This window comes from Macrotis lagotis, chromosome 5, assembly GCF_037893015.1.
Source record: "Macrotis lagotis isolate mMagLag1 chromosome 5, bilby.v1.9.chrom.fasta, whole genome shotgun sequence".
Lineage (NCBI taxonomy): Eukaryota > Metazoa > Chordata > Mammalia > Peramelemorphia > Peramelidae > Macrotis > Macrotis lagotis.
In genome coordinates this window covers 266,138,363-266,210,451 of record NC_133662.1, presented here as the reverse complement: position 1 = coordinate 266,210,451, position 72,089 = coordinate 266,138,363, and the positions used below count along the sequence as shown (strand labels likewise).

General features: G+C 40.4%; 2 long non-coding RNA genes and 1 pseudogene across 2 annotated transcripts; all 3 read left to right on the top strand.

The window, feature by feature from the left end:
• Positions 1 to 7,010: 7,010 nt before the first annotated feature.
• Positions 7,011 to 12,813, top strand: LOC141490213 (uncharacterized). The gene is made up of 3 exons (XR_012469092.1): positions 7,011 to 7,097; positions 8,122 to 9,082; positions 12,559 to 12,813. It is a non-coding gene; the product is annotated as an uncharacterized LOC141490213 (long non-coding RNA).
• Positions 12,814 to 17,911: 5,098 nt separating this feature from the next.
• LOC141490214 (uncharacterized) lies at positions 17,912 to 51,015 on the top strand. Its single transcript, XR_012469093.1, has 3 exons — positions 17,912 to 17,990; positions 29,646 to 29,738; positions 50,487 to 51,015. It is a non-coding gene; the product is annotated as an uncharacterized LOC141490214 (long non-coding RNA).
• A 17,690-nt stretch (positions 51,016 to 68,705) lies between these two features.
• Positions 68,706 to 69,621, top strand: LOC141489569 (taste receptor type 2 member 7-like; annotated as a pseudogene).
• Positions 69,622 to 72,089: the final 2,468 nt, after the last annotated feature.

The following is a 72,089-nucleotide window of genomic DNA, read 5'->3' as shown; positions in this document are numbered from 1 at the left end:
GTCCCAGTACCTGTGTGAGGTACTCACAGTCACTCACACTCCTCTGTGAGTTCTCCATAAAATAGTGTTTTTGGCAAGTGTTTCTGGCATCCTAACAATGTGCCCAGCCCATCATAGTTGTACTCTCTGAAGCAATGTTTGAATGCCTGGCAGTTTAGCTTGAGAAGAGACCTCTTCTCTTGCCAGATGATCTTCAGAATCTTTCTAAGACAATTTAAACAAAAGAGATTCAGTTTTCTGGCATGGTGCTGGTAGAGTGTCCAGGTTTCACAGGCATATAGCAATGAAGTCAAAACAATGGTTCTGTAGGCATTTAGTCTGATGGTCATTCTAATACCTCTTCTCTCCCATACTGTCTTTCAGAGCCTCACAAACATTGAGCTAGCTCTGGCTATGGTAATGTGTGTGTCAACATCACTGTCCCTGGAAAGGACACTGCCAAGGTAAATGAACTTATGCACAATACTCAAAACTTCTCCATTGGCTCCACATATAGATGGTATGGTGTTGCTTGATGGAGCACCAGTGTGTTCTAGGTACTAATTGTTAGGCCAAACTTAGTACAAGAGAATAGATCCAGGCTTTATTGCATCTCAGCTTCAGCACTGAGTGCTCACTCATCTACAAACTGAAAGTCATGCACTAACTCTCCCTCCACTTTTTTCTTGGCCTGGAGCTTTTCAAGTTGAAGAATTTACCAGCAGTGTGATGGCTGACTTTGGCATCATGTTGATCCTTACTGAAGGTGTTTGATAGCATGGCTGAAAACATTATGTTAAAAAGCATGGGAACAAGGCCACAGCCTTGTTTTACTCCATTGGTGACTGGGAAATCTTGAGAGCATTGTCCACTAATCGGAACCTTGGCAAGCCCACTGTCTTGAGACTGATATCTAATAATACTGATGTACTTCTCTGGGCAACCACATTGTCACATAATTTTCCATAAGTCTGCTTGACTTTATGGTATCACAGGCTTTGGTTAGATCTGCAAACGTTGTATACAGACCTCTTTTCTGTTCCTGGCATTTTCCTGGAGTTATTGAGCAACAAACACCATATTGACTGTTACTTGACCTTTTCTGAAACCACACTGGCTTTCAGGGAGGTGACTATCTTCCAACTAAATTATCAGCCTATTGAGAAGGACTCTGGCAAGAATGTTATGGGCAATGAGTAAGAGAGAATCAGCCCTATGATTGTCACAGGACAATCTAATTCATATACCTTTATAGAGCTGATGATGGAAGCAACCTTGAGCTCCTGGGGATTAACCTTTTCCTGTCATAAAGAAAGAAAAAATAGCAATTCAAAACTTTGGGTAGATTTCTCAGACTATTGTTTAGTTAGGTGCTGAGTCACCCTAGATCTCCAATTTCCCCAAACTCCCATGTACAGCTCTGCAGTAGCACAATTCATGGAAAAGTTAGATTATCTTCTCAGATGTTTCTCTTTTGACCTGGTAACTTCTGATGGGTCCTTGAATGATCCAGCTCTATAAAGAGACACAACAGGAAGATGGGGCAAGTGTAGTGATTTAAGTACCACTAGTCACACACAGAGTGAATCATAACTTCTCTGCACATAAGATTGTCATAACCTGCCCTGGAGTTAATATGAGTTATTGACTTGCTGAGGTAAGGTCTCAACTTGAATTCTATTTAGGCTTCCTCTAAGCCACCTGCACAAGTCCTAACCTATGATGCATGAAAGAATAAGATAGCTGCAGGTTATTATTCATGGATTAATTTGTCTATCTGTTTGGTTTCTTATTTTGCTCCTTTCACATTTGCAAAAAAAAAAAAACTAAACAAAACAAAAAACAAAACTAGGTTATTTTCATTCCATTTCATTCTACAAACAGGACATAGAATCATAAAATTTGAGAGTTGGAAGAGAGCTGAGAGGACACTGAGTCCAACCTAACCTAAACCCAAAAGGAATGGCACACTTTGATAAATCCAACAAACTCTCATTTGCCTCTGCTGAAGACCTCCAGTGATAGAGAACCCACCACTATCTCTCAAGGCAGTTTCTCCTACTTATGGAGAATTTTTCCTCCTATTCAGTTTAAATTGGCTTATTGACTCTACCCATTGTGACTAGTTTGGCTAAAAAAAAATAAAACAAATCCCAGAAGACCTTGACCTGGCAATCCTTCAGATATTTGAACACAAGCTTTCATGTCTGTCCTTACCCCTCAATCTTCTTATCTGGAGGTTAACCACAAATAAATGAAAGTCAGAGAGACAGAGAGAGACAGAGACAGAAACAGAAACAGACACACACACACACACATGGAGAGAGGAGAGAATATTTATTAAATGCTTGCTATGCGAATATGTTACATATATTAGATGTTGTTTGCATACCATGAATCATACTACATGTTGAGGATCCAGATGCCCAAAAGAATTCATCTTTGCCCCTTAAAGATGCTATTTTCTACTGTTGATGTGGCCCAGTAGAAAGATGGTTCAATTTGGAATCAGGCAAGGCCTATATTCAAATTCTCTCTCTGACTTTTGCAAAATTTTTGACCTTGGACTAATCAACTTTTCAGAGTTGAATTTCTTTATCTGCAAAATTTATTTGGTAATTTGGTTAGAGAAAAATAAGAACTGAGATCAAAATTTAGATCCAAGAAGGCACTCTATATTTAGGGTCCTATCATATTCTCAGCTAGGCTTTCACCTTGCAAGCTATGACCTTTCTTTTGGACACAAAACCCAGAAATAGTTTCATTTGGCATCAGGGAAAGGCTCATCATCCATGCCTCCAGGCATACTGTCATATAATTTCTAATTAAAGAGTTGATACTATTCCTTCCTTCTTATTTTCAATGATGGGGAAGGGTTGTGGTCTCATAGATATGATCTTAGAAGAGATGCTTTCAATCTTAGAAGCTGTTCCCCATGGCTGATGGCATCAAAAAACATTTGATATGTTTTTCATGATTTCAGGTGTGTAACTGATATCATATCACTTGCCTTCTTGGAGGATGTGAGAGAAGAGGGAGAGAATTTGGCACTCATAATTGGAAAAGAAAAGAATGTTAAAAATAAACAGAAAGCAAATTAATATGATTTTAAAAAACATTTCTGAACAAAAACATGTGTGTGTGTGTGTGTGTTGTTTAGGGGTCACATTTCATCATAGGGACCTCTAAAGGAAGAAAGAGCTGAAGTACTTTCATCTAAAAAAAAGGCTTGGAATTTTCTTTCTGTCTCTAGAATAAAGGAACCAAACTTATATTTCAGCAGGGATTTGTATAGAATGACAATAACGACCTTTGACTTTTGTCTTTATATTCCCAATGCCTTAAAAGTAGTAGGTGCTTAATAAATCTTCATTGAATTAAATTGGAAAAGAATGGTCTTGATCCCCTCTGAAATTACTCTTTAGACCTCAGTTTCTTTATCAGTAAAATGTGGAGAGTTCATTAGATAATCTCCAAGACTTGCCCCCCCCACCCCGTTCTTTTTCCCCATTTTGACACCAAGTATACTCGGGTTTTTTTGGTTGTTTTTCGTTTGTTTTGATCAGATCTGAGCTTTTCCCAGTGTGAGGAGTTCTCACTTGAATAATATGTTCTACAACCTCTTATTGGCTATTTATTGTCTTTGAGATTTTTCTGGGGCCCTCAGAGGTCAAGTGACCTGTCCAGGTTCACACAGGCAGGATGCAGCAGAGATGGGATTGCATCTTGACCTCAAAGCAGCTCTCTAATCATTACACCATATTGTCTCATGCTCAGAACATCTGAGATTAGAGTGACCTTCCCTTGACCTCATAGAATAAAGTTTCAGCTATTCTTCTGAGGTTCTGATGACAGAGGGAACTCTTATTTCAGGCCAGTGAATGACCACGACCCTCAACCCCTCCACTCTGCTCCCTGGGCTGAAACAACTTTTAAATGTGCTTGGCTCCCTTTCAATGGCTAACCTGCAGACCAAACTCAAGCAGAGGTCATCATCCCTTGGGAGATGCCTTCATCTCAGTTCCTCTTTCCCACTCAAGACATTTAGAGATGAGATGAGAAGCACATGCTTTCTCTTGGAATCCTTTATTTCCTTTCTTAAACTTTAGTATAAAGAGTACTAGTTTGAAAATCAGATTTGAGTTCAGGACTCCCTCTTCCACCAATTAACTGTGTGACTGTAGCCCAGGCACTTTAATTCAATTAAAATTATTCTCTAATCACCTATCATATATATGGAACACAGTGCTAAGTACCAGAAACCTCTTGTTAGGCAATAGAGACTTGGTGTCATCTTTCTGAGACTGTTTTCTCATCAGGATGTAATGGGGTAATCATAGGGGTCTCTGTGATCTGCACTAATAACTCACTTTCTATGGAGCTGAGCTCGAACCTTGTCCCCTTCCAATGGGTTCCATGCTAGAACCACTTTTGGCAACAGTTTCTACTCCATTGCTAAAGGACAAATGTGTCAGAGATATTATCAGAGATTATTATAGTCCCCATGGACACTGTGTGTTGTGCTGAAGGTTGGCGACCAAATTGGAAGAGCTACTGACTTTAAAATGAGAAACAACTCTTGCTCTTGGAACTCTCATAATTCTCCCTTGGGTCTCTTGAAAAGAAGGGCTGGAAATCCTTCCCCTGTCACTCCCCAGGGATGGCTATAAAAGTTTATGTGCATGTGTCAAAAAGAATGTAAGTTTGAGAACATCACTTCAGGTGCTTGAAGATCTCTTCTTTCTGTTTCTTTCCCTGAGCACAGGTGACTGAACACTGAACCTGAGATGGACAATCCTAATTATTGAGTTTGAGAATTTGGGAATTTTGGAGTCTGTGCTGATTGGCAATAGAGGAGGGGATGACCACTGGTTCAACCCTTGAGCTGCGTCATTCGGAAGATCTGGATCCTGAGTTGCTGCTCAGACAGTGAGATCTTAGATGCAAAGTGGATCTCAAAGGAAGCAAGGAAGGGGACAACGTGTCCTTTCCCCTCTTTGTGATCAGCTTTACTCAGGATTCAGACTGAGCTCTGTGGGAGTCAGAAATGAGAATCCCTTGGAAAGGAGCATTCCTTGGGCATAAGCGATATGATAAGTGGAGGCAAATTACATTTTCTACTTTGAGGATTGTAGTGAGGGAAGCAGTTTTTCAAAGCTCAATTGAATAGTGCGATTATAATAATAAATCTTTTGGAAGGGAGGAATAACAGGACCAATGATTGCATCAGTGATTGCTGATTGCATCAGTGATCAAGACACTCTCTCTTAGCAATTTTTATCTGTTTCTGCTCTGTCTTAGTGAGTGACTTTGGGTGGTGGTCACTGTGAGGTTAAGTGACTTGTCCAGGGTAACACTAGCTAATATATTTCAGAGATAGAACTGGAACCAAGAATTAGTGATTCTGAGGATTGTCTATTTACTTCACGATACTGACTTTCTAATTACAGTATTCCAGCACTGGAAGGATCTTAATGGCTACAGAGTCCAACCTCTGCCCCAGTTTAAGGGTACTATCTTTAGTGTCCCTGATAGAAGGCCAATCAGTCTATTTTTTAGATACTTAAAAGAATCTCTTTTTTTAAAAAAAAAAACACAAGGTAGGCTCTTCTGTGTGAGGACAGCTTGTATGCTTAGAATGAATTCCCACCCTCCTACCTGGCCCCTCCACCTATCTAGCCTCCTTCTCTCCTTTAGTCTTTTTGTTTTTTTTGCTAGGCAATGGGGTTAAGTGGCTTGCCCAAGACCACACAGCTAGGTAATTATTAAAGGTCTGAGGCTGGATTTGAACTCAGGATCTCCTGACTCCAGGGCTGGTGCTCTATCTACTGCACCACCTAGCCGCCCCTTCTCCTTTAGTCTTAAATGGGCAGTGTTGCAATAGAAGGAAACTCCCAAATTCTCTTTCTCCATCTCCCCCTTCAGTCTTTTATCCCCTTAGGCTAAACATACCCAGGATCTGCAGTCATCTCAAGGATCAGAGGATCAAAGCATTTTGAGTTTGGAGAAGCCATCACTTGCCCAAGGTCACTCAGGTAACATACAGTAGAGAGGTTTCCAGGCTTCCTGTCCTGTGCTTGCTCCAATCCAGTCTTCTGGCTCCCACCTTCCTCTCTTTCAGACATGTTTTCTAGCTCTTTCTTCATTCTGGCTAGTTGCTTTATAGATATGCTCCAATCTGTCAATGCCCCTCTTAGAATGTGGTGTCCAGAATACACCAACTGTTTGGTACTCAGAGCCCAATACTGAAGGAGTGAATGTTCTCCCTCTCTTAATGGCACCTGAGGTTACATTAGTTCTCTTGGCTGCCCCATTGTATTCTCAGAATATATAGCATTTACATTTGATTCAAACTGCTAGAGTTTCTCCCAGACCCTGGATATACGATCTGGAAAAAATATACTCTAACCCCCCTCCCATTTTTGTACTCCAAGAAGTGAGCTTTTGAGTCTAAGCTCACCCTAGATGTTCACATGGACAATGTGTGCCCAACTTGTGATAGACAACCTCAGCTCATATTGGTCTGATCAGCCACAGTCAGACACTCTGTCTTTTGTCTCAAACATAGTGATGCCATTTTGGTCTTCTTCCATGACAAAGGACAAGAACCAATCTAGATTTTGAAAGAAATTATTATTTCTCTCTCATATTAACAGGCAATTATCCAAAATGGGGAGACTCAAACTTTTTTCTCTTACCTATTTCCTCACTTAAGACCATTCTCTCTATGAAAGGGCTGATAAAATGTCAACCATGGAACTGGTCTTTAATCTGTGAATGAACAGAGCAGGTCAGAGACAGGAAAATCCAAATTAAATAGATGTTTAATTTCAAAGAGAGGGAAACAGACTGCAAACAAGGAGGGACATTAGACACATGTGCCAGGGCCCCACCCAGAGGGAGGAACCCAAGACAGAGTGGGAAGATCTCAATTTATACCAATGGTTGCTAGGTGAGTCATAACCATGACAACAAGGGGTAATAGCAACAATGAGATAAATTTGATTCATAGCAGGACTTAAGGACCAGAGTATGGGTACTTGTCCAACCTTGTCTCAAGCCTGTCCTAGCAATAAAATAATTATGGGATTTTGTCAGAGGGTGAGATCATCCAGAGGGTGAGTGCAAAGGACTGCTGGTATGCTAAGCTCAGGCCAATCCCTTGCTTTCTGGACCTTAGTTCTGGAAAACAGGGTGACTCCTAATATTTTGACAACAGCTAGGCTGAATATTCTCCTCATTCTGGATATTACTTCTCCATCCAATTAGATCAGACTTCTAATTTAAAATGAATTATGAGCCATTGTGTTCTGTTGAAGCTAGTTTGTGTGGAGGGTGATCCTCTGTCTGGGTTGCCCAAGACTGTGAGTGTTCTTTGTGTAGAGTGTTCTGGAATCCAAGAGTGACATGATGCCACTCTTCCAATCCCTCATTAGAATAGGCCTACCTATCACTGATAGTTAACCAATCAGAGTTGATTGTTACCTTCTAGAACACCATTTCTTCCAAGGGTGTATAAACTGTAAATCTACTGCCATGATTGGTCTTTGACATTTAAGAGTGTCACTGATTCTGTTACTAAGAAAATGTTAGCATTATTAGTAAAATGATTGACTATCCATAAACTACGTCTCTCAAACTTTTTAAACATCACAGTTTTACATTTATTCCTGTTAAATTTTTCTTATCCATTTTGACCCATCTTTTTAGCCCAGGAGTATCCTATTAGGGATCCCATTCTGTCCTCTGTCATATCGAACAAAAGCTTCAGGTTTGTATCACGTACAAGCTTTATAAACATGACTTACATAGCTTTAATCAAGTCAGATCCTATGCCAAGTATAAGAACTCTGTGACAGGCATGGAGTGTTGTTTGTCATATGCCCTGGCAGAAATCTGTTGATTCATTCTGGTCTCCCAAGTTTACAAGCCAAGAATCACACTTAGTTCTTTCTTCTCTCCTCCTCCTCTATATAGAATCATTTACCAAGTCTTGAGAGTTTTGCCTCCAAAATAACTCTCATGTTCACTTCCTTCTATCCATAATGAATTGGTCTGTGACACCCAGGAGCCTGCTCTTTTCTCCTAACAAGTGTAGGAAACCAAGGAAAGTTGAGTGACTTGTCACTTTACCTTAATCAGGTAAAATGCTGATTTGAATGAAGATAGTAAATGATGACTTTGCTGGCCCAAATTGCAGGAAAAATACCTCTTGTAAAGGAAAAATAATCAAAGAATCTCAAATTTAGAAGGAACTTCAGAGACCATCGCTACCCCACCAACTATCTCTGCTACATGGCTATCCAACCTTGTTGAAAACCTCCAGTGAGGGTGCACTTTTTCTTTCCCCAAGGGTCTAAATCCACTTTGGTCCACCTCTAACTCAAGAGGTTTGCTTTTCCTCACATCAAGCCCATCTCTATCTCCACTCACTGTTCCTAGTTCTGCCCTTTTAGGCAGAGAAGAACCCTCTTCCACATGACATCCCTTTGGACACTTGCTGCCGTGACATAGTCTCACCACAGTCTTATGTTTTTCCAGGGCACATATTCTTGGTTCCCTCAGTGTATCCTTATAGAAACATGATCTCAGGACCCCTCGCCATTCTGGGCACCCATGATGGAATCTTGTCAATATCTCCCCTCAAATATGAAGCATGGTTAGAGAAGAGGACAGCCCTCCTTTCCTCTAGTACTGTACTTATTATTCTTGCTTGTCCTCTGCTTTCAAAGATGGCCAGTGCCATTGCAGGGATGATAGCTTTACTTTTATGTGGATTGTTAAGCGAGGTAGAGGTGCAGGGTCTCTTTCATCATCTCTGAAGTCCAGTGGCAACCTAAAAGTCAAAACCACTGGTGGTCATCTGGGATGCAGTGGGTGAGCAGATTCAGACACCCTCATGGCCTTGAAACAACTTGTTCCCTGCTCATTCCACTGGAGGAAGTCTTTACATGCTTGGCGTAGACAGCCTCTTAACTAACAAAGACATCGGAGGCCCATTGGTTACCCTCTGTACACTGCTAGAATTCTTGTCCTGGTTCCAAGACAGCGAGGAAGAGAAAATTAGTTCATACCAAATTGGACAGATTATGCAACCCTCAAGGTAAGATCTACTTCTTTTTTTCTTTTATTATGAGTTTTACAATTTCCCCCCCCATCTTACTTACCTCCCCTCCCCCCTCCCCCCCAGAAAGCAATGTCAGTCTTTACTTTGTTTCCATGTTGTACCTTGATCTAAACTGAGTGTGGCGAGAGAGAAATCCTATCTTTAAGGAAGAAGCGGAAAGTCTTAGAGATAACAAGATAAGACAATCAGATATCTGGTCCCCCCCCCCCCCCCCCGCTAAATTAAAGGGAATAGTCCTTGGTCTTTGTTCAAACCCCACAGTTCTTTCTCTGGTTGCAGATGGGATTCTCCATTGCAAACAGCCCCAAACTGTCCCCGATTGTTGCTGTAAGGGTGTACAGTTTTCCTGGTTCTGCTCATCTCACTCAGCATCAGTTCATGCAAATCCCTCCAGGCTTCCCTGAATTCCCATCCCTCCTGGTTTCTAACAGAACAATAGTCTTCCATGACATACATATATCACAGTTTGCTAAGCTGTTCCCAAATTCAAGGATATTTACTTGATTTCCAATTCTTTGCCACCACAAACAGGGCTGCTATGAATATTTTTGTACAAGTGATGTTTTTACCCTTTTCATCATCTCTTCAGGGTATAGACCCAGTAGTGGTAATGCTAGATCAAAGGGGATGCACATTTTTGTAGCCCTTTGGGCATAGTTCCAAATTTCTCTCCAGAAAGGTTGGATGAGTTCACAGCTCCACCAACAGTGTAAAAGTGTCCCAGATTTCCCACAGCCCTTCCAACAACGATCATTATCCTTTCTGGTCATATTGGCCAATCTGAGAGGTGTGAGGTGGTACCTCAGAGAAAGGGTTTACTTCTTATGAGAGACATTTAATACACAAAACTGATCATTCAGATACTTCATTTTTGTTTAGGTTTTTTCAAGGCAAATGGGGTTAAGTGGGTTGCCCAAGGCCACACAGCTAGGTCATTACTAAGTGTCTGAGACCAGATTTGAACCCAGGTACTCCTGGCTTCAGGACTGGTGCTGTATCCACTGAGCCACCTAGCTGCCCCTATTCAGATACTTCTAGAAAGTTGGCAAACATAACCTGAGCCTAATCACAAAAATTACTCTTTCCTCTATTTTGTACCCACTATAGTGATAGATATTATCTGAGTATCCTAGGTGCCAAGTGGACTTTAATTAGCACCTTTATGACCTTTAGGAGATTGAGTGAATGGAACTACCTTATTCTTATGACTAATATGGTTTCTAAAAAAATAGGTTTTTTAAAATTTTATTTATTACATCAGAGTAATTTCCCTGATGTAAGTAAAATGCACACACACACACAGTTAAACAAGTGCACTCAGGTGCATGAGGACTGTGTCTGATGCCATTACCTCTCTTTGCCCTAGTTGGCCATTGCTTCTCAGAGGAAGTGAGGGGTTCAAGTTTCATTATCAGCTTTCCAGGACTATTTGGTTTTTCAATTACTTTGGAGTTCAACTTCCTCTTAGCCTTTTTGTTAACATTATTGTCGTGATTTGGCATATTGTTCCCTTGGTTCTCCTTATTTCATTCTGTATCAGTTCACACAAATCTCATGTTTCCTTGAATTCCTCATAGTTATCATGGGGAAGGTATTTAGGTATTTGGATTGTTGTTTTAAATATTCATAATAGAATGATGATGGTGTATTACCCCATGACCGTCACCTTTGGTATGGAAGGCCCATGTTTCTCCCTTCAACAAGAAACCTATCCTATCTGCTTTATGGCTCCTTGCTAGAGAAGTCAGTAGTGAATGACCCATAAGCCACCAGTCACCCAAATCTTATTTAATAATCTGATATTTGAGAGGCATTCTAGCAGATATAGTCACTTTCCTTTCTTCTGGCTTCTCCATGGTTAATATTTCCATGAAGTTAGATGACTAGACTGTACAGAAACCTGAATTATGCTATCTTAGTTGGGCCTCTTCTTCGGCGAAGGGGTTCACTTAATGTTATGCCTTGTCAAGGGTGAGGGAGAGGCCAAGAAAAAACCACTTGGGCAGCCTTGCCAAGTCTTTGGCAAAATAAGGATCGAAGAGGCTTTCCACTCCAGTACCCGATGTCTCACTTAAATAAGGACCTGAGTAATAAATTCCTCCAGGAGTTAACTTCTAGGGTAGTTTACCTCTGTAGGCAAAATCATTTCCTTTTGTAAGACAATCCAAGGAGCTGCCCTTTTTACTTGAACTGTGCCAAGGAAGTTGGAGCCAAACTCAAGGCCTGATTAAAGCAATTTGTTCATCTTAGGTGCCTGACATTTGCTCTGTTTCTTGGAGAAGAAACTTCCGTTCTTTTTTAAATACCTAATTCTTCATAAATTCATAAGTTCTTTTGCAAGGAGGCAAGGTAGAAATCCTAAATATATAAATATCCACATTGGTTGGCTTTTGTCCTCCATTATCAAACAAGACCCAAAACGACATCACTATGTTTGAGACAAATGCCAGTGTGTCTGACTGTTCTGATCAGCCCATTATGAGCTGGCAATGCTCTACCACAGGTTGGCCACAAATAGTCCATGTGAACACCTGGGTTTGGGTACTCTAAACTTACTCCTGTCACATGTCCTTTGAGCTATTTCCACTCTGCTCTTCCTATAGAGCACAGCACCCTCACTGATGAGGCCATGCTATACTGGCCGATCCTGTGCCAGTGTCTCTCATGCTGTACAATTAATTTTAATAGTCTTCAATGAGATCTTCAGGATGTCCTGGCATCCTTTCTTCTGAAGCCCTTGTGAGCACTTGCCCTGTGTGACTCTATAAAATAGTCTTTTTTGGAAATGGATATCTGGCCTTTTAAAAACTTGACCAGGGGCAGGTAGGTGGCGTAGTGGATAAAGCACCGGCCTTGGAGTCAGGAGTACCTGGGTTCAAATCTGGTCTCAGACACTTAATAATGACCTAGCTGTGTGGCCTTGGGCAAGCCACTTAACCCCATTTGCCTTGCAAAAACCTAAAAAAAAACCTTGATCAGCCCATCATAGTTGAGCCCTCTGAAGAAATGTTGGAATGTTTGGTAGTTTAACTCAAGTAAAGACCTCAATGTCTGGTATCTTCATAATCATCCTAAGATAATTTAAATGGAAGTGATTCAGTTTCCTGACATGGCTGGTAGACTCTTCAGGTTTCACAGGCAGACAGCCATGAGGTCGGCACAACAGCTCTGTAGACGCTCAGTTTGATAGTCAGTCTAATACCTCTTCTCTCCCCAACTTTTGGAGTCTCCCAAATACTGAGCTAACTTTGGCAATGTGTGTATAAACCTCATTGTCAATGTGTACCTCCATGGAAAGGACACTGCAAGTTACTGAACTTGTCCACATATGCTGTAACAGATGGTTCCATTTATGGATGGTTGATGGAACACCTGGGTTTTCTCGGTGTTCATTGATTGGACAAAATGAGCACAAGTTGCAGAGACTGGATCTATACTTTGTGGCATCTCAGTTTCAGAGGCTGCACTGAATGCACCATCAGCTGCAAACAGAAGATCATGCACCAATACTCCCTCCCCTTGGTCTTGGCTTGTAGCTTTTCCAAGTTGAAGAATTTACCAGCAGTGTGATGGCTGACTTTGATGCCCTGTTCATCCTCAGAGAAGACATTGGATAACATGGCTGAAAACATCATGCTCAAAAGCATGGGAGCTAGGACATCGTCTTGTTTCATTGAATTGATGACTGGAATCATCCACTATCCAGAAACCAGGTGAGCACATTGTCATGAGACTGACATACTTTACCGATGAACTTCTCAACTGTAGGGCATGTTCAAAAAAACCCACAAATAGATTTATGAACCACATCTTCTGAAAGTGATTTGAGTTATTCCTCCAAGATCATTTCCTCTGTTATTTCAGTGCTTGAAGTGATGCTTTTTATCTGAAGACTTTCATTCTTTTCCTGCCTCTCCTACTCCCATATCTTTTTACTTCTGGTTCTGGGAATAGTAATTAAAACAACCAGACTGGTTCTAGAAAGGATGCGCCAATGGATTCCTCTATGATTCTATTCATTTTCTTATTATTTCCCTGACCCAAATTGTCCTTCCTTGATGTCACTTTCCTAATTCCTATAGGTTGTTTTCCCCAATTCGAAGTTTAGCTTCTTGAGGTCATGGACTATCTTGCTTTTTGTTTATAATTGTACCCTCAGTAATATATTATTTCAAGATTTCATAGAATACACAATAAATGCTCATATTTATTCTTTAGCTTAGGAATTAGTCTACATAAGTAGTTGAAGTTAAAGGAATTAGGGTTTTACTAAGTGACCCAGAGACTGATGATAGTTCTAGGTTTAGATAAGTTGGTTCTTGGATGACAGGTGAATTGTGATAATTCTGCCAGTGCCTGTCATCTATACCCAGAACATTCTAGATAGCTTTGTTAGTGAATACATCAGGCTAACACCTTGTCACACTTACAAACTCATCTATCACCAGATCCATGCTCAATGTCTTTCTAATTTAGAGTCATAGAAGGGAGCTTGGAGATTGAGTCCCATCTCCCACAGTGGACAGATTTCTTTGATAGATGATGATCCCTTGATAGATGATCATCATCTGGCTTCTACTTCTACTCTTAGTATCAAAAGCTCACTCCTTCAACAAGGACACTCCTTTTATGTTTGAGGAGAGTTCTCCTCTTATGCTGAAGAGACATACCAACCTTTCACCTACCATCCTGATTGTAAGCATCTCCAGGAAAACAAAAGAGTGGCAGTTTGCAAGATCCCTGGTGTTGGAGAGTAAGTTTGTCCTTCTCTGAGGCTGGGTAAGGCATTTACTATAGAGAAAATTGTTTGCATGTGTTTTTTCTTTTCTTGGTGGAAGAGATTGAGAACCAGCAATAGAGCCAGAAGGATCTGGGGTCCAATTCAACTTCTGGCTATGTGACCTTTGTCCTTTCCACATCCCTGGCAAATTTCAAAGACTGTAAATCATGGGATGGACATCCTTCTACATGGAGGGAAACAGTTTCATCCCTGGGAGGTCCCTTCAATGAAATCACAGGTCCAATTTAAAACAAATAAACACACAAACTCCTTTTAATGCAAAGGGCAATTTGAGTCAGTGTCAGAGTATAGATATCTCCAGCTCATGTCAGCCTCACTAGGCTCTTCTACCCCAGCTCAAGTTTCCAAGACAAAGAATCTCTAATCTGTGCACTTCAGAATGATCTGGGAAGTCCTACTGATTGACCTTTGCATTACCAACTGAAAACCTGATCCAGATCTACACCAGAAAAAGCATCAGTCTCAGCGACTGTAGCTGGGTCTTTAGGACAGACTCAACCATGTCCATTCAATACCTTCTATTTCCCCTTTTCGTCCATCCCATACCATTACTGGAATCTGGAGTAACCAGCCCCTGCCAAGAAGCTCAGAAACTAATCCTTTCACTAGATTGCAATCCAGAAAATCTCTCTCCCAAGAGGTGTAAGTCAGTTCTGCTAATAACTAGCTTGCTGTCATTGTATCCCCAGCTTATTTCTCTGCCTTAATGAGTCAGTCAGTCAATAAACATTTATTAAGAGTCTGTCTTGTACCAGCATTGTATTAAGCCCTGAGCGTGCTGTTGATGTAACAAATCAAGGAAGTCCCTCCATGGTAACAGATTTTGTAGCATGGTGGTAATGAATTCCCCTTCTGCCTTTAGGCTGGAACTAGCAAGGGCCACTCAGAGGTTCCTAATTCAATGCAGTAATTTTGAAGATTTGTGGGGAAATGGAATTTGCTTGAAGCACGTTCAGGCTTTTATCATTATCAAAATGTAGTCATCTTTTGCCAGTTGCAAAGGAAATGACCATGAAGTGGGTGTGAGCCTTATAAAAATCCTCTGTGCTTGGACATAAACAGATAGGGAAATTGGATCAAGGGATTCCACTTTCCTTGTTTTGTTGAAATTAGAGAAGTGTGGATGGAGACAGAAAAGGAGAGAGTCCATGGAAAGACAAGGAGTTGAGGGACAGTGAGGTGTGCCAGATACATGTGAAGCCTAGTGCTGTTGGATTGTAGAAGGTGGAGAGGAGAGAATAGAAGCAGATGACTGGAAAGATTAAAATGCATGGTGATGTGAAGGATTTGAAAGATCAAAGAGGAAGTTTGATATTTTATCTTGGTGTAATAGGGGAATTATTGATCTTAGAAATAAAATGGTTGAGACCTGGTCTTTAGGAATATCACTTAGGCAGTAGAGTAGATGAGGAACTGAAATGGGGTGGGGTGTGGCTAGGTGGCGCAGTGGATAGAGCACCGGCCTTGGAGTCAGGAGTACCTGAGTTCAAATCTGGCCTCAGACACTTAATGATTAGCTAGCTTTGTGGCCTTGGGCAAGCCACTTAACCCCATTGCCTTGCAAAAACCTAAAAACAAAAAGAGAATTGAAATGGGACTTCAGAGATCCTTAAGTCCTTAACTTTATAGATGAAGAAATGAAGTTTCAGGGATATCTCAAGGTCACTCAGGTGGTAAATATGAAATACTACTTGAACCTTCTTCTCTTACCTGACAGGCAGGAATTTCCCCATGCTATCATATCGCATGGAATACTAAATACATTCTAAAGATGGCCTGTGTTCCCCCAGTTCTCAGTACTTACCTACGGTGCAGACATCTTCACCTGGGATACTCACAGGGGCCTTGTCAGAGACCTAAAGATGGACGGAGAAAAATCTGGCAAGGAACTGGCACACATTATTTCTTTCCCCAAAGGCAGTGAAATGATGGTCTGTTCTAGCAGCTTCCAGATCTTGCTCAAATCTCAAAATAATTCAGGTGACTGGTCTAAGGTTGGAGGCTTAATGAATATTTTTACATAAAGGAAAGTTGAACATGTCCACCTTTTCTCTTTATTGATTGCTACAAAAGGTTGACCTCTTCCTTAAGAGTTCATCCTCCCCTGAGTCTGACCCAACTGATCACAGAAACAATTCCCCTACAAGGTACCAGGGAGCACCTCCAAACCTCTAAACCAGCCAGTTTATATTGACATAGTCCAGTCACTGAGATTCCAAATGGAACTGTTTTTGGTCCTTTTCTCAAGGGCCACTGGGCACATCCCTCTGAAGGAGCAGTCACCTTGAAAATTCATCCTAATAATGGGGGAATTCTCCTAATCAGTCCTCTGATCTACCCAATCCACTTTTGTTCTTTATAACACCTCAGGAGGTAGGGAGGGAAGTAGACCAGAAATTTCATTTTGTTCCAGTGAGGAAACTTCTTCTACCAAAGCAGATCAACAGTTCTGAAATGTACAGTCCTAGAGACTTGATTAATGGCAAAGAGGTTCTGTACTTTGCTCAAAGTCTTTGCAGGTATTACTCACCCCGTTTGTTATATAAAGAAATTGAGGGTCAGAGAGATTCTGTAGCAGAACAGACCAGGATTCAATAGCCAGGAAAGGTAGGAAAGGGCACTTGAATGCAGGTCTAGCCTAATTCCATGTTCTTGTCACTATACTCAAGCCAAAAGAACTTCCAGGGGTGGGATTCAAGGAATGACCCTCACATAGAGGGAAAAGGTCAGACAGTTATACCCATCTGAAATCTTGAATTGCTTGGATTCCAGGGATCATAACTGACATCCGTTACATGGAGACCACTGGATCCCTGCTGGGCAAAGGTGTAATCTGTCATTCAACTAGTAAAAACTCACTTAAGCCAGGCACAGTTTTCAAGAAGTGAATAGTCTAATTAAAACAGCAGCAAATATAGAGAAGTTCAATTGTGGTTTGGAGGAATTAGTTACAGGGCAGATGGCAGGGCCCAGAAAGGTACAGCTTCAGGGTAAATGGTAATGCAAGGAAGACTAGAAGATCCAGTGTCAAGAGACCATAGTTGCTAGGGCACAATGACTGGGCGGAAGACCTGGAGGTCTTGGAGGAGTGTGATTGGTAACTTCCTGATGACCACATCCACCCTGCAGCCGGGGGGTGGGGGGGTGGAAAAGTGGAAGGTAAGTCCAAGGGTCAAAAGAAAGAAGGTATTTTGAGGTCCTTTCTATAAGAGTGGGGATAAGGAGAGTCAGGATACTAGAAGGCGATTAAGTGAAAAAAAGCTACCAGGCAAGAAAGAGGGGTAGGGCCAGCCTGACTGGGAAGAACCTCAGAGAGCAATACGGGTAGACTGGGGAGAAGTGCTCCTACATTACAGTATCCTCCTCTCTCTAGTACCCAGTTTGGTCTGAGGGGAAGTGGGAAGGATTCTTGTCACCTAGTCCACTATCTTTCCCAGACTCAGTGGATCAAAGGCAAAAATGAAAGTTTCTACCCTCAGCAAGCTTATCAAGAGAGACAACATACACATATAAAAGGTATTCAAAAATAAACAAAAAATTAATAAAAGGCAATTATTGGGGGTGAAGAAAGGCATTAGCAGTTATGAAGATGAAGAAAAGATACAGAAGCAAAAAGAGACTTAGAAGAGCAGGATTGGAACACCGTAAATGACCGCTTGGTCCATTACCAAGAGTTAGGCTGATAAACATCTGCTAATCTACCGTAATGTGTGTCCCCAATCCTGTCTTCAGTTTCACTAAGGTGATTTCATTACTTTAATTACATCTGTCAACTCTACGGCTGAAACCTCGATGGTGGGTCAACCTGGGGTGAGGTCTTTCCACACAAGGATATTGAGAAAGCCTCATGGGCCTGGGGAGTGGGGGAATGAATGCGTTTAGCTTGGAAGGGCAGACTTCACTGGGCTGTCACTTGGTGACCTTTTGTCCACCCTTTCCTAGTGAGCTGGTCTTGGCACCATCTTTCCAAGTTGGCCATTCTGTGTCCCCTGCAACTCTAATTTCACGCACTAACCAAGAACCGGGGACTGGTCTGGCGAACCAGACAGCGGTCTGGACCCATTCCAGGTTATGAGTCTTGTGGTAAGTTTGCTTGAAATCTAGTCCAGTAATTAGCTCGATCCTCATGTTTTCCCCTAAGCCCAAGGTTAAGTGAAGGAATTTGGAACCAACCCAGCTTTGCTGGCCAAAGGGTTGAAACAGTGTACATTGTCTATGAGGGAACCTGTAATGATGCAGCATAGATCATCAATGAGGCAGCTTTTTTCCTAGCCACAGTCCAGATGCTTCTCATTTGGAACCAGCAGTGGGGGGAGGGGGGTTGTTGGGAGAGTGGGAAGGATGTGTCGAGTCAATTGGGCTACTCCTCTGAAGCTACTTGACAGACTGAAGTAATTATCTCCTCCTATCTTTAACCTTGACTGAGCTCCTATTTTTCCTTTGCAATTCATTCTGTATTTTTCTCGGTGTCAAGGACTGCCATCCGCACCTGACTGGTTTTTACCTTTGCTCAGGAAAACTCTGTTGGAAACCTTCTAACTTTTGGTCATTATTCCATGCCTGCATATACATTGAGGAACTACAGTCAAAACCTTGCTATTATATGTCTACTCTACTGTCCTGGCTGAAACATGGAGCTTGAACACCTCAGCCATCTCTCTCTCTCTCTCTCTCTCTCTCTCTCTCTCTCTCTCTCAAACCTCCTGGATTTTACTTGACCAACAGAATGGCCTAGGGTCCCCTATTTACCCTGATAGCTTATATTATCCCTTCATCTCACTCCTTCTTTCTTTCTTAGAGTTTGATACTCAAGTCAGCATTTTGCTCCTGTGAATGACAGGGCAAGGCAATCTACTTTTCTGTCTCCTTGTTCTGTTTTCCCCATCTATGTCAGTTCTGTCCATCTCAGGGGCCAATCCCATTCTATCTCATTCTTCTCTTATGCTCTCTGTAACACTTGTTCTATTGTTAACCAACTGCTTTTCACATTAGCCTCAGGCCTTCTTCCTGGAAGTAAATTTGTATATATTTGTTGTATTTAATTTTTTAAATAAATGTGATTTTCTGACAATAAACTATGAACTCCCTGAGATCATACATTCTTTCCATTTTTCTTTTTGAATCTCTAGTATCCAATGTATAAGAGAAGTAGCTCTAGCCAGTTCTTGGTGAATGAGTGCTCCTTGAAGTGAGTTGAGGGTCCCCCCAAGGGCACCTCTGACAACCTTGCTTCTAGCACCTCCTCCCGGAATTGCCTAGAATTCATCTCATATTTAATTTGCAAATACTTATTATGTGGGTATATGTTGTTTTCCCCAGTTGTAACAAGCTTTTCCAAAGAAGGGACTATTTTAATCTTTGTATCTCTAGGGATGCAAATATATTTTCTATTTACTCCTGTGTTTTTTCAAAAGATTTTAAGTTATTTGAAGGCAGGATTTGCTTGATGTCTATGTATGCATCCCTAATACATAATTGATCACAAGAAATATAGTAAGTTAATTGCCTGACTTAGGGAAGAAAAAACATATACTGAGTGCTTACAATGTCACCTAAACTCTCATTTCATTAACCATAAACCTGGGATTATGAGAGGGAAGTGTCTTAAATAGTAAGTATTCTTTATTCATACAACATTTACTAGACACTGTTCAAGGTGCTACTGCTGCTTCTGATGTTTGCCCTTTTTTGTTTTTGTTTTTGCAAGGTAATGGAAGTTAAGTGATTTGCCCAAGGTCACACAGCTAGGTAATTATTAAGTATCTTGAGGCTGGATTTGAACTCAGGTCCTCCTGACTGCAAGGGAAGGTGCTCTCTCTGCTGTGCCACCTAGCTGCCCTAATTAAGTTCAGGAAGAAGGTGATGAGTTTTTTAGTTGGGGTACCAATTCTGTGAATAGATATAATCAATGGAAGAGATCATATGAACATTCAAATGACAAGACAACAACAGAAGAGATATGGGGATGAGAAGGAAGAGGCTAGGATAAGTCTGAAGTTTTGAACTCAAGTGACCCAAAAGACAGTGTATCCCCTCAAAAGAAATAACAAGGCTGAGTGTAGTGGATAATGAGTTGCGGACACTCAATTAGAAGTGTCCAATTTGCAGTGGATGATTTAGGACTAGCAAGAGATGGGTTAAGCCAGGTCTCAAACCCAAGTCTCCTACCCTTCAATCAAAAACCAAATCAATCAACAAGTGTTTAATAAACAACCTATCATGTGTTAGGCAGTATTTGACATAGTGAAGCTACAGATACAAAGAAAGAAATAGTCCCAACTCAGGAGGAGTTTACCTTTTAGTGGGTCATCTAGTCTACTCCCTTAGACAAAGATAGGGATGGTCAGAGCTGAGACTTTCCTAACTTGTTAAGTAACAAAATTTGAACTTTTGATTCTAAACTCTAGCTTCTGAGCCCTTTCATGAACACCCCACAATATCATTGCTCAGATTGTAAACTCCCTCCTTTAATGAAGCCAGGACCAATAAAATCTGTGGAACCATAAGTAGCCACAAGTTTGTCCTTCAGATCTAGCTCATGATTGGATGCCTTGTCCTTTGACAGCTGTGGTTATTTGCTTATATTCACTAACTATAGGTTCTCTGTGGGGCTCCATTTCTGCCTTTCTCTGTGGCCAAGAATATCTCTTTGCTGTAGGTTTTGGCTTCATATCTTTGCATTTCTTTGGCCATTGGCAGAAAAGTGGTCTTCCTCTTAGGAGTCCTTAAGGAAGGGATTAGGAACACAGAATATCAAAAGATTTTGGCTACTCAGCACCTTCCTGCCTCAACTTGTGGGGTGCTTCCAGAGTGGACCTTTGAGGAAAAGGAGCAAAAATGGAGATAATAGAGATGTATGTCTTTGGAAAAAAGGTCATGTTGACCATTTGACTACAAATGAAAAATACAGCTGAAGGAAACTTTAGTCAGACCACAGAGAGACAACTTGGCAAGGGACTGCTTTGAGCTGAGCATGAAAGGATTCTTGTGGTCCTGTCCCATATTATGACTGGGAGGAAGGGACTTTATGGATATTAAAAATATATAGCCAAGATGTTGGTGCTATATTCTTTTTAAAAAAAAATAGAGAGTTTTGAATGAGCTAAAAACAAAATTCAGATGTCTTGAGAAATGGATTGAGTCCTTTCCAGTGCTTCTCCACCCCAAACCACAAAGGTTGGCCGCATGAGGGAGTCCAAAGGATGAAATAGTTGTATTTTAAGAGAGGGGAAAAAAATGACCCTGATTTCATTTCAAGCAGGCGTCTTTTTGAAGGATCAAAAAAGGAAAAACCAAGCCAATATTCCAACTTTTTCCATGGAAACACTCAACTTTGGTTATAGACTCCCCTTTCCTGCCAGTTATAATCATAGGAAACTTTCACAAGCAGGTGTAAGAACATTTTGTCTAGGTCATTGGTTGGGTTTCTTGCTAGGGCTAGAGCCAGAGGGAAATCCATAGGGATTTATGATGCAAGTGAACTCCACCCATTCCACCCATTTTCAGAGCAACAGGGGTTGATTTTCCATTTTATCTTCCATGTTCTGTTTGCTTTTATTATTATCGAGTGCTGCTATGGCTAAGAGCTGGCAAAATCCCAGACTCTTTTCTAAGGTTAGCTGGGAGAAGGCAGTCTGGCCCAGTAGACAATGCACTGGTTTTGGAAACAGAAAGATTTGGATTTAAATCCCAACATTAGAATTTATTAGATGGTTGATTCTGGAAAAGTCTCTCAATTAAATAAGTCTCAGTTTCTTCATCTGTATAATGGGCTAGAGATGTGAGTACTGATGACCTCACAATGTTTTTGTAAAATTTGTGGTGCCATACTAGAAAATTTACTAATATTCCGTAGGTTCACAATCTGAACAAAACAGATAGATGTGTCAAAGGGGAGGATTTCACCAAGAGTCAATTCTTGGCCTTCAGAACTCATATCTACTGCCAAGTGGTCTACAGTGATTCTTTGAATATTCCTGGATATTTTCTCTGGAAATTCCTTTGTTTTATTTTATTTACATATTTTATATACATGTAAATGTGTATATAGATATATGTTTATATTATATACATGGGCATATGCACATATACAGATACCCATTCTCTGCCCTCAGTAGAATGCAGGTTCCTTTAGGTTGGTACTATCTTACTTAGTTGTAATTATATTTCCAGTATCTAGTACAATTCCTGTTCCACAGAAATGCTGAACAACTTTGATTAAATTGAACCTACTTTAATAAGAGTTGAAAGGACCCTTCCAGGTCATCTAGTCCAGTCCCTACCTCATAGAGACAAGGAAACACAGGTCCAGAGATGTCAAGCTCCTTGGTCACAGTCATACAGGTTAGAAGGAGGAGAGCCTAAATGTCATCTCAGGTCTTCAGAGGCCTGATTCATTTCTTCTTCACAAGGACTCTCTTGGACATCATGTCCAAACCTTTATTATATACTAAAGTTCATGAGGTCATGACTCTAGAACTGGAAGGGACCTCAGAGGTCACCCCACCCAATTTTTAAAATTGATAAATGGAGTAATATTCTATTTAGTAAGCCTTCCCTGCTTTTTGGGGTCCAGCCATTTCATTGGTGTCTCTTGGTTGAAGAACTTTCTCTACCAACGCAGACCTGAGATTTTTCTGCACCTAAAGAGTCTTAGAGAGGTGTCCAGGGCACTGACTGGTAGATGACTTACCCAGAGTCACACAGTCAATTTGGTTTAAGGTAGAACTGGAATCCAGGTCTTCTTGCATCTTCCACCTATTTATTCTTGTTGTCCCTTTGGGGCCAAGGAGAAGAACTGGATCCTCTCTACTTGAATTCCCTTCAGATTCTTGATGTCAGCTGTCTCCTTCCGACTAGGTCTTCTCCTGGCTACGCTCTCCCAACTTCTTTACTGGATATGATATCCATCTATTAAAGAGTTGGCTCTCTCCCACATCTCTTCCATCGGCCAAGTCCTTCCTTGTAGGAGAAGGGTGAATGACTGACAGGCTAATGTTGCTAGTGTATGGGAACAACTAGCTTAAATCAATCCCAGAAACCTCAGCATGTATGTGGGGCTGGAACCCGGGCAGGGATGGAATGGACTTTCCCAATCCCTCCAGACTGGAGGGCAATAAAAGCCTGAGTGAGGATCTTGTATTGGAATGAAGAGGAGTTTTGAGAGCCTCCTGGGGGAAAATTTGAAGACTTGCCCAAACCTCAGCTCTAATGACTGAGGCACGTGGCTGCTGTTCCCTCGAGCCAAGTTGGACGCAACAACCTAACTTGTTTTTTTTGTTTTTTTTTTTTACAAACTTCTACTTGCCTCAGATTCTGAGAAGTGCTTTCCTTTCCTTTTCAGTCCTCCACCCTGTTTGGGTGGACATCTTTCTGTTTTCCCAGCAGCCCTGGAGCAACACCAGTCTTTTTGTTACTCGAACACTTATGTTTGATACGATTATTTGGCTCTTCCTCTCCATACATCCTGAACCGTGATACACACATCTTATTAACAAATCATAACTGGCTCACTCTATGTAGATCTTAATGGCATTTCTACAGGCCAATCACAGTACTCAACAAGGATATGCTCGTTAGAGAGAGGTACAAGCAAAGAGTGTTAATTCCCTCCATCCAGCTCAAAAAGGGAATTAACCTGAAGGAAAGATGGAAGTAGACAATGTAGCCCAGACCCTCACCCTGAATTTGAGGGGATACAATGCTGGAGTTACAAATGGAAATGGAAAAGGGTGTCCATGTGGATTCCTTTCTCCTTTCTCTGATCTCTTTGAGGACTCATCATGGTACCATTGGGTCAAAGGGAATACCCTTCATGTGGTAACTGAGAGCAGTTTCAAAATGCTTTCTAGAAGGGCTGAATTGTCAATTGTCTTTTTTTTGTCCACTTCGCTAATCTGATGAAATCATTTTAATTTGCTTTTCTCTACTTATTTGTAATTTTTAGCATTTTTCATATGACTCTTGAAAACTTGGATTCTTTCTATGAAAATTGTTTATTTCCTTTGACTATTTGTCAGTCATCAGTAGAGTTTTCAATCTTGTCTGCTACATGTGATTTGACTCCTTCCTTGGAGGTTCATGAACTCTTAAGGTCCTTCAGAATTGAAATGATTTCCAGTAAAAGGGGATGAAGACAATTGTTTAATCCCCAGGAAATGGGAGAACGAATCCTGTATGATCTGAGCTGGAGTTGAGGGCTTAGTCCTAGTCCAGCTGGTTCCCCTGGTGTTACAAGTGACTCAGAGCTCAAGGGAATCAACTTTCATTGGACTGAGCTTACAAATCATCTCGTTAAGCCTCACGTTGGGCATCCCAATGTCCAGTATATTCTGTAGATGAGTAGTAAATATCTGGAGGTTTCCAGGTAGGTTTCTGGATCTTTTCCTTCCTGGGATTATGTATTTCTCCTTGCAGGTGCCCCGGATAAGTGAACTGGTCACTTGTCAGACATGATCAGGTAAAGATGGATCAGAGTGATCTCAGAAGTCCCTTTCACCTTAGAGATTCTGTGACACTTTAAGAGTATCCCAAAGTAATTGAGACATTGTGACCTTGCAGCTAGGGAACAGGCTATGGTGTTTGAGGAAACTTGAGCACAAATTCTCCCTTTGACCTATTCTGGCTGAAAGACCCTCCACCTCTCTGTGCTCCAGGCATCATTCTTAGGCTATAAGTTATATAAAGTAGAAGCTATTTCATTTTTATGAGTTTCTCTTCAATACCTAACATAATGCCTGGAAGATTTTTGGTTTGAGATTTTATTGATTTGAGAGGCTCCCAGTGAGGAAACTTCCTGTCTCTCTCTACCAATGCAGATGGAAAATTTAATCTTAGAATGGTCCTGGGATACTGAGAGTTTAAATGACTGTAGGAAACATTCTGTCCTGGATGGGGGAACCCTGCCCTTGGAAACCAGTAAAACTGGTTCAAATTTGACTCAGATTATTTTTAACTAATTCAGTTTGGGCAAGTCATTTAAAGTCATTTAAATCCTGTGCCTTAGTTACCTCATTTGTAAAATGAAGTGTTAGTTTTAATCATTAAAGTTCTTTCCAGTGCTAGATCTCTGATTGGTGACTTTCCCAAGGTCACACAGCTTGTATATCTCAGAAACAGGACTTAAACCCATGTTTTCCTGGCCTCTCTGCTAGAATTCCTACTGTAAACTATCTAGTAAGAGCTTGTTTTTGATTCATGACCAGGTTGTCTATCTACATTGATTAGGGAAGTTGCCCACATTCATGAAAGCCCAGATCAGGTCCCTGTTGCAAGCAATATTTCAGTGACCAATAGTAGGTGGAATGTAAGCAAGACATCCTCCTCCTAGGTTCCCTTCTTTTCCTAGGGGTGGATCAAGCCTACCAGGGTCTCATCACACACCTTCCTCTTGGTTTTGGACAGTCTGGCCAAAGCACCAGCTGTTGTCACTGACACCATGGCCACTGAGCTCAATCTGAAGCATGACAGTGACAGGACCGAAAGGGTCTGCTGCATTCTCAGACAATGACATAGGTTGATGCTGGACAGCTGCTACCCGCTATGATGGATGGGGCTTCCCTGCTCAGGCACTGGGTAGACAACCTCCCTGAGTTGGGATGAAAGGCTGCTGAGAACTCTTGTTTCAATCTGCCTTGATGGAGTACCCAGAACTCTGCCTGCAGCATCTTGGTCTGTGTTGGAATCACAGGGAAAGGAAGGGCTCTGGGTCTGCTACAGACCAGGGGGAAGAACATCTGGCTTGGAGTGGGGCAAAAAGAAGGGGGCGGGTCATGGCTGTCCCAAGGAATATAAGGTAGGAAAGACAATGTCCAGGGTTACAGAGGCCAGCAGAAAATGGAGGTATGGAGGCCACTGAGGAGGCTCTAGATGTGACCAGGAGAGAGATAGTGAGCACTAGACTTGGGGGGGGGGGTGACCTTGTGAGTGAGGGCAACATGGTAGAGTTATGAGGCAGGAGAGTTCTGAGTTCAGGTTCAGACTAGCTGTGTGAGCCCGGACAGCTCATTTAGCCTCTTGAATTCCAGATAACACTGTAAGACCAAGAGATGCAGAAGCCTGTGTTTCCTGGCATGATCACTGGATTAAGAAGACTTGATTTTAAAGCCTTGCCCTGTCATCACCTAATTATGTGACTCTGAACCAGTCATTAGTGCCCCACATCACCTTCTAAGCTGAGTAGCTTCAGAAGAGGTACAGCTCCTCATTGGTGGATTGAGTTCCATCATTGGAGTTCCTTATACTAGAAACAACCTAACATGTGGATAGTGAGAAAGACCAGGACTCTGAGAAAATTGTTCTGAACTCTCTGAATCTCAGTCTTCCTCTGCAAAATGGGGGTAATTGCTACACATATGTAGGAACTTCCTGGGGTTCTTGCAGGATACCATATGAGAATGCAAAGAAAATACCCAACAAACCTAAGTGATGCACAAACAAGAATTCCAACTGCTGATGCTATTGATACTACTGCTGCTACTGCTGCTGCTGGTGCTATTTCTACTGCTATTACTTCTACTGTTGCTATTACCACATCTCCTCCCAAATAAGACTAGATCTTATATTAATTTTTGCTCCAAAAGTTATTAGGACTTATTTTCAGGGGATATCTGTTTACCTCTCATCCAAAGGCATCACTAGGGTATTTACAAATAATTATAATGCATATTGTCATTTATTTTAAATATTAATGTCAATAATATTTACATATTAATATAATTATTTTATGATTCAATATGTCTGCCATGTGCTGCAATGGATGTACTAAATATGTCCATCTGGTTGGAGATCTTAACTGGGGCTTATTTTGGGGGCTTATAATTCCAAGTTTGTAATATAATCATGCTAGGACTTACTTTTCAATTAGATCTTATTTTGGGATAATGCTGTGTGGGGATCATAACTGTGTGTTGTAGCACTAATTCTTCCTTAAACAGAATAATCAGAAGACCAAGACCAGAGAACCAAAAGGGGTTTTATTCATAACCTCCATAACATGAGTTACAGCAATAGGAGGAGTGCAAAGTGCAGAAGTGTGAAAGCCCCTTTTATCCTAGTCCACAAAGCAGTCCCAACCCCCTGGACTGCCACCTATTGACTAGATAGTTGGGCTCACAATCTTTTCGTCAGTATCTAGCCAATCGGTGCAAAGAATTTTCAAGCCTTATTTGCATAATTATTCAGATTCAGTTTTATCCTATCAGAAAGATAACTTTGTATCCTTCCATATATGGGATCAATGAGCACTGTGCTATATGATCTTTGGTACCACCTGACCTTGGAGAAGGGGAAACTTGGCAATTCTTGCTGATGTGGCTTTGTGAAAAATGAAGACTCATTGAAACCATGAGAGAGGCTTCACTCAAGTATAATCCCACTCAATTTGATCCTATACCACTACTGTTACTGCTGCTGCAGCTAAATCTACAATTCCATGAGCCTAGGGAACTCCCACTGAGGAAACTTTCCTTCTACCAGATTAGTCATTTCCTTTTAATTTCTCATTTGAATGACCTTGTTCCCTGATCAGTGAGTCTGTCAATAATCACTAAGACTTCACTTAATAAGGACAGCTAGGTGACACGGTAGACAGAGCACCAGCCTTGGAGTCAGGAAGATCTGAGTTCAAATCCAGCCCCAGACATTTAATAATTCCCTAGCTGTGTAACCTTGTGCAAGCCACTTAACCCCATTACCTTGCAAAGAAGAAGTGCTTTTAGCTGAGTGATCTTGGGCTCTCTGACTTGTTTTCCACATCTGTAAATTGAAGAGATTGAATTGCACTGCCCAGTTCAGATGTGGAAGTTGAATTTTGATCTTTCTGACTTTGAAGGGAGTCCTCTTTCTATTCTCTCTCTCTCTCTCAGCCTCTTCCATGAAAGCTCAGGTCTGAAGTGAAAGAAACCACTATTAAAATGGGGATGTTCTTTGGGAGGGAGAATGAGAAATCTTTTCCTGAGGGAGCAGAAGACCCTTTTAAGTAGGAAAGGAGAGTAGGAAGATCAAGTAATCATGTCTATTTTATCCCTCACCAGGTCACACCCCTCTGGACTTCTGATTATCTTTCTAGATCCTCTTTTCACTTTCCTTTGATGTCTTGTCTTCTCCTTTTAGAAAGAAAGCTCCTTGAGGACACAGGCAGTTTTTTTGCTTGTCTTTGCATTTTTGATATCTGTGGACTGATTTTGAGTCTATTTCCACTTGATAAACCAAGGTTGACATCTTTGAGGATAAATTGGAAGTTTTCTCTTAATCCTTAGCCATCTTTCTGCTTACCTTCTTTATTGGGATAAGAGATACCTTCATTTTAAATATTGCCTGAAGCAACTTCTAAAATCCAAACAAACTTCTGTTTACTAGGAGTTTCTAAAATAAACTGTTAAAATGGTAACTTTAGTCATTGCATGCAGATTGAGTTAATGAGGCTACTGCCAAAGGATGGGGAAAGAATTCTCCTGAAGTGGAAAGTGAATCTTATAATCCAGTAAATAAGGAATTTTGGCAATATCAGGTCCATTCTCCTCCTCTTGGCTACTCTCACTGCCCTTGGAATCCATGACCCTTTTCTTTCCTGGCTTTCTGATCACTCATTTGCTATATCTCCTTAGTCTTTGTTAGTTGTTGATTCATTGTGGACTTGGGCCCTCTCCATGTTCCACTCTCTCCTTTGGTAATTCCATCTTCTCTCTTGATTTCAACAACCACCTCTAAGCACATGACTCCTACATCTATGCACCGAGTCCTAATCTCTTCCCTGAATTTCACTCCCTTTTCCCCAAAGACCAGTGATGAACTTCTACCTAAATGCCCTCAATTAAATCTTAAAAATGAGATTCCTCCTCATTCTCTAGACTTCTCACCTGGAATACACCTTTGCCTCACTTATCTCCCTCCTGAGTGATGAATCCTTGACCCAGGACTATCCCCATCCCCAACCCTTGGCAAAGAGTCCCCCAAAACATACTCATTCTTGATTCAGTTTCTCACTTTCTTGATTTACCCATGCCCCCACAGCAGCCTTTCCTCCTCCTTTTTCACTCCCCCATTTCCTCCATTAGAATGTAAGCTTCTTAAGGACAAAGACTGTCTTTGTGTACCCAACACTTAGTGTCTGACACAATAATAGCTTACTAAATTATATCTTTATCACCTTGAACCCATCACCAATTTCCCCCCTTAAAGTCCATTCAACTTTCCCATTTCTATTGAGGGCACTCTTCAAAGAGGTATCTTTCACTCTCTGAGCTTGGGTTTCCCTGTCTGGAAAGAGGGAGGGTTGGATTAGGACCAAGTTAGGGACTATTGAGTCCAAACTGTCATTTCACAGATAAAGAACCTGAGATCCAGAAAACTGAGTTTGACTTGCCTGCAGTCAATAAGTAACAGATATGAGATTAAATTAAAGTCCTAGGACTGCAAAGTTAGTGCTCCACTATTGTATGAGATTAGATAATCTAACATCCTTCCAATTGTAAATCTTGGACATGATTCTCAGCCCTCCCTCTCCACTCAATTTGATTGTAAGCTCCCTGAGGTCAGAAAGTCACATAGTTTGTATATGTGTATGTGTGTCTGTTTCTGTGTGTGTGTGTGTGTGTGTGTTGGTGTGTGCTGGTGTGTGTATACTTTGAGAGTAAGATTGATACAGAATTTTAAATAGGAAGAATATCCTTAGATAATATTTGTTTAAATGAATTAGATTTTAAAGGAACTTTAGTGTCACAGAATTCTTGCTTTCAGAGAAAGAAGCTGCCATCTGAGGCAAAAGATCATTTACATCGTCTACTGGAGAACCAGTTTCTGCCATGGAGATTCTCCAGGGAGAAATGAGAGGTGAGATGCTACTGAATAAAGCAACTGTTTTACCAGGAAACCTTAGGGACCACTTAGGGAATGGCTGTTCTAAATCCTTCCTTCCTCTTCCTCAATCTGAAATTCCCTCATCCTTGCCTCAGCCCCATAGCTTCTCTGGGGGCTGGTGTGTGTGAGAGAGTTTGTGTATATGTGAGTGTGTATCAGTGTATGTGAGTCTATGTATGTGTGTGTGAATAAATGTGTATGAACAAATGTGTGTATGGACATGAATATATCTATGTTTCCAAGTATATGAGTTAGAGCATGTGCAAAGGTGTGTTTCTATGAGTGTGTCAGAGTATATATCTGTCTATTAGCCTAAGTGTGTATTTGTGAGTGTGTAAAACTTTGTAAGAATATGTATGTGTGGTATGGGGCTATGAGCGTGTGTGTGTGTGTATGTGTGTCTATATATCTACATGTTTCCAAGTATATAAGTCAAAGTGTGTATGTATATGTAAATTTCTAGGAGTGTCAGAGTGTGTATATGTCTATTAGCCTGTGTGTATTTGTGAGTGTGTAAAACTGTAAAAATATGTATGTGTGGGTATGGGGGCATGAGTGTGTGTGTGTGTGTGTGTGTGTGTGAGTGTGTGTGTGTATCTATACATCTATGTTTCCAAGTATATAAGTCAGAGTGTTTGTGTATGTGTATGTTTCTAAGAGTGTCAGTGTGCTTATAGGATTGTTTGTGTGAGTATGTCTAAATGTGTATGAGCATGTTTTTGCATGTTTGCATGTGTGTGTCTATTAAGTGTGTAAGTATGTGAGTGGGTGAGGGTGAGTCTGTGTTTACCCTTCTCAGTGGTCCATCCCTTTCTGTTACCCCTTCCCTCTTCCACCCCCCCCCCCATGGCTCCTTGCTTGCATGTCCCTCAGCTGCCTGGGTCATTAGCTTTGGGATTCCTATCTGAGCTCCTTGCCCTTAGCACCTCACTGGTTTCTTTTCACCTTCAATCACATGCTATAAGTCAGTTGAACCAGAAGATAGACCCAGATAAGGCATGGCACTGAGTCAGCTCTATCATGGCCTCCCAGTGGAGAGAAGGCTCTGGGATAAGGAGAACTGTGGATTCACTAGATCCAAAGTCAAGCTTTGGAAGCTCAGCCATCTATTAGTTGTGGAACCTTGAGCAAGTCCCTTCCTCAATTTATTCCCTTCTAAAAGGGAACTAATAATCCTTGCCCTCTCATCCTTTATGGAACGTGCTTTGTAGACCCATGGAACTGGGGGCAGTTAACAGCAAGCGTGTATGAAGCTTCATCTATTCTGTGCTTAGGTGAGCTAAGGTGGGGAAGTGGGGAGGTGTAAATGAGTGGGAAATAACTAGTCAAAAATATAGAAAGAAAAACAAAGATGAAGGGATAGCAGGGGGCACTCCAAAATGGTCTCACAAAGGTGGCACTTGAATATTGGGAGCAAGGATGGAGGATTCCAAATGCAGGGAACCACTTGTACAAAGATGAACAGGTGAGAGATGGAATGTTCTGGAGGGAGAGCTGTTAGGAGGCAAAATTGAGAAAGTCAGGTGGTTCAGTGTCTGCACTCCTTCCCCTCCCCACACACCTCAGGGCTCCCTTCATTTTGGCTGCATATTACCAACTCTTATTCATGCTCCAACGCCCTGATCTAAAGCAAGGAGGGGAAACATTCCTTTGTTCCCTTCTCACTATTTTCCAAAGCTAGGACCAAGGCTTGAAATTCTTGTGCCTTGAGATGAGATGTCTGACCTTTCCAAGCAGTGAACTGGAAAAGGAGATTATGAGGTGTTTGAACTGAAGCCATACTGCACTCTCACCAGTTGTGAAATGTTCTCCCTAGTAGCAGAGTTAAGCTAAGATGTGGGGCTGCTCTTGGGAAGGCCTGCACCCCACTTTGAGACAAGAAACCACATGATGCTTGTGTGGTAAACTTACCTTTAAAACTCTTCCCTCACCCATTGGTCAGACAAATTAACTCTTTATGGTGCCAAGGATAATAAAGTTATTCTGTTATCTCAGTCTCCATGGATTCAATAGAAAAACCTCAGTCAGGCTTTTGTGGTAACAATCAAGTCCCCCAAAAGGTAACACTGCATCCTCACAGTCAGACTTTACCATTTAGCACAGGACCTTAGGGCACCCTCCTTTCTACCCAGTGCTCAGTGGAAATTCTCTACTCCCTAGGTCTTCAGGGATTTTACTTTCATTGCTTTTTCAGTGGAGTCACAGTCTTGTGATTATTTCAGTCCTTTAAGGATTGATGATGGTGTCAACACGCTTATCATCTTCGATGGAGATCCAAAGCCCTTAGTTCTGGTAGATGGTTCTGAAGAGGTACTGTGATAGAAAAACAAACATCTCTCTCAGGCATGCTGGTGAAGAGTCCCTTCTAATCTAGCTGGGTTGGTTCTCAGACCAAAAAAAGAAAAACAAACAAACAAACAAAAAGACTCCATTAGGTTCTCACTGAATTAAAAGAGAGCTAGGTTCAAAAACCTCCTTTGTCACTTATGATTGATGAGTTTAGGCAAGTCAGTTCACCTCCTAAGCCTCAGTTTCCTTATTTATAAAATGAGGGCCTTGAACTAAATCATCTCCAAGGTCCCTTCCAATCCTAAATATATGTTCTATACCTTTGCTTGGGCAAAGGTATAAAAGGTATATTATTTCTATGAGCCTTGGTTTTTTTTTTTTTTTGTTAAACTGATGGGTTATTAGATAGTTTTTAAGGTTCCTTCTGGATCTAAATTTAACATTTTATAAACTCCATATCATATATGTATATATATATATACATATATATATATATATATATATATATATATAGTCCTTAGTCCATGCATTTAACCACTTTGCATCTGTTTGCTCTGGTCTGGTCCTGTTTGCTTATGATCCTCCCAGTGCTAGCCCTAGGATATTCTCCTTCCTAGGATGATATAGGATGTCTCTGTTAATACAGCCACTGAAATTGTCATTCAGTTGTTTTTTGGTCATGTCTCACTCATTTGAGGTTTTCTTGGCAAGAGATACTGGAGTGGCTTGCCATTTCCTTCACCAGGTCATTTAACAGATGAGGAAATTGAGGTTAACAGGGTAAAGTGACTTGTCCAAAGTCACACAGCTGGTAAGTGTCTGAGGTCAGATTTGAACTCAGAAAGAGGAACCTTCCTGACTCTAAGTCTGGTATTCTATCCATTGCATCAACTAGTTTTTGAAGATCCACAGCAACTCTAGCCATATAGGAGGAATTCCATGGTAAGACTGCTTTGTCCCTAAATTATGGAAGAGTAGATTTCCCCAAACTCGTGACAATATCAACTCAAAGACCACAATAAAAACTTAACACACTCCTTGTTCTTGTGGTCAAGGAAGTCTAGTGGCCAGAATGCAATCGGGAACCCATCCCTGGAAACGATCTTCTTTTTTCCTGCCCTGTCAGTATATCCCCAAAGGCTGTATGGGCAGGTGTGCAGTTTTGCATTTTAAAGTTAGAGAGGGAAATCCAACCAGTAATCCTTTCCCTCAAAGTAATCCAAGAGATAATGCAGTGGGCTTCTCCCCAACCCATATGTAAGACTTGGGTTTCATTTCATCCTGCACTTTCCCTCTTGCCCACCAATCCCAGAATTATTCAACTCAACCTATCCCAGGGATCACTCTTTCCAAAGACATCTTTTGACGGTTCACCCTATAAGAATTTAATCCTTTTGTGAACTTCTCTGGAAAAATGTTCCATGAGGACTTACATAAGATTAGGATTCATGTCAGAATTTAAAGTGGGACAGAGTAGGACTGAGGCCGGTTGTCAAAGATGTCAGTCAACACCTGGGTAGCTTACATTTCGAACTTTTACCTTTGGCCATGGTGGGAGTGGGGGGGGGGATGATGTGGTGGTGGAAGGAAGAAGACAAGAACCTGGGAGATGAGTGGGTCTATAGCATTGTTTTTCAGAGATCAGGCAAACTTGAGAGCTTGTTGTTCAGTCTTCCCTTCTCAACTCTCTCCTCAGCCAGTGTACTGCTTTGGGAATATTTGATTTTAAATCACTATTTGGCAAAGATTTAGGATCATTAGATTTTGGGAAAGACTTTGGGATCAACCCTTCCTCATTTTATAGTTCTAAGAAGGAAGAACCAGTACCTTAGTTACTCCAGTGGGAGAAGGGACAAAGTTGGGGTTTAAAACTCTATCCAGAAACCTTTCCAGAGCACAACAATTTGGGTTAGCTTGGGAAGGGGCTAGAAAGAGTTTAGGGTGGGTGAGCCTAGAATATTTTGAACAAACTGGAAAGGGAGGGATTCTCTCCCTCCCCTGATGATTGGATGACCACCAGTTGGAAATGTTTAGAGGGCATTCTCATTCAGGTATGCATGGGAGTACTCTTGGGAGTAGCTGACCTCTGAGGTCCCTTCCAAATTGGACATTCTGTGATTTATCATATAATCAGGGAGACCTGCTCCTGAGTCATCAGGATTCCCTCTCTGAAAATTCCCAAGGTGAATCTACAGATGTGTCCATATACACATATAAATATGGAGGAGAGAGAGAAATTAGAGCAGAGAGAGAAAAACAGAAAAAGACAGAAAGTCTAGATTGAGAGAAAAAGAAAGAGAAGGACAAGGACAAAGACAAAGACAAACAGTGTGATAGAAAGAAGAGAACATAGATGGCCCGGCCCACCTCTGGTCCAGGAACATATGGATTCAAGTCCCATCATGAGGGACATGTAGTGATGGGATGACCCTTCATGAATTGTTTCACATGTATCTAAGATTGTAGAGAAAGTGCTGACTTGAATTCGAGACTTGTTGAATTGAGAGAGGTGGATTATTTTCCTTGGTCCTACCACTGACTTCAGTTGAATCACAGGTTTATATGCACACAAATTATATATATAAAAGTGTGTATAAAAGTAAATATACACACATGCTCACATAATTGGGACATAGATACATATATAAATTGCTATATTGACAAATAGATAGCCATATAATTTGAGTTCTTGTCTCTTGACTCTATCTATTAGGCTATCTTTATTTTATCACCTGATGAAACAGATGCATCTGAAATAGTGGGCCTTTGATATATTAATAGTTAGTGTTACCTTTTAAATACCTGCTCTTAGAGTGACTGAAAGTAAAAAAAAAAACACAATAACTTTGGAGTCAGAGGACCTTGAATAGAATCCTGACTTGACCTTTTAATGCCCATGTGACCCTGGGCAAGTCACATGAATTCTCCATTACTCAGTTTTCTCATCTATAAAATGAGGGACTAGATGAGACTATAAAATCTCTCCTAACTTTGGATCTGTCATGAACTTGTGTCCCTCTGTTACGATTTTATTTATTTATTTGTTTAGTTTTTGTAAGGCAAATGGGGTTAAGTGACTTGCCCAAGGCCACACAGCTAGGTCATCATTAAGTGTCTGAGGCTGGATTTGAACCCAGGTACTCCTGACTCCAGGGCAGGTGCTCTATCCACTGCGCCACCTAGCTGCCCCTAAGATTTTATTTAATCTGATTAATGATAATTAGAGATTATTCTTTCATTTTTGTTTATTTGCATTCTTTACTGTGAGGGGAGGTTCATAAAGGTAGAATCTCAGCTGCTTACCATCATTTGCAATTCTGACTTGGAATGTGATACTCCAGCTGATTTGTATTGTTAGGATTAGGGTAAGAAAATGAAGACTCCCTCCTTGTTGCTTCCTTTTTTTTTTTAAACTTCTTAATTTTATGCCTTATAAAGTAGATGAAAAATCTAGGAAGAAAACCATGGCAAGTTAGCTCAGCATCTCATCCAATGGAAAGACCTCTCAGGTTCTCCAGTGTTCTCCATTCACGTCCGACTCTACCAAGTGAAACTTGGGTGTAGAAGCCAAGTCAGGATTAAGTTTCAGCCAATTGTATGATGCCTTTGCCCTTTCAATTTATGCTTGGCAAATGTTGGAGCCTATTTATCATAAAGGGACATTTCAAACTTTCTAGGGCTCTGAAGGGGTTTATTAATAAAGCCTTGTATTTACTTAGTGTTGATCTCAGAGGAGTTCAAAGCGCTCTGCAGACATTACTTGGCTGCTGTTGCCATCCCTGAAAGATTTCTACTGATGAGAAAAAGAAAGCAAAGGGGGGCAGGGGGAGACAGTTTGATGAGGATCACCCAGGAAGTCAGTGGCAGAACCAGGAAAAATAATTCACATCTCTCACCTCATCAAGTCTCAAGCTATCACACCGGGAAGGAGCCCCCACTGTATTATCCTTAGGTTACTCCAGAGACAGTATTTATTTACCTTACCATGGAGATTTTTAATTAAGGGAATGAGAACCCCCACATTTTTGTTTATAATATATTATGAAGCCCCAGGTTAATTGGGAGGGGACTAGGGAGTGGGAGGCCCTTGAGACACTTTGCTTATCTCATAGCAACAAATATGGACTGGAACCGGTAGCAAAGGAATGAAAGTGTGCTCCTTTGCCAAAGACTTTATCCTGTGGTTCAGATGAAGGAATGGGGGTACATTTACTGAGACCTCCGGGACAGATGCAACCTAAGTGGTGGGTGGGGACCTGAGAAGACCCAAACCTTACTTCATGGAATGACTGGCAGAAAAGTGATCAAAAGCAAATGCATCTGAAAATCTCTGGCAGAGCCTGGAATCCTGGCAGGAGACCCTAATAGGCACAATATTATTATCTGATAATCTCTTACTCTTGAGCACTGCCACACACACACACACACACACACACACACACAGTTGGGGGGATAAGGAATGTTAGCAAATATTTCTCCAAAAGTCTTTTTGGGTAGAGCCATTTTCAGTTATATATTCATTAAATCTGAAATGAGTTCTAAGTGATTTTTGGTGGATGAGGTAGGAGAGCTGTGTGCCATGGCCCTTGTTGATGGAAGACTTGGAAGACTAAGTGGCAAGCCCTTGTTGAGTTCATGGAGTTTCCCTGGCTTACATATAGAATTTAGTGGTGATCTCTTCTGACCCCAGGTGCATTATCTGAAAATAGTGGTTTCTATTACATGTTCTCCAAGGGTGACTCTAATTCTGTGGGGCTTCTGGGTTTTGAGAATTCAGTCCATCTAGTGGAGTTAACCTGAACTAGATCTCCCTCCCTCAGCATTTCCTTATTCAGCAAATCCAGTGGGGCCAGTTTCCTCTGATTCATCTTGTTACTTTTATAGACTCAACCAGAGAATTTTCTCTAGGTGGCTCCACTATGTCAATCCCTGTGCCAGATGTTGGAGAGAGAGACATGCAAAAGTGACACAGCCCTTGTCCTTTAAAAGCTTCTATTCTACTTATATCATAAATGGGATTTCTACTTAGATGGTCCTATCATGTGTATGTATGTGTCTCTGTGTTTGTATGTTCACATTTGTGCATGTGTGTCTGAGTTTACATGTAATATGGGAGATGGTATGAAAGAACACACAGAATTGAACCAGATTCAGAAAGATTTGTGCATGAGTGCAACCTTAGCATTTCCTATTTGGACTACCAATGGGCAAGTCATTTAAGCTCAGTTTCCTCCTTTTAAAATAGGGATAAAAATATACATTTTATTTACCTGACAGGATTGATATAAGGATCAAAGAAGAAAATATATGCTGAGAATTCTACAAATTCAATGATTGTTATTTCCACTGGAAGGCTTTCTTTTGTTAATCATAACCAAGAAGGGTAAAAGAATCTTTAGTAAACTTTTCTTGAGTGTAGGGTAGAATTGTTGAAATTTCTTTGTCCAGAGAGGTGATGGATTTAGGATACTGAAGGAGACAGATAGATTTTGGAATACAGACACTGGGAGTTGGTTTTGCTTGACAATATATATATATATATATATATATATATATTTGTTACAAGAAATTTATTTTTGTGTTCCTTCCCCCCCTCTCCCCCTCCAGTGAGCTGGGAAGTGGCGGGGAGAGAAAATAGATTTCTGTTCAGTTTTGTAAAAAATAGAGAAGTAGGGGTGGTTGCCTCAGAAATAAAATGTTATTCCTATGAGATCAATTTTTATTAGCTTTACTTTGCCTCTAACCCAATGTGATGTCATTTTAGTCTTCGTTGGTAATGGAGGACAAGAAGCAACCAGCTTTGTAATGGGACTTCTGGAGATGAAAATGATCTGTAAATGTAGTGTATGAAAAAACATTAGTACAATTTTTGAAAAAAAAGTTTGTAGGACTTTGCATATGCTTTCTGCTCTGGATTTAGTGATTTGGGAGTCAATTGTATCTTTCCCTGTAGACTTTTCCCTTGAAAGCAGAAACTGCACCTGGAATCCTGCCTGGAACATGGTAGGCACCAGTTGGTGCTTATTCAGTTTAATTGAGTTAAGACAAGAAACATTGAGAATTTACTACTTTTAAGACACCGCTCTTAGAGAGTTCAAAATGTAATGGGAGTGACAGCAGGCAAACAACTCTCTACATACCACAAAACACTTTTGAGGGTTCCTTAGCTCTCCCTTTTTGAATGTCTTGGGCAGTGGCTCCCAACCAGTGGCCCTGGGATCCCTGGAAAGCCCCAGAATTTTCACAAAGGATCCTTGAATCCATGAGTGGGTCAGTTGGCCTTCCATACACTAAATAATCTCTGTAAGTATTTTTGAAAATCTGTTGATACCCTTGGAATGAATAAACTCCAAGTCCCCTTTAAAGCATCATTGAATTAATAGGACTTTTTGATATTCTCACTTTTTTCCTCTCTCTCTTTTTTTTCTCAATCAGATGATACTAGCAGTACAATAACTGCCATTTCATCACTCTCCACCCTCACCTCACCACCCCCAAACATTAGTTCAACCTTGAAAGGCAGCCTCTCCATGAATTCTGGAGTTAATCCCCCCTCCTCCATTGCCATTCATACAACAGTCTTCTGCCCAGTCTCCCTGCCCCAAGTCTTTACCCACTTCTGGTTCATCCTTCTTTCACAGGTGAGATGGGGACACTCCTCACTCCCACTCTCCAACTTTAGAAACTCCATGGGTTCCCTAGCACCTCCAGAATCCAATCTAGAGCCTGTTGGTTTTGAAAATCCTTTAGAGCCTAGCCCCTTCTGACATTTTTCCTTTTGTTTTTCTTTTCTGATAGTACGGCCAGTTCCCTCTGAATGTATTTTGTGGGTGGAGACTTGTTTGCATGCCATCACCACTATTCAATTATTTTTAAGGATGATGCCTTACAAGTAGTAAATGCTTGAGGTTTCTTTCTTTTTTTGAGTAGAATCTTTATTTTTTATGCTTCACTCAACTCAAATCCCTCCTTTCATTATATAGTTTGGCTCATCTGACTTCTTTGGTTTCTAACTCAGAACATTCTATCTCTAGATTCCAAGCTTTTTTTATACTAGTCATCTCTCAGGCCTAGAATACTCTCGCTCCTCCCTCTACCACTTAGAGATTTTTCTCAATTGAAGATTCAGTTCAAATTTTTCTTCTGCAAGAGATTTATTTCCTTCCCAATCCATAATCCCAACCCTCCACTGTCAGGAAGTTTCCCTTCTTGGACCACCCCTTGTTTTCACTGTATCAGTTTTGCATGGATGTGATACATGTTGTCTCTCCCCAACTATTAGAATGGAAGCTCCTTTCTTTGTAGACTCAGTGCTTATCATAGTGTCTAGCATACCTGCCTATAAACCCATCTATCACCTACCTATATCCATATATATATATATATATATATATATACATATATATATATAAATACATATATATGTTTATATATACACCCATATAAAATATAGTAGATATGTATTTGTGTGTCTGTATACACATACAGTGTTTAATAAAATAATGAAGACTGACTGGAGTTACATTCAAGGATAGAAAGAACATTTTTAACATTAGCATGATTCTCATATTTGAATGGCAGAGAAGCCAGAATTATTATTTTTAATTTTAGTTGACTCTTTGAAAAACCTTAGTGATGGAGGGCCTCTCACTAATTATCTAGTCCAGGTTTTCCCTTAATTAAAATCTACCTTATAAATTGGATCTCTCCAGGGACAGCCAATCTACTACCTTGAGAGCCACCCTGTTCCACCTTAAGCTCTGGTTATTCAGTTCCATTGGTAGGAAGATTTTCCTGAAGACAGTTTGATTTTTCCTCTTTGTGGCTTCTTCCCATGGCTCATTTTCTGTCCTCTGGGGCCAAGCAGAATAAGCCTGACCCATTTTCTCCCTCATCCTCCTTCACATACATGAAGGCACCTCCCATGCCCCCCCCCCCCCATTTGACCTTCTTTCCTCTGGGCTAAATATCTGCTGTTCCTTTGACTGATTCTCTTTAGATCCTTGACCATCTTGGGTAGTGTCTTCTTGGTTACCATCCTGTCAATAGCCTTCCTAATCCATGTGCTCAGATCTGAACACTCCAAGTGTGACCTGATCAGGGCAGAGCTTGAGGAACCTGGGATCATTCAGTTGAATCAGAGATTCCCCTCTCTGAGTCTCATTCCTCATCTGTAAAATCAAAGGACTGAATGAGACAACCTCTGGGAGGCTTTCCAATTCTGGGATCTTATCATCTTGTGACCATCATGGTCTCTTTCTGGAAACCAACCCTCTCTTCCTGCAGCCTAAGACCCCATTAGCTCTAGATCCCTGAACAGAAAGATTACTAATTGAGTACTCACTGAACCAGAGCAAATTCCAACACGTGCTGGCTAAAGTGTAGCATCCACATACACAGAGTTAAGTTCAGCGCCGCTGTTCAGTTCAGGCAAACTGATGGGCAATTGGGGAATGAAAAGAAAGGCTGAGTCAGGAGCCAGGCAGTCTGAACCCTTCTGTGGGTTTAGAAGTGATAAGGGTTATATCACTTTTTCTTATCAGAAATTAAAAATACTTGATGTTCAAAACCTGCCCCCATTTAACTTGACCAGGAAGGACATGCAGTGTTATCTAGGAAGAGGTAATTAAAGCATCATGGTCAGTTACAATTTGGGTTCTGAGGTGGGGTTTGGTGCTGGCTGGCAATTAGGTGGGCTGAAGGCAACCCAGCTGACTGCCCTGCTCTGGGAAAGGGAAGCACTTGGCAAGCCTCAGGAGAAGTCCACAAGTCCACACCATCATAGTTAGAGATGAGTCTCCACATTACTGGGCAAATCTGCCTGCCCCAGCACCTGGCCAAAGATGAGGAGGGCACTCTACTCTACCCATCCCTCCATGGAGGGCAGGGGAGAATGAGAGAGAGAGAGAGAGAGAGAGAGAGAGAGAGAGAGAGACAGACAGACAGACAGACAGACACAGACAGACACACAGAGAGAGACAGAGAGACAGAGACAGAGAGATAGACAGACAGACACATAGAGAGAGATAGAGAGAGAGACAGAAAGAGACAGAGACAGACAGAGACAGAGAGAGAGAAGCAGAGACAGAGACAGAAAGAGACAGAGACAGTAAGAGAGAGACAGACAGACAGAGAGAGAGGGAGAGGAAGAGAGAGGCAGAGACAGAGAGACAGAGAGAGGGAGAGACAGAGAGAGACAGAAAGAGACAGATAGTGAGAGAGAGAGAGAGAAGAGAGGAGGGAGGGAAGGAGGGAGGAAGAAAAGAGAGTAAGAAAAGTACATATACTTCTGTTCCTTCTCTTGGGAGAAGTCCTTAATGAATTGATATTTCTGTCTTATCTGGAGCTATTTTAAAGAAATTCAGACCATTGTTAGATTCCATCCTAGAGTTTATTCTTTGTGATAAACCATAATCTTATAAAGATTATTTCCTTAAGGAAGCTTGTTTCTCTGCTATCTGATGGGGGAATGGTGTCAAGTGAGAAAGTCTTGTGTATATTTCCCATCAGGAGAATTTTCAGCCTTGGACCCTCACACTTCATGGATGGTTAAGGCATTTTTAATTTGTTAAATCTGAGCTGGGAAGATTTCATTCTGATAGCTACCTTTGTCTCCTCGCCCTCCCCCCAAGTTTGTTCTTGAACTAGGTGACAAGGTAAAGAAATGCTGGGAGAAATTAGGCTGAAATCAAGATCACCATGGCATCCCTTCTTGGGGACCGGATGCAAGAGCCCAGATCTGTGGATTTAGCTAAGCAAATCCAGATGGTCGATAACAACATTGTTCAGGAAAATGAAACAAAATCAGTCTTTCTCAAGTACAACAGAAAAAGCACTGACTCCAAAGTCAAAAGATCTGAGTTCAAATTGCAATTATAATGTTTACTACTTCATTATCTAGGTTTCAATTTTCTCGACTCTAAAAATGAGAATCTGAATTTGATGGCTTTTGGAGCTTTCCAGGTTTAGATCTGGAAGTCTATGATCATAGATCGCCTTAAGCTGAATCCTATTCTTAACAATTTGATTTCATAAACATAAATTAAGTATCTGTTATGTGCTTGGCTCTGATGAGGATTTCATTCTCTAAGGAGACTATGATGTCAGGGGAGGTGGAGCCAAGATGGTGGCAGGAGAACAACCTCTCCTAGGAGCTCTCTCCAAATTATTTAAAAAAACTTTAAAATTATGATTCTAACTAAAATTTCAAGAGACAGAACCCACAGAAAGATCCAGTGAGGCAATTCTCCAGCCCAAGGTAACCTGGAAGGTAACAGGTTACCTCTGTTCCATGCGGGCAAAGGAGCTCCAGCCTTCTGGAAACAGCCTGCAGGGTGACTAGGTCCCTGGGAATCTTGGCTCCTGGTAGCAGAAGCAGCTTCCTGACCTGCCAACCCAGGGATTACCAAGTACAACTTGGAAGATCAGCGGGGAAACCTCTGCCAGAGTAAGCATGAAGCCCAGGCCAGCGTGGCCCTCCTCAGCATGGCCAAAGCCCTCAGGACAGCTCAGTTCCCAGGAAACTGAAGCAGACCTACAGAACTGCCCAACAGGGAGCCACCCTGCACCAGCTTCCAGAGTTTCAGGACACAGAAGGTAAGGAGGTGGAGGGAGACTGTTGAGGTCTCTCCTCTGTCCCTGGGACAGGACTCTGGGGATTTGTCCATATTTGGACCCTGATCACAGTCTGGGCCCCCATACAAGTGGAGCAGGGGCCCTCCTCACAGCTCCAGGGCAGAGGGGTGAATTCGTGGTAATCCACAGACCAAAGCACAGGCAGGGGAGCAGTCAGAGTCTCCCATAAGACCTTGAAGTAACTGAGGTCCTTGCAGGGGTGTCCCAGTATTACTCAAAAGCCCAGGAAGCACCCCCAAACCAAGGCACAGCCTGGGGAAATGAGTAAGTGGAAAAAAAAGAACCTGACCATAGATCATTACTTTGGTCCCATGGAGAATAAAAAAACACACACTCAGAAGATGACAGAGTCCAAGCTTCTACATCTAAAGACTCCAAGAAATATAGAAATTAGGCTCAGGCTATGATAGAGCCCAAGAAAGATTTTGAAAATTAAGTAAGGGAGGTAGAGGAAAAATTGGGAAGAGAAATGAGAGAGATGCAGGAGAAACAAGTCATCAGCTTAGTCAAGGAGATCCAAAAAAATGCTGAAGAAAACAACATGTTGAACACCAGTTTAGGCCAAATGGATAAAACACCTAAAAAGTTCATGAGGAGAAGAATCCCTTAAAAAGCAGAATTGGCCAGTTGGAAAAGGAGATAAGAAAGCTCTCCGAGGAAAACAACTACTTCATTTGTAGACTGGAGCTAAAGATAAGGAATTTCTAAGGAAAATTGCCCTGATATCTTAGAAGCAGAAGGCAAAATAGAAATTAAGAGAACCCACCAATCTCCTCCTGAAAGAGAATAAAAAAAACCCAGGAATATTATAGTGAAATTCCAGAACTCTCAAATCAAAGAGAAAATATTACAAGCACCAGAAGGAAACAATTCAAATATCATGGAGCTATAGTCAGGATCACTCAGGATTTAGCAGCATCCACATTAAAGACTGTAGGGCTTGGAATATAATATTCTAGAAGGCAAAAGAGCTTGGAATGCAATCAAGGATTTACTGCCTAGCAAAACTGAACATCTTCTTCCAGGGAAAAGATGGACTTTCAATGAAACAGGGGAATTTCAAATGTTCCTGTTGAAATGACCAGAGCTGAACAGAAAGTTTGATCTTCAAATGCAGGATTCAGGTGAAGTATAAAGAGGGTGGACAAGAAGGGTAAATTATGAGGAATTTCATGATGTTGAGTTGCTTGAATTCCTGCATGGGAAGAAGATACTGATAACTCATATGAACTTTCTCATTCATAAGAGCAGCTAGAAGGTGCTTACATAGACAAGGCACAGCAGGGAGCTGAATTTCAAGGTATAATATATGGTAAAAATGTAGTCAATAGTAAAAGGGAAATATACTGGGAGAAAGAGGAAAGGAGAGGTACACTAGGCTATGATATTTCAGGTAAAAGAATTAACAAATAGCTTTTGTAATGGTATGGGAGGGTGGAAGGTGAGGGGGAATAAGGGAGCCTTCATTCTCATCTGAAATGGCTCAGAGAGGAAACAGCATACAAACTCAATAGGGTGTTATAGAAAAGATTTTGGTCTTATATTTAGAGTTCCTGAGTTCAGGTCCTGACTTTATTCTTAGTATTTCTTTGAGTTTCGACTTTATCTTTCTTGAGCCTCAGTTTCTTCATATGTAAAGTGCAAGGATTTTACCTCTGGAGTTGCATCTTCTTAAGAAAGATACTGTTCAAGGCAAATAGCTGGAGTTCTTAGCTGGGGAGGGGGATTCCAGAAGACTGAAGGGGTGTTGTGATTTCCACCCCTCCTCCCATGTTAATGCATTCCTCCCCTTTCTGATATTGAACAATTTGTATTGATTTTAATCTATTTTTTATATCTATACATAACTTTATCAGATATCTCCTGTATTAGAATGAAAGCTCTTTAAAGACAAGGACCGATTGTATTTTATCCCCCAGCACCTAGCACAATGTCCAGCACACAGTGGGGGCTTCATAAATACTGGTTCTAGAGTTATCATATTTCAGCTATAGTTCAGTTTTAAAAAAAATGTTTACCTGGGCTATTTTGGTTTTGTTTGCTTGTCATTAGTTTTTTTCTTCCAGGGAATTGCCTTCAAAAAGACAAGTTGGGGAACTGCTGCTGGGAGGGCCTTTTCCATTGTTTTCATAGAAACAACACCAAACAGGTTTGCTTTCTTTTTGATTGCCCCAACAGTTCCCTCCCTCTGACTAATGGAGAGATAGAAATTGGTAATCCATATTTCTCTCATAGTAATGTATCTTCTGGGAATGAAACTCCTTCATAACCAAATTGCTACTACTTTGAAAAGATAATGATCTTCATCAGTTATTCAAGGTTGGCAAACCTTAGGGGTACAGCCCTTTGCAGCCAAGCTCCTTCCCAGAGGTGACAAATCCTCTCCAAAGTTTGCTTCTCGGAAACAAATGAAAGTGATGTTCAACAAACATGTAAATGAGAATAATAGCTGATATTTTCAAGATGAACCACAGCTGTGTGACCCTGGGCTTCTTACAAGAATCTCTTGAATCTCAATTCCTTCATCTTTAAAATAGGATTATTATTAATAATAATAATAATAGTTACCTAGAAGGGTAATTGAGGGAGTTCAAAAGAGATAATGTTTGAAAAGTTCTTAGCAAGACTTCCATGGTTACAGAAATGTCAATCATTGTGCTCATTCACACTTAGAGTGCATATTACTTCTCTTTCTAATTTTTTGGTTCAGTCAAACTGTACTGCTCTCTACCTGGGAACTCAGAATTCTCTCAAAGATCTTTGTGTTTTTCCCTAAGTTGACAATAAAGATATCCTTTCTTACTCCCACCTCTCCCAGTCCCTGGCTCTGATAAGGATCTGGTCACTACTCAACTTCTATGGGAAGCCTTTCCTGATGACCTTAGTTGTCCATGCTCTCTTCTTCAGTTTATTTTATTTTTGTTGTTTTTCTTTGTTCTTTGTCCTCAGAGAGGACCAAAAGCACTGTAAAGTAGTCATCTTGTCTTATAGCAATGCTGAAGTCTTCACTCTTTTCTTATAAATTATTCAGTGAAGGGCTTAGTTCCTCAATTTCCAGCATTTGGCAGTGGTGGAAGTAAATGTGGTTATGGAAGGGAACAAATGGAAGTCTGGAAGGTCCCGTAGGGAATGGCATGAAGAAGTTGAAGCGATGCCAGTTCTTGCCAGATGAGAATTCTTTGAATGAGCTGGAATTTGGTATTCTGAAGAATGGAAAACTGGAGGGCATTGATTCAAATATCCAAAGGGCTGTTGCTGTGTGAAAGAGGAAGAAGGCAAAACCAGTGGTAATCCATGCAGATGGCAAAGAGCTTGATTTGGACTGGATGAAAGGTGAACTTCTCAACATAAGAGTCAGCCCACAGTGGAAAGGGTGGGCCCTCACTTTAGCCCTTCAAGCAGAGTTGACCATTGCTTGGGGAAGCTGTTGTGAAGATTTATGCAAAAGTTTGGAGTTAGACTAGATGCTCAACCTATTGCTGATTTTTTAAGATTTAGAGATTGACAATAGAAAATTTAAGGCCACTGAAAAGATGGAGGAATTCACACTGTCTGGAAATTTAAAACTGCTCAGGATTTTATTATAGCAAATTATTATAAATATTCAGGTTAAACTTTCTAGAAAAGCAGTAGCCATCTTAAGAACAAGCTAGGTGAAATTGAGTGAAAGTGAAAGAGAGCCAAAGAGAGAAAGAGGGAAAAAAAAGGGCAAGCAACCATGAGGTTGGCTTAGTCTGGCTATGTGGCCTGGGAGAAGCCAATGGTATCCCACATGGCCTAAGAAGGAGCATGAGGAAAACCCATCCTATTAGAGTCAAAGAAGAAGGAAAAAAAGGAAAGAAGCAGCAGCGCTTCCTGTTAAATATTCTTTTGTGGTAGGTTGGGCATGGGGGGGTATTTGGGGAGTGGTCTTATACATTGGGTCAGATATTCTCCAATTGCAAGCTATGTATTGGTCCTTCCTGCCCCAAGTTGCTTGATCTCTAAGTTCAACATGTCATTTCAGGTCATGCCAGCTTGGTACTGATCCTTCCTGTTCCAAAGTTAAGTGAAGGGAATATGAGGGGTTTGAGGTTGCTTGGGTTCCACAAGAATGTGAAGGGAAAATTGTTAGTTTACATTACAAAGACTGGGGTCTGCCTATATTGTTGCCTCTGGGCAAGTGTGTGAGTTAAGATAAAAGATTTAGCCTCAATCTGATCAAAAACTGAAATTAGGCCAGGTCTACCCCATCTAGTTCTAAGTTAACCTAGGGTCTTAGACCTCCTTTGCACATGCTCAAGGAGGTAGCTGTTCTTGCTCATTAATATAATGAGCAGGGTGGGGAAAACATATGGGGACCATTGTAGCAATTAGACTGTGACCCTAGACAATGATTGGCATGAAGGGGCAGGAACAAAGCCTTTCAAAGTTCATAAAAGCTAACATTTCCTGGATTCCTCCTCCCTCTCCCATCTTGTGTGCCTTGTTTTAAAATTAAGTCTTAATAAAATAATAAAGTAATAAAAACATTTTAATTACTCTGGACAAGATGTAAAACAATAGGGTCAAGGGGAGACAAGATACAATCAACAATTTTACATCTCTACATCAAACCCACTTCAGATCTCAAATCTGAAAAAGTTATCCAAGGTCTGGCTTTCCATCTAGCTCCTTCCTGTCTAGAGAAGTTGAACAGAGTAGTGGACTTTGAGTTAGGGAGTTTGAATCCTGCCATCATTTCCCCTCTCTAAACCTCAGTTTCCTCATCTGTAAAATGAAGGGGTTGACTTGATGGCCTCCAAGCTCCATTTCATCTCTAAATCTATGATCCTATAAACCCATGCTAGAGCTTGTCCCTAGGAATGATGTGAGGCAGAGGAACATGTAGGATCACAGATCTCTCAATGACAGAGCTAGAAGGCACCAATTCTCTGATTTTTATGGAAGAGATCATAAGACTAAGAGATGTTGGAACTTGCCTAGTGAAGTAAACAGAAGAGTCAAGAATGGGAGCAAGGTCTTCTAAGACAAAATTTCTCATTGTCTCCTGTTTCTTCCTGAATCTGCAGCCAATTTCCTTTTCACATTGTTCTTCCCTAAAGGTTTTTCCCCTATTCTATTCCCATCCCACCCCATCCTGGCTTTCCCTGTCTTCTTTTAACCTTCACCTTTGCCTCTTCCCTGAACCACTGGGATATTTTATATTTGGCAAGACATTTTGCTATCTTCATGGGTTATTTTTTCAGACTGTTAGCATCTTGTTCTGACCTCCTGGGATGGACCCCCCCCCACATCCTTGCCCTCTGAAATGAGAGTTGTAAGAATACACTTTTATAGTTGAGAGGAATATTCCTGTGTAAATACACATTGTCCCTTGCTAGAATGTTTAATTAAATTTGCAGAATAATTCCTCAGTCTTTGTGTGTATGTGTGTATGTGTGTGTGTATGTGTGAGAAAGAGAGAAAGAAGAGAGAGAGACAGACTACATGCAAGTTAAGCTTGTTATTGGAAGGCAGGGTCTACTTTTTTGTTAAAAGTAACAGAGCATCTCACATCCTATTTTCAAGCTGGCTCCCAGACCAAAAAAAGTTGTGATTTGTGAGGTTGGGACCAGAATTGTAGCTAATAATTTTGACTGCTGGGTAGCCCCTTGTCCGGATCAACTAATTTGAAGTTTCTCCCTAATCAGTTGTCTAGTTTATGATGTGGTCATAGTTGAAGAAGGAATTCACTAGAGATGAAAGGAAAATGAATGATCATAATGACTCTATTTGTGCCTGTAAATCTTGGTGTCTTTGGTGGTGCTGTGTAGTTGCTTTGCATAGAAATGGATCAAGTGAATGGCATCTCTTCTCTTTCTATGTCCCATTTCTTTTGTTTGGTCTTGACAGCAGTACATTGGAGTGCATGATGATCAAGGTCTAAATAACTCTGCAGAGCTTCTCCTTTCTTATATATGAAATGAGGATTATAATACTCATTGAGTGAATTTTCTTGGTGAATTCAACTTAATGAATCTGCTTTTTACTCATTCCATCACTGAGAGTAGTGGTTAGAGCACTGGCCTTGAAGTTATTAAAACCTGGGTTCAGGTTCTGTTTCTGCCACATAAGATAAGAGATTTGCATTCAGAAGGGCACTCAGAAGGAAACTATGTATTGAGGGAACTTAGGTCCAAAGAAACTTGCCTAAGATTGCCTAGTAGTAAACAATAGATTTGGGATTAGGAACTAGAGCATAGAAACATAGCAGGAGGGGGCCTGGTCCTGACTATTTAATGATGAGAAAAAATGATGAGATTTGCACTAATGCAAATGCACTAATGCAAATCAACTTATGGTCTCAGAGAACTGTCTAGAACAACTCAAGGATAAGTGACTTGTCCAAAGTCATATAACTAGTATTTGTCAGAAGTGAGATGAGCCAACTCTTCCTGCATATGAGTCAGCTTTCTCCTCATTATTCATATATAATTTGAGAATTGAGCTCAGAGGCTGGAGAGTAAGGTAAAGATCTGTCCAAGGTCAAATAGGTAGTATGAAAAACAGGAGTTGAACACAGGCCCAAGATTTGAGACTCCAAATCCATCACCTTGCCATAGACTACCTGTTAGGAAAACCCCCATTTGTATCAGGGAAGCAAGTTTCCATAAGAGGAATCTCCCTTAACAGTGAACACCTGGAAATGTGACAGAACAGAGTTGTTTTGAAGACATATTTGCAAATCTGAAAAGGATTCTGTAAATTGGTATTATTATTTACTCATTTATTTAATGTCTTAAGTACCTCTCCTATGCAATGTACCGTTGTGATGGTTGCTGGGGATACAAAGATGAAAACAGACTTACACTGGACTGCAAACTGATATTCTATTGAGATGTCATTACAAACAATCTTTTAGGATAATGACAATTTTAAGGAGGGTTATGAGTTCACTCACTGATTGGGGACTCTGTAACCAGTTTCCCTTGCCAGTGAAGAACCAAACCTTCAGCTTACAGTCTTAGAAGACTGCCTTCCACCAGAGCCTTCTCACCAAGAGTGGAATTCGAGTCCAGGCTTCTGAACCCAAAGCTAGCTCTACCTCCATAATTATGATGATCACCACATTCTATCATATTCATCATCATAGTCATCATCATGGCAATGGATCATGGTTTCATTCCCTTTGACCTATGTCAGTCCTTCACATCTGCCTGGTTTTCTATTTGTTTCTGGGTTCCAGCTCCCTACTTGGTCAGGCCATCCTAGCCATTACCTTTTGCTCCATTGAATGATATGACAAACCCAAAACAATAGAAGAAAGCTACAGATCTGCCATTTTCAATTTCTTCCTTGTCCTTTCATTTATTCATTTCTATAAGATGTCTATCTGTAATGTCACTAGCATCACTGTCAACAAACCAAGGGAATGCCTCATTAGAGTAAGTCCAAAAGTAAATCATTGTGTATTTTTTTATTAGGTGGAATAATGGAGTTGATTGATTTGCCCAAGGTCACACAGCTAGTTAGTATCAAGTGTCAGAGGCTGTATTTGAACTCAGGTTCTCTTGACTTCAGGGCTTGGGCTCTATCAATTGCACCACCTAGCTACTCCTGTCATTGGTTTGAAAAAATAAAAATCCCTTCCTAACCTACCTCCTACAAAATTCTGATTTTCATTAATCATCTTTGTCTTCTAGGTTAAGCTTTCCTATGGGACAATTTGTAGAGGCATGATGCATAGCATGCCCAGGATTCTTAATAGAGCCCTCTCTATAGCCAATTGTTTCTTTACCTGTAAAGTCAAATAGCCTTCTTCACTTCTCTCCTCAGATGACTCTTTTGAACATGCATCTGGAACCCTGTTTGGAAAAACAATGATCATTTCTAGGACAAAATCCAGAATGGACCATGAAATGATTCGGAGGTCCAGGTGAACTGGAAATTGGAACTGGATGAATGGTAGCTGAAAAACAAGGAAGCATTGTCTAGAGAAATCAAATGCAATGATTTTGGACATTTTAGGCTTATGGGAAACTTTGGCCTGAAGTAAACATATACACAGAGAGCCATTGACTTTCTTCAATGCAGAAATGAAAAGTGAACTCCTGGCAGAGATCTGCTGTTTTCTCTTTCTGGAACAAGAGGGGTACCACCCTGAAACAAGTCTGAAATTTCCTCAGTGGGCTGAGTCATGTTTGGATCAAGAAGACTGTTCAAGAACAAGATGCCTTCTCAGAAATGTGAAACCATTTCATGGTAGAGTGATAGGCGACCTTAGGAATGAAAATCAGGGTAGAGACTAGGGACTAGGCAAAGTGATCTCATAATTTCTACTTGGGTCACATCCAAAAAAGCTGTTAGGATGGTTTCTAATATGTGAATGAAATACACTTACAATTCACAATATTTGAGTTCATTTTATTTTGTCCTTGCTAGAGTGATCCTTCTAATCAACCAATCAATTAAACAATCAACATTTATTTTTGTACCTGATCCAATTACCTTGTTCCAGGAAAGCTTTAATTGCTGAGAGTAAAAAAGTAAAAGACAACTGTTGCTTTCCTCAGGGAGATGACAATCCATCTCTGAAATGCTGCCCCAAATTTTGAATGCATCTAAGATTGTTTTTGAACATTTTTAAATGATTAAGAGAAGTCTTATTTTTAAGAGCCATTCTTTCTGCCCTTTATCAAGGGTCTAGAAGGACTTAAAATCAGGTCAGGTGAGGTAGGCTACCTATCTCTGCTTCAAGACTTTGTTTAAATACTACCTTTTACCTATCCTAAGTCTCTCTCTTTAGACCCTTTAGAGACTCCCCTTCTCCCAACCATATTACTACTTATTTAGGATCTTAGATTTCAAATTGGAAGTGTTCTTAGAAATCATCCAGTCTATCTCACTCTATTGTCAGAAAGATGGCAACTTACAGATAATTTCCAGTTCTGTCATTTCTGCTGATATCCAGTTTTCCATCTTCAACTGACTGTGGACATCGCAAACTGAATAATCTGTAATCATTTAAAACTCAATATGTTCAAAAGAGGACTCATTATTTTTTCTCCAATCCCTCCTCTCTTTGTGCCTTCCCTGTTCTGTTGTGGACACCACTAGGCTCATACCCTGGGAGCCAAGTTCAATTTATTACTCACTCATTTCACATATCTAGTCTGTCACCAAGTTTTGCATGTCTGCCTTTACAACATGTCTCATCTACATTCTTTTCTCCCTACTTCCACGGAAACCATGCAGGTGCAAGGACTCCTGATCCCTCACCAGGAACCTGCTAGGTTCCCTAAGCAGGATGTCCTCAAGACTTGCCCAAGCTCTTAGCTCAACAATTCATCTTGCACTCAGTTGTCTGAGTGATTTTTACCATGACACTCTCCCTACTCAAAAGACAACAATGGTTCTTTTTTTTTACTTAAAGGATCATATATAAGATCCTGTTTGGTTTTTAAAGCTTCATAATATAACCCTTCCTTTTCTTCATCTGCTGACTCTCCACTGTGATTCAGTGACGCTGGTCTTTTTACTTCTCTCACATATCATTCCATCTCTATCTCTTGGCTGTCTCTCAAGTCTGGAATTTTCTTCTTCCCCCTTTCTGCCTCTTGGCTTCTCTGGTGTCTTTCATCTCAAATTTTGTATCTGCAGAATTTTCCCTCTCCTCTCCCAAGATGCAATTCCCTATTCTCACACCTCCAAACATACTGCTGGTGGAGCATATAGTTCACCTTTTGAAGGTAGAGATGATATAATTCTATCTCTATTTCTGACACCAAAGGCACTTCAAGGTGTATTGAATGAAGTACAGGGAATTGTGACCCTGATGGGACAGATCCACAGGGAACGAACCAATCACATTGAGCAACCAATCAATATGCATTTATTTAATCCCTCCTCTCTGCAATGCTCTGGGATAGAGACCTCAGCTAATCATAGTTTATAGGTGACGATACAGGAATAACTGAGATATGGCAAATAGTTAATCCATTTGGGCAGGGAATAGGAGTGGGTCTAGAAAGATGCATATTGGGGATTATGGAGTTCCCACATCTGGCAATAGACTAGGGTATGGGGAGATTCTCAAAGCATGGTGTTGACTTTAGGAAATATATAGAGGTTCAGTACTATTAGAAGTCAATAACTCAGAGGTTCTGGTAGAGGACACCTAAGGAATGGTCTTGAAGTGAGGTGTCCCCAAGAGCAGGGGTATTGGACTTAGAATCAGGAAGATGAGTTCAAATCCTGCCCTAGATTATTACTAGCTGTGTGACACTTAAGTCACTTATATACATCTGCCTCAGTTTCTTCATTTAGTAATATAGTAATTGGGGGAGTCAGAATAGAACACAGGTAGAATTCAAAGCTCCCTTTTGGGAACCAGGAAAATCTGATAGCAGGTCAACTCACAAGCATGTATTAAACACCTACTATGTGGTGGGGCTACATAGACAAACATGAAACAGTTTCTGCCTTCAAGGGGCTTTCATTCTACTGGAGTCAGGGGGACAGTGTTAGGGAGAGGGAAGGAGCCTACAGGTGTACAACTCTTAGGTCCTTCCATCCCCAAATCTGGGGTTCTGTGATCCCGTGATCCCTGGATCATACAACTGAGGAGCTAATGGGGATTGAAAGACCATCTGGAACAAAGCATTATGGGAAGGTGAGGAGGCAGAGAGCTCTGTCATTGGGATATGGAGAAGAGGAATATTCTGAAAAGTAAAGAGGACAAAGTGGCAAATTAACACGGGACATGTCCTATGTAGGTGTATGAAGGTGGGAAATACAAGCTTCAGCCCAAGGAAGGACTAATAGGTTGTTCTGGAAGAAATGGGATCTATGGGAAGGAAAGGATTTTAGTGAGGCTAAAAACAAAGATTGGTGCCAGACTGGCAAGGGTTTTAAATGCCACATTGAGAAATTTAGGTTATTGAAGATTTTTGAGTAGGGAAGCTCCAGGTTGATACTTTCAGGAGATGATTTTGGAAGCTAGAAGAAAGATGCATTAGAGGAAGGGGAGAATAAAGGCAGAGAGAATTTGCCACTAGACTCAGCAAGATGTGGTAAGCCCTGACCCATAACAGAAGCTGTATGAATAATAAGGATGTGGTTTTTCTTTCCTTTTTTTAAAAGTTTTTGCAAGGCAATGGGGTTAAATGGCTTGCCCAAGGCCACACAGCTAGGCAATTATTAAGTGTCTGAGGTCAGATTTGAACTCAGGTATTTAAGGATGTGGTTTTGAAAAATTCACTTTGGGAAACTGTGCTGGACTCTGGACTGGAAGCTACTGGAAGCAGGAAACAGAATCAGAGTGGGACTTTGATAACTTGAAGTTAAGCAGTTGAATTATGGACCCAGAAGCCATTATGTTTGTCACACCCTTGGGACTGAATGGATCCCAGAGTTGAAGGTGGAACTGAACATGGAGGTGGGGGTAACAGACCCAGCTGTGGGGATTGGAGGCATCCAAGGATTGGGAGCCAGGAGAGTGATTAGAGCCAAAAATCTGTTATGATTCAATGGGACATGACTCCTAAAACATCTGAAATGGTCCCTGAGTGTCCTTTTCATCACTGAAAGTTCACAGAAGTCACTGAAAGTTCATTCAGGCTCTGTCTCAGTCAGATGCTAACTGGACTATGCCTATTGTTTCTAGGCACCCCACTATTCAGAGAGACATGGGTAAGCTGGAGTGAAAACAGTAGAGTCCCCTCTTCTGGAGGTTCTAGAGACAAGGTTTAAGAGGGGAGGATACTGATAGGAAGTAGGGATAGCTTTCTTGGAATCAAGGAGAAAAGCCATGGTGTCTATGGTCAGACATCTGAGAAGCAGCTCTGCTCAAAAAATGGAATCACCATTCCTGGTTGACCATCCGAAGAAACAGTTAGTGGAACATCTGGAGAATTATTCAGTGGACCTTCCTAAGGTCCAGAATGGGGGAAAGAACTCCCTGGCTGAGAGAGTCAGTGTAAAAGTCAGCCACCTTCTAGATCTCTAAGTTTATGTAGGGTTAGATCCCCCAAATGACCTGAAGTTACAGGGAGAAATCAAGGCAGGTAGCAAAATGTTATGAAAAGATGCTGAATGTGGAAGAGGACTGAGTTGGTTATCTACCAACTGTGTGATTTTTGGCAAGCCATGGACCCCTCTATTCCTCAGTTTTCTCCTCTATCAATTGAGGGGACAAGGCAACCTCTTTCTGTCTCTTCTAACCCTAGTCCTAGAGTTCTATGATCCTATAACTTGGCCTCAAATTTCTTTCTTCTAATTCAATATTCTTTTCCCATGTCCTAAAGGGATCGCTAAGGATTTGAACTGAGGGAGATGGTTGGGCTCAAATCCAGAAGGACCCTGCTTCCCATCTTGCCTCGAACAAGTCCTGAGCTATTCAGCACCCATCTCAGCTGCCAAGGAACAAAGTCCCTAGTCCATTAGGACCAGAAATGGATAAGGATGGGTTTCATCTTTAGCTTGAGTATGGTCTTGGGCAATATTATTTCCATTCAGAGTGAAGCAGTTTTGAGCTACTAATTTCTTTCATGGACAAATGCATCCATTCTTTCAAGATTAGACCTAAAATTAGACAGATGATGGGGTTCTAAGGCTAAACCCAACCAAAGGAACCCTCCACAATAGTCTCCTTTATTTAGATGGGAGTTAAGTGGAAGAGGACAATATGAGCCAAGCTTAAGCAGAAAGTAGGTGGAATGAAAGGGAGGTCATTGACCAACTTTCCCCTACCAGTAGGAATGTGTTAGTAGGAGGAGAATGTGAACAAAGACTAATTTTCCCCTCTTCCTTCATAAAGTTGGCCATAAACATAGGCAGTATATGGCAGTGATATAATCTGAGAAGCAATAAGGCTGTTATCCCCAAATAGTTTCCCTATGCATAAAAGAGATTCTTCATTGAGTCTCATTTCAGAAGCAAATAAATGCTCCTGAAGAGGACTAGAGTCCTTTAAAGTCTCATTTACACCTTAGTGTGAATTGATGTTATCTAAACTTTGCTCTCCATACCTAGCTGAGATTGTCTCAGCAGAGGAAAGGAAAAAAATTGAGGGTGGGGTTGTGTAGAGAGACCTAGAAAGGGAGCATGCATGCAGGAGGAGAGAAGACCAGCTTCAGGAGGCAAAGGAAAAGTGAAGAAATGGAGAAACAATTTCAGTGTTTTCTGGAGGAAAGGCTCCACTCTCCCTCTGATTCCCTGTATAGACCAATTCTATACAAGAGGTTTGTTGTTTGAAGAAGATCAAGACATCAAGGAGGTGATGCTGTGACATGTACAATTGGATTTGAGTGAGGGGAGGCAAGTCACCAACCTCAGTTTTTCTTCCAGAGCCATCTACATACAGTGGTCAGATATAAACCAGGATGACTGGAGATGGCCCTGGATGCGAGGCCAAGATCACACATTTAACAAATGTCAAGTGTCTGAGGCCAACTCAGGTCCTCCTGACTCCAGGGTTGGTGCTCTATCCACTATGCCATCTAAACCTTGTGAACAGATGCTGAGCATAGGTCAGTTGGTCCTGAGAGCTAGGCATTTGATGGTCTCCATTGTCCTCAGTGGATTGAAAAGGAATTAGATTCAGATCTCCAAATCCAGAATGGTGGAACTCTACTGATCCTGGGGAAGTCAGCAGGTGCTTCACTGATAAGGGAGGAACTGAAACCCATTTAAGGCCAAGAGACTCTTGTAGCAGCCAGACCATCTTCAGTAGTTCTGTTTCCTAGAAATCAGGTCCTGGTCTGGAACGATCCTGGTAAAGGCAAGTGAAAAGACTGCCTTACACAGCATTCCTCTCCCTATAGTAAGCATCATTTGTACAACTCACACCTCCAAGCATTTGGTTGGTTGGTGTGGTCTTCATTGATATGGAAGGACTAGTAGTAAGACATGGAGGAAAAACTTTCATGACTAAGGTCCAAATCATCCCCTATAGCATCTCTCCATTGATACTGGCTCTGCTTTGAGGACCAGGCTCAGCAAGGCTAGTTCCTTTTCCTTTCAAGTCTTTTAAGAGACTCTGCTTTAAAGGAAAAAATGATTTGTTTTGCAGAGGAAGGAGATGAAACATTTAAGTATTTTATAAGGAGAATAATGCCCAGTCCAATTGGACTGCAGGGCTTAAACTGTAGTAGAAATGGACCATTGACATTTAGTAGTTGTGTGACCAAAGTGGTTTAATTTCTCTGGACCTCAGTTTTTTCATCTCTCAAATGGGCTGGTGTAACCTGTAGTATCAGTGAGGAAGGGATATTGGGAAAATCAAATGAGACAATTTCTAGACTATGCTTAGATTTAAAGCATAACTGTCAATTGTTGCTGTTGTTTTTACCATTCTTCTCTACTTCAGGCTAAATACCCTCAGATCCTTTGGCACACTCTTGAGATGCTTCACTATCCTGGCTGCTAGTCCTGAATGTTCCTTGATAACCCCAGGCACCCTCTTTTCCCTTGAACTGACTCCAAAGCCTTGCTTTTCAGCATCTCTACCTCAAATCACAAATCAGGCAGCTTCCTGAGGACCCTCCACATCAAGACCTTCTTCATCGGAATGTGGTCCAGGTTCTTTCTCAGCTGTGGTACCCAGGATGGAACTCGATTCATAGTCTGACCAGTCCAGCTCCAAGCCCTTTCTGAAGTATTTGTAGCCTTCACATACAACAAAGCTCATCAACTTCTAGGTTGGCACCACTCTGATTCTCCTCAATATCAGTGCCCTTCCCTTTCCAGGCAATCTGCTTCTCCTTTCTGTGTTTCATCTGGAAATCATCTGCTTGATTTTAATGCTGGGTCAGGTTAGAGGAAAGGTAATGCAAGGAAAGGTAATGCAAATAAATATATACAAACCATCTATATGCAAGATAAAAAGGAAATAATTCACAGAGGGAAGGTATTAGAATTAGGAAGGATTGAGAAAGCTTTCAAGTAGAAGATGAACTTTTGTTGTTCAGTTGTATCTGACTCTGAGTGAGTCCATTTGAAGTTTTGTTGGCCAAGATCCTGGAGTGTTTTGCCATTTCTTTCTTCACTTCATTTTACAGTTGTGGAAACTGAAGCAAACAGGGTGAAGTGACTTGCCCAGGGTCACCCAGATACCAAATCTCTGAGGCCAGATTAGAACTTACAAAGAGGAGTCTTCTTGACTTCAGGTCCAGAACTCTATCTGCTGTGCCACCTAGATGGGACCTAAAGGAAGTTAGAAAAGCCAATAGGCAGAAATGAGAATGAACATTCTAGAAATGGAGTACAATTCTGTAATTTGGCTATTCCAGAATGTGATTTTAGGTTGTTTTGAGAAAGACATCATTTCCAGGATTTGGGGAAGAGGATGATCCTGTTGAACTCTGAGGCTCTCTCACTAGAGTTGGTCAAGTGATGGTTCACTTGACTTCTTGCTGAGTTGGCTATAGAAAGAGGGGGTTCCTGTTTAGGGATAGGTCAGAGAGAGTCTTTGGAATTGGTCTAGATATGACATGTCTTCCTTGGTGACTTAACTCATCAACTCTTTCCTGGTGGGAGGGTCTCATTCCACTGGGAGGAAGAGATGTTGATATCATGGATAGTTCACCATGAAGGAGAGATTTGGGGATGAGTATGGTCTTACGCCTGTAAGCCCTCTCTGTTCCCTTCTGGGCAGTGGCAAGCCTGGGTTCTTGACTCAGTTCTGTAGGTTCCTGCAAAGTACCTTGAGGGTAAAGAAGTGAGAGTCTGACACAGGATTTCATTGGTTTGGGGAGCATCCTCCCATATGAGGAAATTCTACCAATGCAGTTCAAGAACTTCTTTGTAACTTAGCACTCAAAACAGGAATGCTTTGGCCCCTCAAACAGTTAGTCTGGTGAAACTTAGGGACGACATGTCAGAATAAATTTTTTAAATGCCTAAGGTAAAATACATAGAACTACAAAGAAGACCAATTATATTGACATTGTTATAAAAATTCACAGATCCCTTGCCCAGAATGCCTGTGAGTTTTCTGGAGCCCTGAGAAGTTAAATGACTGGACTAGGTTCACACAGTCAATCTTTGTGATGGGAATTTAGGTTTTTCTGGACTTCAGTACCAGCTCTCTGTCCATTATGGCACATTGTTTCCTCTCATTTTCATCATTGGCACTACCTCCATTTTTGTTGACATCTTTGGAATGGAAAGCCTCATCCCTGAATTGTCCCCTTTGATCATCTTTTTCTTACCAGTTCTGCAAAGTCAAAAAAACTTTATCCCAGAGTCTGGCCAAGAGTATCATTAATCTTCTGGTCTTTAGATGTCCTTCCACTGAAAATGATGCAAATATTCTTGAAATTGAGTTTCACAGGGACTTCTTTTGAAGAATCTGGTTTCCTTCTTCAAGTACAGGCAGCAAAATACTTCCCCTTCCTGCTTCTATGGGGTCATGAAAAAGAGTCTTGCTATTTGAGGCCATTCTGTGAGGCCCTGTGTTTCTCTAAGAACAGACAGTAACTTTCACAAAACAGATAATAACCTCATAGGGGGTGACAGCTGGTAGGCTGAGTCCTCTGAAAGGCAAGAACAGCATGGTATCATGGGGCAGAGAGAAGAAAGATATCTGGGGAGTCAAGATGAACTGGGTGCCCATGCCAACTCTACAAGTCTACATGTTCCTGGGCACATCTCTTCCCCTCTTTATACCTCAGATTCTTGTCAGCTGTAAAATGATGGTTAGAATACATTGTCTTGAGACCCCTTCAGGCTCAGAAAGGACTTGGGTTAAAGCCTTGCAAAGAGCTCCCATTGGTTTTTGGACTTGGTCTGAGCTCCTTCCCTTTTCTCCTGTCCAACCCTGCCAATCTTTCTGCAGGATCTAAAGGCAGTTTGGAGGCCCGGCAAAGATGCAGATTAGTGGGAAGGTCTTAGGAAAAAGTTGTGGGGAAAACACAAAAACCAGATGGTATTCGGTTGCTTTTAGGCATATTGCCTTATTCTTATGTGATGAAAATGCAGTTTGAAAGGACCTTCTTTTCATTAGAACCACTGGCTAAGTTCCATTTGGATCACCCTAATTTCTTTCAGCTTTTGTGATTGGAGACCAATACCTGATCTTCTGACTTGGATATAAAAGAGAAAATTAAACTAAACCTAGGGCTCTGGGGGCTCACAGAATTACCCAATACCCCATCTGGAAGGAACCTCTAGACCAACCTGAATCTAACTCTAAATGACATTCCCAAGAAGTGGCCAACCAGCCTCAGCCTCCCAGGAGAGGGAATTATCTACCTTCCAATGAAGCCTATTGCACTTGGCCTTAGATTTATTTGCTAGGAAACTGTTTCTTAACTTTCCTTCTTTGCAACCTCTGTCTATGGTTCCTGGTTCTGGCCTTTGAGGCCAAACAGGGCAAGTTGAAGACTCTTCCTTAGGTCAGCTGTTCAGACACATGGAGCAAGCTGGAAGATTGTCCCAAGCTGCCTCTTCTCTTGGATGAGTATCCTCAGTTTCTTCAATTAATGCTTATGTATTACAGTCTCTCAGAGTTTCTTACTGATTGAGTTAATCTGATTATGCCCCAGCTTATTAATATCCTTCTTCCAACATGAAACTCAGATCTGAGGAGGATTCTGAAGAAATGACCTGCTCATTCTCACCATTCCACAGGCATGTAGTAAGCACTAATTATTTTCCAGGCACAACATTAGATTACTGATAATAAAAGGCACATACATGACATTATGCACAGCAAGGGATGAGCATTCTATATCCAGATGCATAAATACAAGAGTCAAACAAAATTAATTCAAAATAGTTTATAGGAGCATTGACAGTTGAGGGGTGGGTGATAACCAGGAGAGACCTACTGAAAAAATGGTCCTTGAGCTGAACCTTCAAAAGAACATGGTCTTCCAAGACATGATAATGTTGTTTGTTTGTTTTTGTCCTTCCTTCTCAAAGAAGATCATGACATCAGGGAAATGATGCCGTGACAAGCAAGTGAACTGGATTTGAGTGTGGGGGGGGGGGAGACTGTACTAAGTCACCAGCCTCACTTTCTCACTTTCTCCTCCAGAGCAATTTGGACAATTGGAGATAGCCTTGGATTCCAGGCGATCAAGGTTAGGTAACTTGCCCAAGGCCACACAGAAAGTGTTTAAGTATCAGAGGCTCCCATCCTGCACCCACAGAGAGAGGAACAGGACAGATTAGTTAATTAAATGGGAATATTGTGAAGGGACAATAAGTTGGAGGCTTTGGGGGCCGCTAGGTGGTGCAGTAGATAAAGCACCGGCCCTAGAGTCAGGAGTACCTCGTTCAAATCCGGTCTCAGACACTTAATAATGACCTAGCTGTGTGGCCTTGAGTAAGTCACTTAACCCCATTGCCTTGCAAAAACCTTTGGCCCCAATTTAGAATTTAGGAAGGAGAGTACTCAATTTGTAAAGAAGCCAAGAGCTTTAAATTTCCAATAGAGGAATCTTAATTTAATCCTAGCAGCCATAGGGAGGCACAGAAAGCTCTTGAGCAAGCCAGACACATAGGTGTGGAGGATGGATTGGAGAGGAGAGAGGGATCAGGTGAGAGACTGCAGCTGGAGTAAGGGGGTCAAGGTAATTGTAATGGTAATGTGACTGGGGAGAAGGGAACCTGAAGTGAAAGATGCTTTGGTGCTAGAATCAACCAATTGTGGTAAAGGTTTGGATTAGCTTTTAAAGCTGTAAATTTCCTCCCTCCCTCCCTCTCTTCCTCCCTCCCTCCCTCCCTTCCTTCCTTTTTCCCTCTCTTCCTTCCTACCTTTCCCGTTTTTTAGTTTATGTTGTTCTTTTCCCAGTGAATTTTCAGTTCCTTGAGGTTAGTGACTAATTCATTTATTTATTTATTATTTTTTGACTTTGTATCCCCAAGGTTAGCACCATGACCTGTAAACAGTAGGTGATGAATAAATGCTTTTGGGAATGTATGCACCAAAGTAATTCCTTCTAACTCAGTTATTTTGGCTTCCGTAAAGGGATAACTATGAATATTGACTCATAGAAAATTAATTGTCCAGGAAACTTGATTATCTTTAAAGCTGAGCTCAATGCTCTTTTTGAGGGAGAGACAGCCTGACTGCCCCCCCTCCTCTACCCCCCCAACTGAGTCAGAGGGATTCTCCTCAATTCTTTCTGGTGGTTCCCTATTCCTTTTCCATCAGGACCATCTCTCCAGAGGGGCACACGCCTCTTGGCGCCTTGGTCTGGCCATGTCTGTGTCTGCCTATGGGGTTGAATGGCTCCACTTGCCCTGCCAGACATGGGGCCTGTGGATGATTACTCACTTGGCAATGCCTGAGCCAGGCTTTGATCTTCCTCTCCAGGGTTTTGTTGTGATGATTTGTCCCCTTTGCAGTGGCATGAGATGGGGCTGAGCTGGCTGCCGGAGACCAGTTTTGGGAAAACGTTGGGGTCTGGTGAGAAATCTCTGAGTAATTAAGACTCCCACTCTTCCTTTTCCTTCATCTGTGGGGATCCTCCTTAAACCACAAAGAATCCAAATGTTGGCAGAGACAAATTGTATTTTCAATCCTTGAAAATCGGTGAAAGGTTCTTTAACATTTCCATTTTTGGTCCTGGAGAGGGACTCTGGCTGGCCATTCTTTGGGCACAAGAGGGTCTTCTATCAGCTCCAAATGTACAAAATCCTCCCACTTCCCTGATGATGATGATGATGATGATGATGACATAGTCCTGGAACACTTTACAAAGCACTTTCCATATGATTCTCATCACAGCACTGTGAGGTAGTGACTATTATTTCCATTTTACTGACAAGTAAACTGAGATTCAGAGAGGTTAAAAGGCTTATCCAATTTCACCCAACTAGTAAATGTCTGAGGAAGAATTCATATATCACATCCCATATCCTAATGCTCCATAATTTTTAAGAGAATGACATGGAGAAAGACCTCAGGGATAAATAGTGTAAATTGAGTCCTTGGGTATAACCCTAGCTCACTCTAGGGACTGTCTCTCCTAACTTTGTGTCTCTGTTTGGTTTTAAATAGACAAAACTTGGTGGATAGCATAAGAGTTCAAGGTCTAGGAGAGTACCCTTAATTAAATACTTGAGTCATCCCTATCCTCCATAATTCCCCCCCTTTAATAGCAATTTAAAATGAAAATAAGGGGGCAATTAGATGGCACAATTTGGAGGACCTGAGTTCAAATACTGCCTTAGACAGTTACAAGCTGTATTACCCTAGGCAAGTCATTTATCCCTGCTAGCTTTGGATTCTTCTTCTCTAAAAATGAGGAGGAGAAGGAAATGGCCAACCAATCCAGGATCTTTGCTCCCAAACCCTGAAATGGGGGCTGATTCTATTGAACAACCACAACAAAAACATTCAAAAGATGCTTAATAAATCCTTCTTTATTGATTGTGAAAATATATAGAGAGTTTACACTAGAGGTAAGGTAAGTCATGCAAGTCCATAGTGGGTAGCTAGTAGAACAACTATCTTTAGGGCACACATATATGTTCCAGGTCAGATGTCTCTCTCAACACATCTTTGGCACTTTTATTAGGGATGGAAGATGAACTAGAATGGCAATGATTCTGGCTATGGCTCTTAGAATTCTTGGAGAAGGCTTTGGTTTCCTTTTTCTGCTTTATAAACCTTGAAGTAATTGCCATTATTCCAACAAAGATAGGAGGATCCCATTGATTTTATTAAGTGTTGGTTATTGAGCCAATCTGGGATGGGTGGATATGAGAAATACAACCCACGTGAGCTGGATTTAGGGGTTGGGAGGGGGGGTGGTTTTCTTCTAAATATTTTCAGCGGATGTATTTCCCTGGACACCTCCAGGTGTCAGAATGAAACAGAATTCACCTCTCTCTCCTATTCCTACATTATAATTATTACCACATTTCAGAACTTGTAAGCCAGGCCATGGAACTGTCATTGGGGAGTATTAAGGAAAAGAAAATGAAGGGTATGGGAAGAAAGCAGTCTTTAAGGGCTGTAGACTGATCAGAAATGATATCATCCAACATATATATGTATATATATATATATATATATATATATATATATATATATATATATATATACAGACTCCAGTGATGCTGTGAGCTAATCCAAGTATAGTCCCTCCAGTTATGCAGATCATAACCCTTCCCCTTCCTGATCAATTCTCTCATCTATATCCTTCCACCGTAAGTTGACCATAAGTAGTTCATCCTTTTGGGTTCACAGGGACTATACTCTGAAAGGGTTAAATTTGACAGGCTGGGAACTCCCTCCCTTGGGCTTTGATGTCCTGATGTTGAAAGCCTAGACAGTGTCTGGTTGATGCAAGACTCAGTCCCTTTTCTGCCTTCCTACCACACTTCCCCTCCCCCTGCCCCAGTCCCTCACCATCTTCTACTTCTGGAAAAAGTAATCAAATTAACAAGACCATCAATGAACTGATGCTCTACCCTAGGGTTTCATTCACCAACCCTAAGATTTCCCAGACCCAAATTCCCTTCCTTGACTGCTATTCATTTTCATGTTCATATTCATTTTTCATGTTACCTATCTCTATTAGAATGTAAGTTTCCTAGAGGCAAGAGCTGACTATTTTGTCTCTCATCATCTTTTGCGTGACAGAAAATATGAATGATAGCCCTAGGGTCCATATTGTTCTAAAATCAAATAAAACAGAAAAGGGTCAGATAAGCAAAATAAGTCATTATTACTCTTATTCTCTTTAAATTGGGAGAAGGGGAAGTTGGTGGGTTTAATTCATAAGTTTCTGTAGGTTTAATTATCATCCAAACATAGCCAAATGCCAAATCTATGTATCTAACCCCAAGCTATGTCTTGACCTCTTGCCTCTCATTACATCTTCTGGAAATTTCTAATTGGATTACTAAAGAGAGCTTAATGGATACACATCTTCAGCAGAATTAATTTTATTCTTTTTTTTTAGGTTTTTTTCTGCAAGGCAAATGGGGTTAAGTGGCTTGCCCAAGGCCACACAGCTAGGTGTGTCTTAAGTGTCTGAGACTGGATTTGAACCCAGGTACTCCTGACTCCAAGGCCCGTGCTTTATCCACTACGCCACCTAGCCACCCAGAATTAATTTTATTCTTAAAAAAGCTTTCATCTAAAATTCCCTGTTTCTGTCACGGATTCTAATATACTAATTCTAATGTAATGTCAACCAAATTTCCAACTCTGACTTTATGATACTAATTAGTAAACTATAGAAGCTTTTTTGAATATATAGATCAAATCTGTAACCCTCAGTTATTCAACAAAGAGGGCTTACAGAGAACTCTTGATAAAAATGACAAAGCAAAAACTGACTCTGTGAGGAATGAAGGGTGTTATTGGTCTTCACAGGGTGTGGAGGGAGGCCCCTTTGAAATCCATTACAAAGGGAGAATGGCCCCAGCCAGTCACGAAACTGGGAGAGTTCTCCTAGTCCCATTCCAAAGATGACAAATGAAATTAGAAGAAACTAGTCCTTAAATGGTCAAGAGTAACCTAATCTTGACCTTCTCCTTTGCACGTGCTCAAAGAGATCTCTCTTTTCTTGCTCATTAGTATAATGAGCAGGGTGGGGAAATGTATAGAAACCAATGTATCAGTTAGATTTGTGACTGCAGCCTATGACTGGCATGAGGGAGCAGGGAAAAAGTACATAAAAGAGCTGGTATGTTGGGATTTCCCCTCCCCTCTCACTCTCTCTCCCACCATGAGAAAGGTGTGCCATTTTGTTAAGTTATCTTAATAAAAACCATTTTAATCACTCTGGACTAAGTATTCTCGAGACATTTATAACAACTGTCTTAAGAAATTTACAATGAAAATGTTGATTTGAGATTTTACTAGTTTTCCCAAGGCTAACAAACTATCCACAATGAAAATCATTCTCCTGCTCTTAAATGGGTTGTTCCATTGTGTCTAAAGATGTCCACTGATGACTTTCTTTGAATTGTCCGACCTTTTAAAGTGTTTGTCTGAAAGAGACAGTGCTTAAGATGAATGTGTTCTTGAAATATGAATGTGAAGCAATTATTTAGAGGTCATTATATTTTCCCTCAAGGCATCTGTGTTTCAAAAACATTGACATTTTCTTTTCATGTTATAGAACATATCTCCAATTATCATTTGTGTTTCAAAGAATGCTATTTCCTGGAACAAAAAAGGGGTGTCTTTATTTTATCATCTAGCACAAGAGTATTGATGTTTGGGAAATCTCTTCTTTGTAAATTAATGTCCATAAGTGGGAAAGTTGAACATAAGGAAAGAAAATGTGACTATAGAAAATAACTGTTATGTCAATTTGCTCTTTTAATAACTATAAACATGACTGATCATGTGGAAGCCTTAAATTTTTGACCTGGTATAATCTTTTGGATTCTTTTCATTTCATTTTCTTCCTTATTAAAAAGTTTTTTGGTTTGGTCTGTTTTAGAGATGGCTAAATATTTTTTTTGATGCTGTTTAATTATGATGATTAATTTGGGTCTTTATTGTAACTTATACATATAAATCTTTTTTAATAAAAATACTTAGGTTCTATGTCATCTAAATAAATATATGTTACTAATGGCTAATTAATCATCAGTGTTATTTATTTTACCTTTACCTGCTCCTGTTTTTTTACCAAGTCTTTTCTTAATGTTTCTTTATGTGAGATCATGATTACTGCCCTTGCTTTTCTGATTTCATAGGAAACATAATATATTGTTTCAGTACTTTATTTGAACTTTTTGTGAACATTTATATTTCAAGTTTGTTTCTTAAAAACAGTGAAGTTTTTTATTCTGCTTTATGATACATTCTGTTCCTATCTTCCATTCTATGAGTGAGTTTATTCTGTTCACATCCATGGTTATGATCTCTAATTGTACATTCACTTCCGAAATCTCATTTCATACTTTCTCCTCTCTTTACCTCACCTTTCTCCTGAATAAAAAAAGAAAGTTGAGAAGGAAACATGATCAAAATAATTATCTTTAATCAAAAACATCTGCTCTCATTCTTCTGCCCTTCTCTTCAACTATTCCAGGCTACCATAATTGGTTAATTCAATTTCTTTCTTTTTTTAAAGTCCCTACTTTATTCTCTGCTCTCAGAAGCTGAAATTTGTTTTGCTTGGATCTGTTCCCTCCCTAGCTCTACCTTTGAAATACACCACTTTCCTCTCTCTGTCTCTATTTTCCCCCCTGATTTTTATATGTTTCTACATCAAGCTCTCTGTGACTGTCTTTTGTCTGATTCGGAGGAATCAGTGAGTTGAATGAGACAACTGATTCCATTTTTGTATATTCTTCCTATCGCAATGCTAGCTGTGGAAAAAAAAAATCAGATCCTTTCTCATTTTTTTCCCTGTGTATTTTCTTCTCTTTCCTTTCTCTCTTTAAAACCACTAAAACAGAATGAAAATGTCCTTGGAATCTGTCACCCTTGAAAACAAGGAATTTCTAAAGGGACATTTGTCTTTTCTCCTTTTGTTAGAGTGAAAGAAATCACTATCATTTAGTCCCTTGTAATTCCTCAAATGTAATTTGGATTCTCTGAAATCACATGGTTTTACCACAGGATCACAGGATTGTTTTCTTTTCTGTTTTTTTTTCTTTAGAATACTATTCCCCCGCCCCCCCCCCCCCCCAGGAGTATCCTTAGTCTTCTAGGATAAACTGCATTTCTTTAAAACCTTTGTCTTTTGCTTTTTTGAACATTACACTATTTCCTCTTCTGTATAGTACCTTGGAACATACTCAGAGCCTTGATGGATTCCTTTCTTTCTTGCTATTTGCAGTAAGTTATGTTGTCTTTGTTCTGGATGTTCATAATTTTGCCTCTGCAAATCCTGGGTGTTTTCAGTTTGGTGTTTCAGAAGATGACCAGTGGATTTTTTTCTATTTTCATTTTTCTCTGTTTCTAATAGTATTGTTTACTTTTTAAAATATGGTACCCGGGTAATTAGTGTCATACACATGAATAAACCGCCATTATGAAATTAAAAAGTGACTGATAGACTTTGAATAGACTCTTTGACTTTTTCATGAAAAAATAGCCTATGTTTTTACATAAACTATCAAGTTAGTATGGTGACAGAAGGTTGCACATCAGTCTCCAGCCTTTGTTAGCTATGGCAATCTGTGGAATGTTCAAATTTCCTCTTCGTGATATCATTGTTTATTTTCTTTGCTCTATTGGCTGTTATTTGCATTTTAAATTAGTTAAGTTGAGGGAACTGAATTCTAAAGAGTTTGACTGATATATCCATGCTCATGAAACTAGAGCATGGCAGAGTTGGATTCCAAACCAAGTCTGGTCTTTCTACTAGACATTGTTGCATTTTAGGAAAGAAAGTTGGTCATATTCCATCCCTACACTTTTCTACATCCTCTATGATGCATACTGCTGTTTATAGCTCTTAGGTAGACAAATTAGGTTGAGTTAAAAGTGCAAAACAGTGAAATAAAATCTGTCCTTTATTTGCATCTTTAAAAACAGCAGCTCAGTGACTTGGACTCTGGTCAAATAAATAATTCTTGCCCAGAGAAACTACCTCTCACGGTCTGAGCTTACTATCATCTTAACTATTAGCAAGGAAAAGTGATGTTTGCTATGAAGACAACTATAACCTCATTCCATAGCAGGGCAGAGTGTTAGAGAGACAGAGACAGACACAGAGACAGAGACAGACAGAGAGAAAAGACAGAGAGAGAGAGAGAGAGAGAGAGAGAGAGAGAGAGAGAGAGAGAGAGAGAGAGAGAGAGAGAAAAGACAGAGAGAGAAAAGACAGAGAGATGACACAGAGAAAGAAAAGAGAGAGAGAGAGAGAGAGAGAGAGAAAAGACACACAGAGAGAGAAAAGACACACAGAGAGAAAAGACACACACACACACACAGAGAAAAGACACACAGAGAGAAAAGACAGACAGAGAGAGAGAGAGAGAGAGAGAGAGAGAGAGAGAGAGAGAGAAAGTAAAAAAAAATCTGTTATTTCAAGATTCAGAAATAGTTTTCTTCTGTCTTTGACTGGAAATCCATTCACCAGAAACAATCTTTCAGATATCAGGGAATTTCTTTCCCTAAATATGCCAAATATACTGGAGAGCATCTGTATGGCTGTGAGATCTGGAGAATTCCTTGTGGGGTTTTTGGATAATGACTTCCTTGGACTTGTCAATTGTATTGTTTGTGTGAAGACCACAAGAATAAGCCCAGTTGATTTCATCCTCACTGGCTTGGCCATCTCCAAGATTATAATTTTGTGGGCACTAACAGCAATGAATTTTTATATTTTTTCCACTATAAAAGAAATGATATTGGCACTTGGATGCCTTCAGAAGTTATCTGGAATGTCAGCAATCATTCTAGTGCTTGGTTTGGAAGTTTTCCCATCCTGCCTTCCTCTGGCTGAAGTGGAGAATTAATATGGTGGTCCTCAGGATTCTGATGGGATGCTTGCTCATATCCTTGTTCATTCTTCTTCCAATGACAGGGAGAATTTCTGAGATTCAGAAATTTCTCACTGACCAAGAAAATGAAACAAATATAACTCATAATATTAAAAAAAATAAAAACCCTAAAGTTTTCCACCTTGATTCTCTTCCATACAATAGGTTTGGTTCCCTTTTTTCTATCTCTCATCTCCTGTGTCCTGTTAGTACTATCCTTGTGGAGGCATATCCAGCAGATGCATCTCAAGGTCATAGGCTTCAGGGATCCCAGCACAGAAGCTCACGTGAGGGCTATGAGATCCACAATCTCCTTCCTCTGCCTCTTTGTACTATACCATTTGGGTATCACTATGGTAGTCTTAAACCTAGCAATATTTCACAGCAAACTTGTGGCAATGTTTGCATTGATAGTCATGGGTATCTATCCCTTGACCCACTCCATCATCCTAATCCTGAGTCACAGCAAGTTGAGAAAGGCCTCTCTGAGGGTACTGGGGAGGCTCAAACACTGCCTCAAAATCCCTGGGAAAGTGTAAGTGGCAGAAGCTAAACACTGAGTCCTTGAAATTTTTTTGAGTTTATTTTAATTGCAATTAGAAATCAGAAATATGGAAATCCAAAATTTGGCTTAACTGTTCACACAGAAATCAAAGAAGTGTATGAAAACTACCTATCATCAAGATCATAGCATGAAACTATATGACCAACCTATAGAGCTGTCCAGTGGTATATATAGACATTTCATATGGAAAATAAGAGATTAGACTGGATTACCTTAGAGTAATTGCAAAATGTCTTTAGTGATTCCAAATATTTCCCTGTGCTGCCTTTCAATAGCAATAATCTATTCCTGTCTTTGTAATTCTATGAACCATGGAATGTCATGATTTCTGGAGAATTATAAAGATGTATCATTCAGAAGGTAATGGAGAGATAAAGATTGGAAGGAAATCGACTATCAAAATAACAAAAAAGGTAGTATGAAGAACTGGAATAAATGATATGCCAGGAAAAATAAAATGTGCTGGTCACATGAGAAGAACAAGAAATGGACAACTAATGTATTCTGCTGCTGTCTTTATGAGGTCAAGACCCACATCTGATAGATTTAGGAGGTGATGTGAATAAGAGTCACCTAGGATGGACATGTATGGATGAGCTATAATCCACATCCATGGAAGGAATAATCAATTGAATGAGACCACAGATTTGAATTTCATTCTCAAAGGTTATATTTATTATTTCTGCCTTTTTGTGTTAATTTGTTATTATCATTTTATTGTTATTATCATATTATTGTTATTATTATCATTTTTATTAATTTATAAATTTATAGCTAGGTTGTTTTTCCCCAAATTCTTTATGTTGCTGACAATAGTAATTAATCATATTTAGTATTAAAGTATTTTGCTCAAATCATTCATTTTTTTCCTGCTTGTTTTTCTTTTTGATTCATCTAAGACTGGAAAAGTTATTATGAAATCTCTAATGGTCCCTGAAGTATTATTTAGATTGCCTCAATTTTGAGTGGTTTAACTTTTAAGTTCTTGGATACAAAACTATTCAGTAAATATATGTATTTATATAGGTCTATGTATATTTTTGTATATGGATATTATATATATAATATTATGTGTATATAATATATGATATGTACATATAATCTATATCTATATTATAATATATCATGTCTTTCAACATAATATAGATTATTTTTCTTTCTTAATCACTTGAGAGATAGCATCACCTGGTGAATAAAATAATGGACTTGGAATCAGAAGACATGAATTTAAATCCTACCTAAAATATTTAACTATATGACCCTAGACAGATTACTTAATCTAACTCAGTTGAAGTCTCCTCATCTGAAAAATTAGGATTATAATAATAACAACACATACTTTCTGTTGATGTGTTAGAATCAAATGAGATAATATATGCAAAGTGTTATAAAAGTTTAAAAGTGCTATAAAAAATGTGTGGCATTATCACATCACTACACCACCCAGGCAGCTAGATGGTACAGTGAATAGAGGACTAGACCAGGAGTCAGGAAGGCCTAAGTTCAAATTTGTTCTTAGATTTTTACTAGCTATATGACCTTGGGCATCTCACTTAATCTCTGTTTATTTCGGTTTCCACTAGTGTAAAATGAAAATGATAATTGTGCCTCATCTTCAGGATTTTTGTGAGGCTTAAATGTGATGTTATTTATAAAGTTCTTGGCAAATTATAGTAACTGTATACATGGAAGAATAGTGAGGAAAAAGAGGAAGAAGGAAAATGCACAGGTAAGTTAGAATGTGAATGGGATAATTTTACCCATAAATTAGAAGTGGATAACAGCATAAAAATTTGAAATCAATAATATTTTGCTTTCAGAAATCATCATAAAAATTATATATATATATATATATATATATATATATATGTATGTATACACAAAGAGGAGTAGAATTTATTCTGTAAAAAACAGGGAGAGTAAATTCTGATCTCCAACAAAGTTAAATTTAAAAGAGATATAATCAAAAGTGAAAAATTTGGGCAAGTAGATTGTATTAGCAATATTATTCACTATAGCTTTAGACCATTTAAAATACCTAGATAGGATACAATACTTGAACACATACTTGCCAAAACAGACACAGGAACCATATGAACATAAATATAAAATCCTTTTTATACAAATAAACTCAGATTTAAATAGCTAAATTCATATTTTTGTAGGTTAAAGCAATTTGAGTTTTAAAGTGACATTTTTACCTAAATAATCTAATTAACCAATTTCATCTCAAATTAAATTACTAAAAATATATTTATTGAATTAGAAAAAATAGCAAAATTAGAAAAAAATAATAAAAAATACTTTGGAAAAGCAAAAGGCTAGGAATGTCAAAGAAACTGGGGGGGGGGGGGGAGATGTAAAGCAAGTAGATTCAGCAGTATTAGCTCTTAAACGAATTCCCTCCCAATGAGGGAGAACAGGGTTGAGGTATAATAAAGACAATTTCAATGATT